The 60,948-nt window shown below is 41.3% G+C and overlaps 1 protein-coding gene and 1 long non-coding RNA gene across 2 annotated transcripts; one reads left to right on the forward strand and one right to left on the reverse strand.

The window, feature by feature from the left end:
* Positions 1 to 31,186: 31,186 nt before the first annotated feature.
* Positions 31,187 to 37,164, reverse strand: LOC138417552 (uncharacterized). Its single transcript, XR_011248194.1, has 3 exons — positions 36,224 to 37,164; positions 33,155 to 33,389; positions 31,187 to 31,301 (listed from the first exon to the last, which is right to left on the reverse strand). It is a non-coding gene; the product is annotated as an uncharacterized lncRNA (long non-coding RNA).
* PRNP (prion protein (Kanno blood group)) lies at positions 36,058 to 56,849 on the forward strand. The gene is made up of 3 exons (XM_069548030.1): positions 36,058 to 36,285; positions 38,728 to 38,825; positions 52,799 to 56,849. Exon 3 carries the CDS (start codon positions 52,809 to 52,811, stop codon positions 53,577 to 53,579), a length of 771 nt encoding a protein of 256 aa, XP_069404131.1. The 5' UTR covers positions 36,058 to 36,285; positions 38,728 to 38,825; positions 52,799 to 52,808; the 3' UTR covers positions 53,580 to 56,849.
* The last annotated feature ends 4,099 nt before the right edge of the window (positions 56,850 to 60,948 follow it).

A 60,948-nucleotide genomic window follows, 5' to 3' on the forward strand; every position in this document is an offset into this window, starting at 1 on the left:
GCTGTTCTGGAATGGAAAAGTAGAATGAGTCTGTTGTCTTTTTCTGGCAGGTGGCATGCTGCAACTATACAGGTTTCCCAAGGGGAAATGACTGCTTTGGGACATCAGATCCCAATTCCAGGTGCACAAGAAGACATCTCCTTGCAATTTCAAAGCTGTGCAAATGTATCCTAGGATACGTTCTCCCTGTGAATGTTGACTTTTTTATCTGCTTTTTCAATGATCAGCTAAAACTGTACTATCAGAGGACTTCCCATCAAGAAGTGGCAAACAGTGTGTTTCTCTCAGAAAACACAAGTACTTGATGAGATTTGCGGTCCTATAGCAGGGAAGAATGCCCCCTACTGCTTTTCCATCCTGATGGTGAGTCCAAATATTTCAGGTTCGATGGGCACAAATGCTGCTTTCATTTCAGGCCCCGAGTTCTAGGCTCAGAGAAACGTTTCCCCACAGCTTCAGATCTGTGCAAAGACACTCTTGGAACACACTGTACCATTCCCTTAGAAAACAGACCAGGGAAGAGTGTTCTGTGAGATCTTCTGCCACACCAGTTGTTATCCTGAGTGGGCAGAATTACACTGTCAGGTGACTTTGTAACATTAATAAGCAAGCCCCTGTGCTTTCAGAAAATGCAGACACTTTAGCAAAGTTGCCTTTGTAAGGAAGAGGCAAATGAACCCATGTGCATTTCTTTCAGGCTTAAGACTACAACCACCCTGCAGTCACACGAAGAAATGCTGCTTCTGCCTAGGCTCCAAATCCCATGTGAACCAAATGTCCCTGCAAATAGGGAAAAATCAGCATGTTTCTCCTGGAAAAGCAGGAGAGTTGTAGCCTCCAACCAGCCATGAAACACCCTAGGGCATTCCATTGCTTATTATGACAACAGCTTTTGTCAATTATTTGAGTTTGCTGAGAGGAACGTGCTACTTGCCACTGCTTACTGGGAAGTTATCACCCAGTCCACTCTCAAAGAAATAGGCCTAACAACAGGTATGGCAGTCAACAGACACAGAACCCTCTCCACTTAACTCTCAGAACTCTCCCCACTCAACTCTTAACTCTTAGAATGGTGCAATCTGTCCCTGGATTAGAGACACAGTTAGAGACCCAGCTCTCTAACTACAGGGACACTTGTTCTTCTTAAAAAGGGATTTGGAGCCTAATGGCAGAAGCAGCATTTCTTCGTGTGACTGCAGGGTGCTTGTGGTCCTTAGCCTGAAAGAAACACACATGGGTTCATTTTCTCTTCCTGAAGACCAGAGCTTTGCTAAAGTATCTGCATTTTCTGAAAACACAGGCACTTGCATATTAATGCTACAAAGTCATTGGACAGGATCATTTGGCCCACTCAGGGTAACAAGAGGTATGGCAGAAGCACTCACAGAACACTCTTCTGCTTGATGCCATAAGCCAGTCATCTTCTGTGAAACCTGTATCATTGCAGCAACCAACCTGCCAGCAAACCCACAGGCTCATTCTATTCTTCAATCCTAGAAAAGCGTTGGTTAAGGAGCTGAGTTTTTAGTGAATCAGGCGGGCTTCCCTGGTGGCTCAGGGGGTAGAACATCTGCCTGCAATGCGGGACATCTGGGTTTGATCTCTGGGTCGGGAAGTTCCACCCACTGGAGAAGGAAATGGCAACCCATTCCAGTACTCTTGCCTGGAAGCTACAGTCCATGTGATGGCAAAGAGTCTAACACAACTTAACAGCTTCATATCTCATGAATCAGGCTTCTTGCCACTTCTTGCTGTGAGCTCATCTGACAGTACATCTCACCTAGTCAGAGTAAAACAGCCTTGGCCATCCACATTCACAGAGCCCTCTCCACTTACATCTTTGCTCAGCACATGGTGCAGTGTCTGTACACTAGGAGGGTTAACATGGGATTTGGAGCCTGATGGCAGAAGCAGCATTTCTTTGTGTGACTGCAGGTGGCTTGCAACTCCTTGTGTCAAGGTCCTTCCCACTGGAATGTCAACGAATCTAGGTAACAACAGTGTGGCACTCAGCACTCTCAGACACTCTCCCACAGATTTTCCTCATGGGCAGTCCCAGTATGACCAAGGAATCTGTTCACCAGTCTCAGAAAGTGGGGGGAAACATACTGACTGTGACTCTCAAAATTAGGGCCTGTGTGCAAATGTGGTGTTCTCACATCATAAAATCTAGACAGTTGCTGAGAGAGAGATGCCTGAAAATCACTCTTTTTTCATGCATCAAAGTAATGTACGTTTCCCAGCATTCTGTTTGCTGGATAGTAACCCACTACTTGTGAATCCTTGCTTGGAGGTAACAATTTTCCCTCACCTGTTTCACAGTAGGGAAGGAAAGCATAATCGCTGCTGCTGCCGCTAAGTCACTTCAGTCGTGTCTGACTGTGCAGCCCCATAGACGGCAGCCCACCAGTCTCCTCTGTCCCTGGGATTCTCCAGGCAAGAATACTGGAGTGGGTTGCCACTTCTTCTCCAAAGCATAATCACAGGGGAAAACAAAAAACAAAAACCCCAAGTTCCAACAAGTTTTCTCTGTAGGAAGGATCCAGTGATCCCAGGTCTGTCTTGAAAATTCTTGGATACTACAGGGATACCTACTGAGTGTGAACCTGGATATTGCACCTTGATGACAAAATTAGCATTGACTCTAGAAGGCTGGGGTGTAGCAACTGCCTGAAAATCTATCCAATGTTGTTTTCATACTTTGAAAGCAATAGCTTTGGTAAAAACATTGGGATTTCTGAAGCAAGTAGGCAGCTTATAACTCCTTGTGTCAAGATCCTTTCCACCAGAATGTCAATGAATCTAGGTAACGAGAGTATGGCACTCAGCACTCTCAGTCACTCTCCTGCAGACTGTTTCCTCATAGGCAGTCCCAGAATGACCTAGGAATGTATTCACCAGGCTTAGAAAGTGCAGAGAAACATACCGGCTGTGACTGTTGAAATTAGGGCCTTTGTGCAAATGTGGTCTTCTCACAGCATAGAATCTAGACAGTTGCTAACAGGTAGATGCCTGAAAAACACTCCCCTTTTTTGCCTTTCATTCATCGAAGAAACATAGGTTTCCCAACACTCTGTTTGCTGAGAAAAACACTACTTACAAATCTGTGCTTGGAGGTCATTTTAACTAACAATTACCCCTCACGTGTGTCACAGTAGGGAAGGACTGCCTACTTACAGAGAAAAACAAACAAGCAAAAACACTCAAGTTCCTTACATTCTCTCGTAGAAAAGATCCAGTGATCCTAGGTCTGTCTGGAATATTCTTGGATACTGCAGGGACACACACTGAGTGTGAGCCTGGATACTGAACCTTGCTGGCAAAATTAGCATTTTCTCTCTGATGGCCCTGAAATGGTGCAGCCTAGCAACTGCCTGAAAATCTATACAATTTTTTCCCCTACTTTTGACAGCAATAGCTTTGGTCAAAACATTGGGATTTCTGAAGCAAGCAGGAGGCTTGCAATTCCTTGCATCAAGGTCCTTTCCTTTGGAATGTCAGCTAATCTAGTAACAGCAGTATGGCACTCAGCATTCTCAGACACCCTCCTGCAGACTGTTCCCTCAGGGGTGCCACAGTATGACCTAGGAATGGGTTCACAAAGCTCAGAAAGTGCAGGGAAACATACTGGCTGTGATGATAGAAAATAGGGCCTCTGTGCAATTGTGTTTTTCTCACCTGTTGAAATCTAGACAGTTGCTGATAGATAGATGCCTGAAAGTCACTTTATTTTTGCCTTTCATTCATTGAAGTAATGTATGTTTCCCAGCATTCTGTTTGCTGAGAATAACCCACTATTTGCCAATCCTTGCTTGGAGGTCATTTTTAAGTAACAATTTCCCCTCAGGTGTGTCACAGTAGGGAAGGACAGCAGAATCACAGGGAAAAACAAATAAACAAAAAACCCAAGTTCCATCAAATTTTCTCCTTAGGAGAGATCCAGTGATTCTAAGTCTGTCTAGAAATTCTTGGATGCTGCAGGGACACATAGTCAGTGTGAACCTGGATAACGGACCTGTTGGCAAAATTAGCATTTTCCTTCTGCTGGCTCTAAAACAGTGCAGCCTAGCAATGGCCTGAAAATCCATCCAATTTCTTTTCCTACTTTGACAGCAATAGCTTTGGTCAAAACATTGGGATTTCTGAAGCAAGCAGGTGGCTTACGACTCCTTGCATCCTTGCATCAAGGTCCTTTCCACTGGAATGTCAAGTAATCTACAAACAACAGTATGGCACTCAGCAATCTCTGACACACTCCCTCAGCCTGTTTCCTCATGGGTATCCCAGTAAGACGTAGGAATGTGTTCACAAGGCTCAGAAAACGCTGGGAAAGACACTGGCTGTGACTCAGGAAATTAGGGCCTCTATGGTGTTCTCACATCATAGAATCTAGACATTTGCTGAAAGATAGATAGCTGAAAAACACTCTTTTTTTTTCTTTTGCCTTTCTTTCACTGAAGGAACACAGGTATCCCAGCATTCTATTTGCTTAGAGGAACACAATGCTTGGAAATCCTTGCTTGGAGGTCATTTTAAGTAACAATTTCCCCTCACGTGTGTCACAGTAGGGAAGGACCACATAATTACAGGGAAAAGCAAACAAACAAAAAAAAACCCAATTCCATAAAATTTTCTCTGTAGGATGATCCAGTGATCCTAGGTCTGTCTGGAATATTCTTGGATTCTGCAGGGACACATACTGAGTTTGACCCTGGATACTGTATGTTGTCAGCAAAATTAGCATTTTCTCTCTGTTGGCCCTAAAACAGTGCGGCCAAGCAACTGCCTGAAAACCCATCTCATTGCTGTTTTCAGCAATGCTGTTTACACTGACAGCAATGAAAGTGAAAGGAAAGGGAAATTGCCCAGTCGTGTTCGACTCTTCGCGACCCCATGGACTGCAGCCCACCAGGCTCCTCCGTCCATGGGACTTTCCAGGCAAGAGCACTGGAGTGGGTTGCCATTGATAGCAATAGTGTTCCTCAAAACTCTGGGATTTCTGAGGCGAGCAGGTGCCTTGCAATCCTTGCAACATGGTCCTTTCCGCTGGAATGTCAACTAATCTAGGTAACAACAGTATGAGGTAACAACAGCTGAGAGTACTCAGCACTTTCAGTCACTCTCCCACAGACTGCTTCCTCTTGGGCAGTCCCAGGATGACCTAGGAATGTATTCACCAGGCTCAGAAAGTGTGGAGAAATATAACGGCTGTGACTCTTGAAATTAAGGCCTTTGTGCAAACTTTGTGAAAATTAAATTTCAAGAGTTTCTATCATCATAGAATCTAGATAGTTTCTAACAGATAGATGCCTGAAAAACACTTTTTTTTGCCTTTCATTCATCGAAGGAACATAGGTTTCCCAACATTCTGTTTGCTGAGTGTAACACACTACTTACAAATCTGTGCTTGGAGGTCATTTTAACTAACAATTACCCCTCACGTGTGTCACAGTAGGGAAGGGCCACATACTTACAGGGGAAAAACAAGCAAAAACAACTTAAGTTCCATAAGTTTTCTCTGTAGGAAAGTCCAGAGATCCTAGGTCTGTCTGGAATATTCTTGGATATTTCAGGGACACATACTGAGTATGAACCTGGATACAGGACTTTGTTGGCAAAATGAGTGTTGTCTCTCTGATGGCCCTGAAACGGTGTGGCCTAGCAACTGCCTGAAAATCCGTACAATTTTTTTTCCTACTTTTGACAGCAATAGCTTTGGTCAAAACATTGGGATTTCTGAAGCAAGCAGGGGGCTTTCAACTCCTTGCGTCAAGGTCCTTTCCTTTGGGATATCAGTTAATCTAGGTAACAGCAGTACGGCACTCAATACTCTCAGACACTCCCCCGCAGGCTGTTTCCTCAGTGATGTCACAGTGATGTCACAGACCTAGGCATGTGTTCACAAGGCTCAGAAAAGGGAGGGAAATAAACTGGCTGTGACGCTCGAAATTACATCAGGTGGGATCCTGCAACTGCACAGGGTTCCCGTGGGGAAACGACTGCTGTGGGACATCAGACCCCAATTCCAGGTGCACAAGAAGACGTCTCCCTGCAGTTTCAAAGCTGTGTAAATGCATTCCTAGGACACAATGGGGCTATCCGTGAATGGTGACTTTTATATCTGTTTTTGCACTGATCAGCTAAAACTGTTCTATCAGAAGACTTCCCATCAAGAAGTGGCAAGCAGCGTGTTTCTCTCAGAAAACACAAGTATTTGATGAGACTTGAGGTCCTACAGCAGGGAAAACTGCTCCTGTGTGTTTTTCCATCAGGCTGGAGTTTGCAAGTATTCCAGGTTCATTAGGGGCAAATGCTGCTTTCATTTCAGACCCCGAGTTCTAGGTTCAGAGAAACATTTCCCTACAGCTTCAGAGCTGGACAAAGACACCCCTAGAACACACTGTATTATTATCTTGGGAAAGAGACCAGGGAAGAGTGTTCTGTGAGTGCTTCTGCCATACCTGTTGTTACCCTGAGTGGGCAGAATTACACTGCCAGGTGGTTTGTAGCATTAATAAGCAAGTGCCTGTGTTTTCAGAAAACGCAGACACTTTAGCAAAGTTGCCTTTGTAAAGAAGAGGCAAATGAACCCATGCGCGTTTCCTTCAGGCTTAAGACTGCAACCACCCTGCAGTGACAGAAGTGCTACTTCTGCCATTAGGCTCCAAATCCCATGTGAATGTAAACAAATGTCCCTGTCTTTAGAAAGCTGTGTAAGAGAACTTAAGGACAGACCACAATTTCATGAGTAAAGACTTCAGTAGGGAATGTTCTGGGAGTGTTGACTGCCATACCTGTTGTCAGCAGCCTAACTTGGTAAAACTAGACTGGGTGATGGCTTCCCAGTAAGAAGTGGCAAGCTGCATGTTCCTTTAGGAAGAATCAAGTAATGAACCAATGCTGTCGCAATGCCCAAATGAGCCAGTGCGTTTCTTCCTATCTGGTTGGAGGCTGCAACTATCCAGCTTTCACAGGAGGAATATACTGATTTTGTCATATTATCTGGATTTGTGGCTTCAAGATAACGCATTTCCCTGCACATTTAGAGCTGTGTAAAGACACTCCTAGTGTACAAACTCTGTACCATTTGCGGAGCAAAGATAGCAGTAGAGAGTACTCTATGAATGTGGATGTTAGGCCTGTCTTTACCATGATGAGGTGAAAAGTCCTGTCAGGTGACCTCGCAGCCAGAAGTGGCAAGCTGCCTGCTTCATGAGAATTAAAGTTGCTCAGTCGTGTGCGACTCTTTGCAATCCCATGGACTGTAGCTTACCGGCTCCTCCATCCATGGAATTTTCCTGGCAAGAGTATTGAAGTGGCTTTCCATTTCCTACTCCAGGGGATCTTCCCGACTCAGGGATCAAACCTGGGCCTCCCATGTTGCAGGCAGATGCTTTTTCCTCTGAGCCACCAGGGAAGCCAGCTGGATTCATTGAAAATTCAACTACTTAACCAAAGCTGTTCTGGAATGGAAGAGTAGAATGAGCCTGTTGTCCTTTTCTGGCAGGTGGGATGCTGCAACTACACAGATTTCCCATGGGGAAATTACTTCTTTGGGACATCAGACCCCAATTCCAGGTGCACAAAAAGATGTCTCCCTGCAGTTTCAAAGCTGTGTAAATGCATCCTAGGACACAATGTTCTATCCTTGAATGTTGACTTTTTTATGTTTTTGCACTGATCAGCTAAAACTATACTGTCAGAGGCCTTCCCATCAAGAAGTGGTAAGCAGCAGGTTTCTTCAGAAAACACAAGTACTTGAGGAGCCTTGTGGTCCTAATGAAGCAAAAATGCCCCCGTGTGCTTTTCTATCAGGCTGGAGATTGCCAAGTATTTCAGGTTCGCTAGGTGCAAATGCCGGAGAAGGCAATGGCACCCCACTCCAGTACTCTTGCCTGGAAAATCCCATGGATGGAGGAGCCTGGAAGGCTGCAGTCCATGGGGTTGCTGAGGGTCGGACATGACTGAGCGACTTCACTTTCACTTTTCCCTTTCATGCATTGAAGGAAATGGCAACCCACTCCAGTGTTCTTGCCTGGAGAATCCCAGGGACGGGGGAGCCTGGTGGGCTGCCGTCTATGGGGTCACACAGAGTCGGACATGACTGAAGCAACTTAGCAACAGCAGCAGCAGCAGGTGCAAATGCTGCTTTCATTTCAGCCCCCAAGTTCTAGGTTCAGAGAATTGTTTCCCCACAGCTTCAGAGCTGTGCAAGGACACTCCTAGGACAGACACACTATCATTCCCTTAGAAGAGTTTAGGGAAGTGTGTTCTGTGAGTGCTTCTGCCATACCCTTTTTTTTACCCTGAGTGGGCAGAATTACACTGTCTGGTGATTTGTTAGCATTAGTAAGCAAGCACCTTGCCTTCAGAAAACGCAGATACTTAAGCAGAACTGTGGTCGTAAGGAAGAGGCAAATGAACCCATGCGCATTTCTTTCAGGCTTAAGATTGCAACCACCCTGCAGTGACATGAAGTGCTGCTTTTGCCATTAGGCTCAGAATCCTAAGTAAATATAAACAAATGTCCCTGTCCTTAGAAAGCTAATGTTGGTCCAGTGGTTTGTGTAAGCTTTGTATAGGGTGAGATTTATGCTGAGTTTTTGTTTGTTTTTCCTCTGATGGGCAAGGCTGAGTGGAGGTGGTAATCCTTTCTGCTGATGATTGGGTTTGTATTTTTGTTTTGTTTGTTGTTTAGATGAGGAGTCCTGCACAGGGTGCTACCGGCGGTTTGATGATGCCGGGTCTTGTATTTAAGTGGTTTCCTTTGTGTGAGTTCACACTATTTGACACTCCCTAGGGTTAGTTCTCTGGTTGTCTAGGGTCTTGGAGTTAGTGCTCCCACTCCAAACGCTTAGGGATTGATCTCACTCCAAAGACCAGCCTAGGTCCAAACTACCAAGAGGAATTTCACTCGAAATGAAAGGGCCTTTACTTGAATTCCAAAAGCCAGTGCACAAGAATACAATGGAGATCTCTGACTCAGTGGAAACTCTTCCATGCTTTGGTTGCAGCAGATGTTGGTCCTCTTCTGCTTTGATCTGTCCCCAGTTTCTGCGGCAGCTGCCCAGCAGAGGCCATCTGATGTCACTTTGTTCGTTACCTGGATGAAAGGGTATCTCCTTCTCAGAGGAGCCTGAGACAAACAAAGGGACAGTGCAGAGCCATCCCTGCACGGAAGCCCCCTTCCATTTAGAAATGTTTCTCTTAAGCTATGTTAATGAACTATGTATTTAGCCTAGACTCTGTGTTTCTTCACTTAGGTTCTGCCTAAGACTCAGAACTGATAATGGCTCAACAAACCAGTATGTTTTTCTCATACAACTGTTCTCCTAATCTATGTTAATGAGACTATGTATTTGCTTGGAAACCTGCCTTCTTCAAGATTCATGTCAATCGTTTTATGGCCTGGGATGACTCACCTTGTTCCAATGTTACCTCAAAATGCATGTTGTGGGTGAGGGGCCCTGGTGCCACTCTCTGAGTTTTGAGACATTTCCTTTCTTTAATTAGTACCCTTCTGATAGGTGTATAAGTTACCGTTAAAGTCTAGCGGGGGGGCACTCTTTCTGCCCCTTCTAATGTCTATGTCAGAAGCTTAATGTCTTTCTTTTATACTTTAATACAACTTTATTACACAAAAGCTTGGAGTGATCAAGTCTCATCACTGGCCCCAGATTGAATTCTTCTCCTCCAAAGGCCAAGAATCCCATCATCTTTCATGGCTCAGCAACAACCTTTCATCTTGGGAGCTCATCTGGGATTCTTCAGGACAAGGTAAGGATGCTTGGAGCTCTAGTTCTTTGTTCTCCTGGCAAACACATTTTCTGCTGTACTTTACTAACTCTATGGTGTGCTTGTGTGTGTGATTGATTGAAAGAGGCACACATGCGTGAAGCAAGATCTGGGTCCAAATCTTTGGTTCTGAGGTGATCTCATACCACTTATGGCAGGAACCCTGTCGGGGGATTATACCGACCTGCTAATGTCAAAAGGCACCCAATGTCTCCTCCAGGGGAACAGACCAAGATGGATGAAATGTGTGGATGGCACTCTCCTTTCTTGGCCAAACTTTCTGGTCTCTTTGACCATTTAATAACTTCTTGGGAATTAGAACTACTAACCTAATCAGTGGGATCATAGACTTTCAAGGGACTTGTTATCTATGCTGTTACTGTGTACTGTCACTTAGATCCCAAACTTTTTTTTTTTTTTTTTTGCATTCACAAAGTGCCTAGCCTCACTAGGAGTTGATAGTTTGGAAGCTAGATGGAGTTCCGATTCCAAGAGCATCTCTCAGGTTAAAGATTACTCAAATAGGAAATACAGCAGGCTTCTTCCTTTGGTAACACTAGCTCTTAGCGGACCAGAGGAGGATCTCCAGTCTCTTCTGTTCCAACTCCTTAGATATTCTTCCTGTGGAATCTGTGGGAATGAACTGGAAGGACTGGCCATAATAACTTGAGGACAAAAATCACTTTTTCCTCAGTGGCCAGCCCTTCACCATTTCTTTTGCTATCACTTATATTGGTGTGGTGACACTCAGAAGGAACATCTTGGTTTTATGTTGGGCCCTTTATGATTTACTGGTCTTATTGTGGTCAGGAATGTACTCAGGGTTGTGCACAGGCACTCAGGAGACAAATGTTTCCCTTAGCAGTCTTAGCTTGGGAGGCATTCTGGAAGGTTACTCTGATTGCACCTTGGGTGGCATCAGAGGCAAGCAAAAGTTTTAGTGGTGAGGAACTGGATATTAGTCTGGGATGCCATCAGGTGTACCCCTGATGCATCTCCACCCCACCCCAGTGGTAGAATGCCTGTGGTAAGAGACAAGTTAACTCTGTCCAGGGAAGGAAGGTTAGGTGGAAAGCCTGTCTCCACCCCCATCTAGAGCAGGGAGGGATGCCTCCAGTAGAAAGACGGTGTGGTTGCTATTTTTCTCTCTTACAGATGGGAGCTAACCATTCCAGCCTCACTCCTTTGAAAAACTGGGATAGATTTGATCCCCAGAGCCTAATGAAGACATGCTTGATCTTCCTATGTCATACTACATGGCCACGGTATCCACTGGAGGATAGCGAATGGTGGTTGGTTGGAGGGTCTCTTAATTATAATATTGTTTTACAATTAAACTGGTTATGTAGAGAACAAGGAAATGGGTAGAAGTAGCATATGTGTTGCCATTTTTCTCTCTGTGAGACATGTCAGATTTATGTCCTAAGGGTATATATTAGGGTATGAAATTTTCAGCTCCCTATTCTGCTTTATGACCTTATTTGGAAGGATGTGATGTATATCCTGGGACAGGCGCTAACTTCTGAGTCAACAACTTGAGTTTTATGGGAAGCTGTTGCCCATGGAGATGAATGGCTTGGCAAGGAATCATTAGGGAAGAGGGAGGATGAGATAGCTGCCCTCCCCACTGGGGATCAGGCAGTCCCAACTATAGAACCAGATTGGGACTAAAACATGGCTAAAGGATAATGGGATAAGAGTCATTTTGTCAGATGTGTTCTTGAAGGACTCAGGCAATGATGCTAAATTGGCAAACAGAACAGGAAGAGAAGGAAGCTTCTGGTAAATTCCTAGATAGACTGAGGGAAGCCCTTTGCAGATTCACTGAGATTGATCCTGAAAGTGATGAGGGAAGGGTAATCTTAAAAGATAGATTTCTTATTCAGTCAGCTCCAGATATCCACTGTAAGCTACTAAAACACGTGTATGGACCAAATCAGTCTTTAGATAATCTGTTGCAACTGGCTCAGTCAGTCTATTATGGCAGGGAATATGAGGGAAGAAAGAAAGGCAGAGAAAGACCAAGATACTGGCAGAAGCCCTTGTAATGGCTGTCAGGACTGTTCTTAAACAGCCTGAGAAAAATTCCAGGAGAGACCCAGGTGAATGGGGATGGGCTTGCTATTACTGTGGAAAGGAGGAGCACCTCAAGCAGGATTGCCCTCAGGCATCTAAGGGGTCCCCAGCTCCATGTCTGGTCTTGCAAGGGACCACACTGGAGGAGAGACTGCCCCCAGAGGCGTAGGTCCCAGTGGTGGGACTCTCAAGACAACCAGGACTGAATGTACCCGGGGGTCCCCACACAAACTCCCACCCTAATTACAGCTGAGGAACACCAGGTATTAGTAACTGTGGGTGGCCAATCTGTCAATTTCCTTGTGGACACCAGGGCAATTTACTCTGTGCTTATTGAAGCCCCTGGTCCACTTTCTCCCCAATCCGCTTCCATAATGGGACTGTCTGGATGAGCCAAACATTAATATTTCAGTCATCCTCTAAGCTGCAACTGGGACTTTGTGCTATTTTTACAGAGTGCCAGATTGCGCCAGAGTCTCCCTCACCCCTTTTGGGGAGGGATATACTGAGCAAGGTCCATGCCTCTGTTTGATGAATATGGAGCCCTTCCTTTCTCTCCCTTTAATTGAACAAAATGTAAATCCTAAAGTGTGAGCTGATGGAAAATCTGTGGGTTGAGCACAAAATGCTATTCCTGTAGTTGTGAAGCTGAAAAACCCACTCATATTTCCACATCAAAAGCAGTATCCACTGAAACCCGAGGTTAAAGAAGGGTTAAAGCCCATCATCGAGATTTTAAAGGAGCAGGGGCTATTAATTCCCTGTAACACTCCATGCAACACTTCTATTTTTGGTATAAAGAAGTCAAATTATAAGTGGTGACTAGTTCAAGATTTACAAATAATAAATGAAGCTGTACACCCTTTACACCCCATGGTGCCTATTGTATAAAATTACTGAACAAGCGAAATATTTTTCAGCATGCTTTCTAGAGTTAAACCTATACTATGTCATCCCCTACCTATGACCTTCTGACAATTGAGAAGATTTGGGGGAATCATAGGCTACTGCCTTATTTGGCTTCTGGGTTATGGGCAACTTGCCTGGCCTATATATGAACTTACAACTGAAACTCAACAAGCCCAAACTGACAAACTGGTTCACACTCCAGATACTCAAAAGGCTTTTAAAGCTCTTCAGATTGCTCTCCTGCCAGCTCCTGCTTTGAGCTTGCCCACAGGGTCAGAATTTAATTTGTTTGTCACTGAAAGAAAAGGTATGGTCTTCGGAGTTTTGACACAACCCTGAGGGTCTTACTAGCTATATATAGGATACCTGAAAAACTTAAATCCTGCCACTTTCCTTCCTGACAAGGAAAATGAAACACCTGATAACAATTGTTCCCAATTTCTAACTTTAAACTATATAGCTCGGGAAGACCTGATGGATACCCCATTAGACAATCCTGATATGGAAATATTTGCAGTTCTTTGTTTGGGATGGGAAACTTAAAGTAAGTTACACTATGATGTGGCTGGACAGATCTTAAAAGCAAAGTCTCTCCCCCAGGGAATGAGTGCTCAGGTAGTGGAGCTTATGTCTCTGACCCGAGCTCTAGAGTTAATCAAAAGGCAGCAAGTCAATATCTACACTGATTCTAAGCATGCTTATTTGACTTTACATGTTCATGCTGCAATACGGAAAGAAAGAAAGTTTAAAACGGCAACAGGAGAACCTATTAAGCATTTCAAAAGATTGAGAGACTTTTAACTGCTATAAATTGTCCTACAGAAGTAGCTGTTGTGCACTGCAAAGGGCACAGCAGGGACAAGAATAAGTAGCTGAGGGTAATCAGCTGGCTGACTGTCAAGCCAGAAAACCAGCACTTTAAGAAACCCCTTCACTGCAGACGCCTTTGATCTAGACAGGTCCTGTGGAATAGGAAAAATATTACAATGAGGAAGAATTAGAAAGATATGAGAAAATAGGAGCAAAGATTATTGATAAAGGATGCTTATAGTCCAAGGATGGATGATGAATAATTACTGAAAATTCTCAATGGAAAATTCTTAAGAGTCTACACCAGAGTTTTCATTTAGGTGTTGAGAGCACTTACCAGATGGCTTCTCATTTCTTTGAAGGAAAAATGTAATGAAAACTTTAGAGAATATTATCAAAAGATGTAAGATTTATCAGAAAAATAACCCAAAGGCTGAAAAGTTAGCAAAATCTGGGTTACAACAAAGTGGAAAATATCCTGGAGAGGATTGGGAAATTGATTTTACTCATATGCCAAAGGCAAATGGATATTCTTGGTTACAAGTTTGGGTGGATACATTTACTGGACAGATTGAGGCTTTTCCCTGTCATAGTGAACAGCCTAAGCAGGTTATAAGGATTTTAATCCATGAAATTACTCCTAGGTTTGGGCTGCCATGGAGCCTTCAGATTGACAATGGCTTTGCCTTTAAAGCTACTGTAACTCAGGGGGTGTCAATAGCTCTAGGAATAGACTGTCACACTGTTCCTGGAGACCCCAATCCTCAGGGAAGGTTGAAAAAGCTAATGACATTATTAAGAGACATCTGTGCAAATTAACTCAAGAGAGGCATGACAATTGGTGTAAAGTTCTACCCATAGCTTTAATGAGGGCTCGAATTGTCCCCCAAAATGAGGGACTGTCCCTCTTTGAGTGCATTTATAGAAGACCCTTCTTACCCACAGACATTGTTATAGACCGTGAAGCCTTGGAATTAACTATGTAACTCAGCACTCAGCTTTTCAACAGGCATTAAAGGAACTCTGTGATGTGACCCATGACCCAGCCTCTAAGTCAAGAAAGACACTGTCTGAGCCAGGAACTGAGGTCCTGATAAAAATATTGGGATCTCGGGGGCGATCCCTCGAGCCCCTCTGGGAAGGCCCTTACCAGGTTATTCTTTCTTTTCCCATAGCTGTCAAAGTGCCAGTGATTGATCGTTTTACACCACACTTGATTTGAGAGTTGGCATCCTGACCAGAACTAAATGATGTTACTTTATGTCTTTATTCTCTACACTCTTACTTTGTACTTTTCAGATCGGCCTGATAATCTATGTGAGCTTGCTTCTGCTAACTCCAAATATCCAGCATCTGCCATTTAACCCTCAAGACAATGCCTTCCTGTGCATTTCACAGTCTAATTACTGGGTCTCTGGAGTACTCCATTCTTACTCAGTGGAAGGCTTCCATGGTGGGCATCTCCACTTGAAGGAAAGGACTTTCTCCAAGTCTGCAAATCTTTCTAGAAGGACAATCATATGTGATGCCTCTTCTTAATATGATGACATCTAACAATCCTAAGATGGACTGGTGCAACACTTTGTACCTTAACTATGGGCACTATGAGACTTTTAACTTTGCTGATTGTTCTGTTTTTGCTGTTTGCTCCCTGCATCTGTAAGTGTGTGGCTGGATTTGTTTCTAGCTGCATGAAGGATTTTAAGTGACAAATGGTTGCTCAAACTCCTGCCACTGTGGCAGCTTCCTCCAACTACTACTTGGGGCCCCTGGATCAGAGACCCTCAATATGAGGGTTAGGAGAATATGTTGCCTCACCAATTTAGGGACGATGCCCCTTATCAGCTTGGAAGCAGTTACAGAATGAGAACAGTGCTCCTTTCCCTAGGAAACATAATTCTCCTAAAAGAAAAGGGAGGAAAAAGAGGGTAACAGGCAGAAAGTTCAGTTCAGTTCAGTTCAGTCGCTCAGTCGTGTCTGACTCTGCAACCTCATGAATTGCGGCACACCAGGCCTCCCTGTCCACCATCAACTCCCGGAGTTCACTCAAACTCATGTTCTTCGAGTTGGTGACGCCATCCAGCCACCTCATCCTCTGTTGTCCCCTTCTCCTCCTGCCCCCAATCCCTCCCAGCAACAGAGGCTTTTCTAATGAGTCACCTCTTCGCATGAGGTGGCCAAAGTATTGGAGTTTCAGCTTCAGCATCAGTCCTTCCAATGAACACCCAGGACTGATCTCCTTTAGAATGGACTGCTTGGATCTCCTTGCAGTCCAAGGGATTCTCAAGAGTCATAGTCTGCAAATGTCAGACATTTTTTATCTCTCTCTCAAGTGGCAGGAGGAAACAAACTACAAGTGTCAGATTTCTTTTCCCTTCTCTATACAAAATTAAAAATGCTTTCTCTTAAAATTCTATGTTGCCATGATGACACCTGGTTCCACCTGAATTTAACTTTTCTCAAATCTTGAGCCAACCAATGCATTTTTCTTACAGAAATGTTTTTCTTAAGCTATGTTAATGAACTATGTATTTAACCCCTAGACTCCCTGTTTCTTCAAGTTGGTTTCACCTAAGACGCAGAACCAATAATGACTCAACAAACCAGTATGTTTTACTCATACAATTGTTCTCTTAATCTATGTTAATGAGACTATGTATTTGATTGGAAACCTGCCTTTCTTCATGCCAATCATTTTATGGCCCAGGAAGATTCACCCTGTGCCAATGTTATCTCAAAATGCATGTTGTGGCTGAGTGGCCTGTAGCCACTCTCTGAATTTTGATACATTTCCTTTCTCTAATTAGTAGCCTGCTGATATGTATATAACTTACTGCTGAAGACTAGCAGGGGGGCACTCTTCCTGCCCCCTTCTCTTTTCCTCTGGAGGCCAAGAACTCTGGTGTCTTTCATCGCTCAGCAACAACCTTTCAATAGGAGGATATTGATATTTCTCCAAGGAAAACTATAGCTTTTGACTATACGGACCTTTGTTGGCAAAGTGATGTCTCTGCTTTTTAATATGCTGTCTAGGTTTGTCATAGCTTTTGTCCCAAGGAACATCTTTTTTTAAATTTAATGACCGCATTTTTAATGTTGTTATGCTTTGGCCTAGCTGTTGCATTCTTTCTGGAGCTATTAGTAATTGCCCTCTGCTTTTCGTCAGTAGCTTATTGGACACTTTCTGACCTGACGGGCTCATCTTCCAGTGTCATATATTTTTGCCTTTTCATAACATTTATGGGGTTTTGGCAGCAAGAATACTGGAGGAAATTCCCATTTCCTCCTTCAGTGGACCATGTTTTGCCAGAATACTTCAAATGACCTGTCCATTTTGGGTGGCCCTGCATGGCATGGCTAATAGCTTAATTGACTTATGCAAGACCCATTGCCACGACAGCGCTGTGATCCATGAAGGGACAGGAAGCTCTTAGAATTACCTTCTTTTTAATGTATTCTATTTATTCCCCTCAGCTAGATTCTAAGTGTAATTTGTCTTTTTATTCATTGATATATTTCACAGATGTAAAAGAGTTCCTTTTGTTTCTAAAAGATTCAAAATATTTCTTTATATATAAAGGATATTCATGATTTTGTAATTATTTTCACAAACTGACATAATAATTTTACTATAGACTACTTTTAATTCAAAGACATGTCCATCAATTATTTTCTTATGATCACCTCAACTCTGTATCTATGGTAACCCCAGAAAAGTTCAAAACTTTACCTCAGCATTTCCTATTATATTTCTTCCTTGTTTATAAGGCAATAATATGTGAACCCAGCCAACTACACAAACTGTTCAGTCATCCAAGTACTTATCAGGTGCCTGATACCACAGTAGGCATGAAGGGATACAACATATGTGCATCACACAGGGACAAACTAAATATTTTTGGTATACATTAAAGGAATAGTTAGGGAAATATTGATATAAAGGAAATGGTAAATGTGATGAAGTTTATAGAAGACTATGCATTGAGGAACCAGAGATCAAATTGCCAACATCCGCTGGATCATGGAAAAAGCAAGAGAGTTCCAGAGAAACATGTATTTCTGCTTTACTGACTATGCCAAAGCCTTTGACTGTGTGGATCACAATAAACTGTGGAAAATTCTGAAAGAGATGGGAATAGCAGACCTGCCTCTTGAGAAATCTGTATGCAGGTCAGGAAGCAACAGGTAGAACTGGACATGGAACAACAGACTGGTTTCAAGTAGGAAAAGGAGTACGTCAAGGCTGTATATTGTCACCCTGCTTATTTAACTTCTATGCAGAGTACATCATGAGAAACTCTGGACTGGAAGAAACACAAGCTGGAATCAAGATTGCCAGGAGAAATATCAATAATCTCAGATATGCAGATGACACCACCCTTATGGTAGAAAGTGAAGAGGAACTCAAAACCCTCTTGATGAAAGTGAAAGTGGAGAGTGAAAAAGTTGGCTTAAAGCTCAGCATTCAGAAAATGAAGATCATGGCATCCGGTCCCATCACTTCATGGGAAATAGATGGGGAAACAGTGGAAACAGTGTCAGATTTTTTTTGGGGGGGGGCTCCAAAATCACTGCAGATGGTGACTGCAGCCATGAAATTAAAAGACGCTTACTCCTTGGAAGGAAAGTTATGACCAACCTAGATAGCATATTCAAAAGCAGAGCCATTACTTTGCCAACTAAGGTCCATCTAGTCAAGGCTATGGTTTTTCCTGTGGTCATGTATGGATGTGAGAGTTGGACTGTGAAGAAGGCTGAGTGCCGAAAAATTGATGCTTTTGAACTGTGATGTTGGAGAAGACTCTTGAGAGTCCCTTGGACTGCAAGGAGATCCACCCAGTCCATTCTGAAGGAGATCAGCCCTGGGATTTCTTTGGAAGGAATGATGCTAAAGCTGAAACTCCATTACTTTGGCCACCTCATGGGAAGAGTTGACTCATTGGAAAAGACTCTGATGCTGGGAGGGATTGGGGGCAGGAGGAGAAGGGGACGACCGAGGATGAGATGGCTGGATGGCGTCACTGACTCGATGGACGTGAGTCTGAGTGAATTCTGGAAGTTGTTGATGGACAGGGAGGCCTGGCCTGCTGCAATTCATGGGGTTGCGAAGAGTCGGACAAGACTGAGCGACTGAACTTAACTGATGCCTTGTCAAATATAGATGTCAATTTCTATAAGTTTAAGATATAAAAATGGAGAACAAAGGGCTACAGTGAGAAGAAAGATATAAACGTTAAAATCATCTAGCAAATGTTAAATCACAATTAAAAAATACCTTCTGTGCACTAAAGCACTAAACTTATTTTTCTTAAAGCCCTTGAAATTAAAGGCTACAAGCCAGATCTTTCAAAGGGTAAACAAAATTGATAAACCTTAAGTCAGACTCATCAAGGAAAAAAAAAGATGGAAGAGAGCCCAGTGAATAAAATCAGAATTGAAAAAGGAGAAGGTACAACAGATATGACAGAAACACAGTGGACTGCAATTAACTATACCCCAATCACATGAAAACCCTAGAAGAAATGGACGAATTTTTAGAAATATACAATCTCCAAAGACTAAACCAGTCAGACATAGAAAATATGAACAGACCAATTACCAGTAATGAAATTAATCAGTAATTTTAACACTCCCCCCAAAATAAAAGTCTAGGACAAGATGGTTTCACAGGTGAATTCTATCAATTTAAAAAACAGTTAGCACCTATATTTCTGAAACTATTCCAAAAAATTACAGTGGAAGGAACACTTCCAAACACAATCTAAATGCCACCATCACTTTGATATTAAAATCAGAAACATGCCACAAAAACAAATAAATTACAGTCCAATAACACTGATGAACATAGACACAGAAACCACCACAAAATACTTGCAAACCAAGTCAAACAATACATTAAAAACACCAGACACCATGGTCAAGTGGGATTTATCTTAGGGATGCAAGGATTTTTCAATGTCTACAAATCAATCATTGTGATACACTATATTAACAAATTTGAAAAATGAAAGCAACCTGATTATCTCAATAGGTAAGATAAAAAAATGTTTTTAAAAAATTCAATCCCCACGTATGATTAAAAAAAACCCCCTAATAAGTGGACATAAGGGGAACCTATCTAAATATGATAAGGATCATATACAACAAACTCACAGCAAAAATCATTCTCAATGGTGAAAATTTAAAGGCATTTCCTCTAAGATCAGAAAAAAGACATTGATGTTCATTCTCACCATTTTTATTTAGCATAGTTTGGGAAATTCTAGTCATGGCAATCAGAGAAAAAATTAATAAAAAGAATGCAAATTTAAAAAGAGTAAGTAAAACAATCACTGTTTGTAGATGACACGATACTATACATGTGTGTGTACTAGGTCACTTTAGTTATGTCTGACTCTTTTTGATCCTATGGACTGTATCCCAGCAGTCTCCCCTGTTCATGGGATTCTCCAAGCAAGAACACTGGAGTGAGCTGCTGAAATCTTCTGCAAGGGATGGTCATGACCTAGGGACTGAACTCACCTCTCTTACATCTCCTGCACTGGCAGGTGTGTTCTTTACCACTAGCACCACCTGGGAAGACAAATACTATACATACAAAGTACTAAAGACAATTCCAGAAAACTAAAATAGCTAATCAGTGAATTCAGTAAAGTTTCAGGATATGGAATTAATACACAGATTTCTCTTGTATTCTGATACATGAAAAGTAAAAGATCCATAAAAAATTAAGGTAACAATTCTATTTACCATCATATCAAAAAGAATAAAATACCTAGGAATAAACTTACCTAATGAGGCAAAAGACTTATACTCAAAAAATAAGATACTGATAAAAGAAATCAAAGATGATACAAATGGAGAAATATAACAAGTTTTTGAGTTGGAAGAATCAATGCTGTTAAAATGACTGTACTACCCAAAGCAATCTACAGATTCAATGCAATCCCTGTCAAATCACCAGTAACATTTATCCCACAACTACAATAAAATATTTTTTATACTTTGTATTGAAACAAAAAGAACCCAAAGAGCCACATCAATCTTGAGAGAAAAAAAAGAGCTGAAGGAATCAAGCTTCCTGACTTCAAATTATGCTACAAAAGAAGAGTCATCAAAACTATATGATACTGGCACAAAAACAGACGTATAGATCAATGAAACAGGATGAGACCCCATAAATAAACTCACATTCTTATGGCCAATTAACCTATCACAAAGAAGGCAAGAATATACAATGGAGAAAAGACAGTATTTTCAATAAGTTGTGCTGGGAAAACTTGACAACTATATGCAAAAAAACAAAATTAGAATATTCTCTAATATCATGAGCAAAAATAAAGTCAAAATGGATCAAATACTTAAGTATAAGGCTAGATAGTTGAAAAATCTTAGAGTAAAACACAGGTAGAACATAAATTGCAGCAATATCTATATTTAGATATGTATCCTGGGGAAATGAAAATAAAAAGAAAAATAGGCAAATGAGACTGAATGAAACTTAAAATCATTTGCAAAGCAAAGGAAGCCATAAACAAAGTGAAAAGACAAACCAGAGAATGCTAGAAAATATTTTCAAATCAAATGATTGATAAGAGATTAATTTCCAACATATAAAAAGGGCACATGTAGCTCAATAGAAAACAAAACAACACAATCAAAAACAGAGTCTTCAGTTCAGTTCAGTTCAGTCATTCAGTAGTGTCCAACTCTGCAACCCCATGAACTGCAGCACTCCAGACTTCCCTGTACATCACCAACTCCCGGAGTTCACTCAAACTCATGTCCATCGAGTCAGTGATGCCATCCAGCCATCTCATCCTCGGTCGTCCCCTTCTCCTCCTGCCCTCAATCCCTCCCAGCATCAAAGTCTTTTCCAATGAGTCAACTCTTCGCATGAGGTGGCCAAAGTAATGGAGTTTCAGCTTCAACATCAGTCCTACCAATGAACACCCAGGACTGATCTCCTTTAGGATGGACTGGGTGGATCTCATTGCAGTCCAAGGGACTCTCAAGAGTCTTCTCCAACGCCACAGTTCAAAAGCATCAATTGTTAGGCACTCAGCTTTCTTCACAGTCCAACTCTCACATCCATACGTGACCACTGGAAAAACCATGGCCTTGACTAGACAGACCACTGTTGGCAAAGTAATGTCTCTGCTTTTTAATATGCTATCTAGGTTGGTCATAACTTTTCTTCCAAGGAGTAAGCGTCTTTTAATTTCATGGCTGCAATCACCATCTGCAGTGATTTTGGAGCCCAAAGAAATAAAGTCTCTCACTGTTTCCATTGTTTCTCCATCCACTTGCCATGAAGTGATAGGCCCAGCTGCCATGATCTTAGTTTTCTCAATGTTAGGCTTTAAGCCAACATTTTCACTTTCCTCGTTCACTTTCATCAAGAGGCTCTTTAGTTCTTCTTCACTTTCTACCATAAGGGTGGTGTCATCTGCATATATGAGGTTACTGATTTTTCTCCCGGCAATCTTGATTCCAGCTTGTGCTTCTTCCAGCCCAGTGAAGAACAGCAAGGATAAGAAAGTCTTCCTCAGTGATCAATGCAAAGAAATAGAGGAAAACAATAGAATGGGAAAGACTAGAGATCTCTTCAAGAAAATTAGAGATACCAAGGGAATATTTCATGCAAAGATGAGATTGATAAAGGACAGATATGGTATGGACCTAACAGAAGCAGAAGATATTAAGAAGAGGTGGCAAGAATATACAGAAGAACTGTACGAAAAAGATCTTCATGACCCAGAAAATCACAATGGTGTGATCACTCACCTAGAGCCAGACATCCCGGAATGTGAAGTCAAGTGGGCCTTAGAAAGCATCCCTACCAACAAAGCTAGTGTGCCAGGAGCCAGCACAAGGAGTCTCGCCCATGGCAAAGGGCATGAGGTTAAGGGGTCCAACAGGCAAAGGTGAGTCCGGCCTTAAGGGAGCCTTGCTGGATTTTTTCGAGCATCTACTCCCAAAACCAGAGTCTGCCTGTTTTATTGTACTGTGCTTTTCACTCTTCTGACATAACAGGGGGCTATCCTCGACCACCTTTCTCTGGAAAGAGTTAACTTAGAGCTCCAGTTAACAGTCTCTTGCATATAAAAGGAGTGTCTCAGCTCAAACCCCTCTGATGGCTCTCTAACTTGTCTGACAGTTAGAGACTTTTACAACTTGTGATTGTTTACGGCCCCCCAACCGTGATAGGCACAAAGCTTAAAGTATCTTAAAGATATAGAGCCTTTTCTAAAAAGCTAAGAATTATACTTGTGATGGGTTTCACTGTTGAATCAATGACTGCTGCCAGGCCTCCATATTCTTTATCTTTCAGGTACCTGGAGGATATTAATCAATGTAATTGGGATATAGAAAAAGGAATATAGTAGTTTTGATGTTAGCAATGCTAGACTTTTGAGTTAGTGAACTTTCTCTTTGTTATAAATCACTGTACTCCTCTTTCCTTGTTATAAATTGTTGTGTCCTTGCTATATAAGAATGTAACCTTAATTAGTGCTCTCTGAGAGTGGCACTAGACTTTGGAAAGAAAAACACTTTTAAGGCAAATAAGTTTTCTAGTTGACAGACCCTTATCAGAAAAGGACCATAAAATGCTAATAGGCCTCCTGGCCAGAAGATGACGTAAATCACCTAAGACTTGGGTATACAGCTAGGTATGCAGAGAGAAAGCCTGGTCTCGATGAGAGTCAGGGCTGCTGACACTGCATAATTTTGTATTATCCATTGATCTCTATGTACAACCAAAAGTATAAAAAGCTTTTCTGGACAATAAAGGATGGGCCAGTTCCTGGAAAGACTGGTTCCCCCATGTCTTCTTTTCTTTCTTACTCTATTTTCTGGCTGATTCCCATCTGGGACATAGAGGCTAGCCATGTCTACTTATTTGCCTGGGCTTCTAAGACCCATGCAAGAGGGAGCCCAAGGCAGGGCACCCTCCACTATTCAAGTGGGTGCCTGTGGCCCTATGTAGACGGTTCAAGTCCCTTGTCTCGGGGCTTTACTGGCTTTCTATGTAAACCAAGGAATACAGCCTCTTTCCTCCCCTAAATTTCCTACTGCACTATTCTTTCGTAATCTCTTTATATTTCTAATTAAATAGTCCTTTCCCAGATGCTGACTCCATCCCTGCTTCGAAGTCTCTGGATCCACCGGGGCTGGACCCTGGCACTAGTGGAGGTGATGGAATTCCAGTTGAACTATTTCAAATCCTAAAAGATGATGCTGTGGAAGTGCTGGACTCAATATGTCAGCAAATTTGGAAAACTCAGCAGTGGCCACAGGACTGGAAAAGGTCAGTTTTCATTCCAATCCAAAAGAAAGGCAATGCGAAAAACGGACTGATGATCTAAATAAACATTCCTCAAAAGAAGACATACAGATGGCCACTAAACATATGTAAAGATACTGAATATCACTAATTATTCAGTTCAGTTCAGTTGCTCAGTCGTGGTCAACTCTTTGCGACCCCATGGACGGCATCAAGCCAGGCTTCCCTGTCCATAACCAACTCTTGGAGCTTGCACAACCTCATGTCTGTTGAGTCAGTGATGCCATCCAACCATCTCATCCTCTGTTGTCCCCTTCTCCTCCAGCCTTCAATCTTTCCCAGCGTCAGGGTCTCTTCCAATAAGTCAGTTCTTTGCATCAGGTTGCTGAAGTACTGGAGCTAGATCTTCAGCATCAGACTTTCTAATGAATATTCAGGGTTGATTTCCTTTAGGATTGACTAGTTTGATCTTGCAGGCCAAGGAACTCTCAAGAGTCTTCTCCAATACCACAGTTCAAAAGCATCCATTCTTTGACACTCAGCTTTCTTTACAGCGCAACTCTCACATCCATACTTGACTACTGGAAAAACCATAACTTTCACTATATGTAGCTTTATCAGCAAAGTGTGTCTCTGCTTTTTAATATGCTGTCTAGTTTGGTCATATATTTTCTTTCAAGGAGCAGGTTGTCTTTTAATTTCATGGCTGCAGTTACATAGTGCAGTGATTTCAGAGCCCAAGAAACTGAAGTCTGTCACTATTTCCATTGTTTCTTGATATAGTTGCCATGAAATGATGGGGCCGACTACCATGATCTTTGTTTTTTGAATATTAAGTTTCTAGCCAGCCTTTTCTCTCTCCTCTTTTACCTTCATCAAGAGGCTCCTTAGTTTCTCTTTGCTTTTTGCCATAAGGGTGGTATCACCTGCATATATGAGGTTATTGATTTTTCTCCCAGCCAAACTATAGCTTTGGCTATACAGACCTTTGATGGCAAAGTGATATCTCTGCTTTTCAATATGCTGTCTAGGTCCATCATAGTTTTCCTTCCATGGAATAACACTTTTTTAAAATTTAGTGGTTGCATTTTAATGTTGTTATCCTTTGGCACAGTTGTTTCATTCTTTCTGGAGCTATTAGTAATTGCCCTCTGCTCTTCTCCAGTAGCATAATGGACACTTTCTGACCTGAGGGGCCCATCTTCCAGTCTCACATGTTTTTGCCTTTTCATAATGTTTATGGGGTTATAGCAGCAAGAATCGGAGAAGGCAATGGCAACCCACTCCAGTATTCTTGCCTGGAAAATCCCATGGATGGGGGACCCTGGTGGGCTACAGTCCATGGGGTCACTAAGAGTCAGACACGACTGAGCAACTTCACTTTCACTTTTCACTTTCATGCATTAGAGAAGGAAATGGCAACCCACTCCAGTGTTCTTGCCTTGAGCATCCTAGAGACAGAGGAGCTTGGTGGGCTGCCATCTATGGGGTTGCACAGAGTCGGACATGACTAAAGCAACTTAGCAGCAGCAGCAGCAAGCAGAAACAATACTGGAGTGGTTTACAGTTTCCTCTATCAGTGGGTCACATTTTGCCAAAACACTTCAAATGATCAGAGCCATTTTGGGTGGCTCTGCATGGTATGGCTAATAGCTTCACTGATTTATATAAGACCCATTGCCACAACAAGTCTGTGATCCATGAAGGGGCAGGAAGCTCTTAGAATTACCTTCTTTTTAATGCATTCTATTTATTCCCCTCAGCTAGATTCTAAGTGTCATTTGTCTTTTTTACTCATTGATATATTTCACATATGTAGAGGAGTGCCTTTTATTTCTAAAATATTCATCTATGTTTCTTTATAGTTAAAGGATATTGATGATTTTTAAAATAATTTTCACAGTTCAGAAGGGGATATAATTATTTTACTGTAGAATAATTTTGTTAAAAGAAATGCCTGCCAAATTTTCTCTTTATGATCTCCTCTGCTTTCTGTGTATGGTAACACTGGAAAAGTTCAAAAATTTACCTTAGCATTTCCTATTATATTTCTTCCTTGTGTATAAGTCAATAATATGTGAACCCAGCCAGCGTCATCCAAGTACTTATCGGGTGCCTGATACCACAGTAGGCATGATGGGATACAACACATGTGCATCACACAGGGACATGCTACATATTTCTGATACACATTAAAGGAATATATATGAAAAATATTTATATAAAGGAAATGGTAAATCTGATGAAGTTTATAGAAGGTTATCACTGTCAATTATTGATGTCAGTTTCTATGAGTTAGACATATAAAAATGTAGAACAGAGGGCTACAGTGAGAAGAAATATATAAACATTAAACCATCTAGTAAATGTTATGTGGCAAATAAAAAAAATACTTTCTGTGCACTAAAGCACTAAACTTATTTTGCTTAAACCCCTAGGAATTAAAGGCTACAAGCCAGTTCTTTCATAGGGTAAACAAAATTGACAAACTATAAGCCAGACTCATCAAGAAAAAAAGTTGGGGGAGGGTCCAATGAAATGAATGAAACGGAATGAGGGTCCAATCAGATGTGAAAAAGGAGAAGGTGCAACAAATAAGACAGAAACACAGTGTAATGTTAGAGACTAGTGCAATTAACCATACACCAATAAAATGGAAAGCCAAGAAGAAATGGACAAATTCTTAGAAATGTACAATCTCCCAACACTAAACCAGCAAGAAATAGAAAGTATGGAGAGACCAGTGACCAATAATGGAATAGAATCAGCAATTTTACAACTCCTCAAAAAAATAAAAATCCAGGACAAGACGGATTCACAGGTGAATTCAACCAATTTAGAGAAGAGTTAACACATATATTTCTGAAACTATTCCAAAAAGTTGCAGTGGAAGGAACACTTCAAAACTCAATCTAAAGACCACCATCACCTTGATATCAAAATCAGAAAAGATACCACAATATCAAATGTAATTATAGTCCAGTAACATTGATGAACATAGACACAGTAACCTCCATAAAATACTAGCAAACCAAATCCAACAACAAAAAAATTTAAAAAGCACCAGACACCATGGTCAAGTGGGATTTATCTTAGGGATACGAGATTTTTCAATACCTACAAATCAGTCATTGTGATACACCACAGTAACAGATTTGAAAAACGAATGCAACGTGATTACCTCAATAGGTGAGAAAAAACAGCTTTTTGTCAAAAGTCAACCTCCACTTATCATAAAAAAATATGCTCCAATACGTGGACATAGAGGAAACCTACCTTAACATGATAAGGATTATATACAACAAACACACAGCAAGCATCATTCTCAATGGTGAAAATTTAAAGGCATTTCCTCTAAGATCAGGAATAAGACAATGACGTCCATTCTAACCATATTTATTCAGCATAGTTTGGGAAGTTCTATTCATGGCAATCAGAGAAGAAAAATAAAAAGAATCCACATTGAAAGAGAGTAAGTAGAACTATCACTGTTTGTAGATGACATGATACCATACATGTATGTGTACTAGGTCACTTCAGTCATGTCTGACTCCTGATGACCCTATGGCCTGTATCCCAGCAGTCTTCCCTGTTCATGGGATTCTCAGAGCAAGAATACTGGAGTGGGTTGCAGAACCTTCTCCAAGGAATGTTTTTGTTTCTATTTTCATTATTCAAGGAGATATATCTAAATAGAGATATTGCTGCAGTTTATGTTCTACCTATATTTTACTATAAGAGTTTTATAATATAAAGGTTTATACTTAGGTCTTTGATCTAGTTTGACTTTCTTTTTATATATGTTATTAGAGAATATTCTAATTTTATTCCTTTACATATAGTTGTCCAGTTTTCCCAGCACCACATATTGAAAATACTGTCTTTCTCCATGATATAGTCTTGCCTTTGTCATAGATTAATTGGCCACAAGTATGTGGGTATATTCCTGGGTTCCTACCCTGTGTCGCTGAACTATATGTCTGGGTTTTTTTTTGCCAGTATCATATCATGACTCTGGCTTTGTAGCATAGTTTCAAGTCAGGAAGCATGATTCCTTCAGCTCCTTTTTTTTTCTATCAAGATTGATTTGGCTATTTGGGGTCTTTTGTGTTTCAATACAAATTGTAAATAATTTTGTTCTAGTTTTGAGAAAAATGTTATTAGTCATTTGATAGGGATTTCATTGAATCTGTAGACTGCTTTGGGTAGGACAGTCATTTTGATGGCATGGATTCTTTCAATTCAAAAACATGTTGTATTTCTCTGCCTGTATCATCTTTGATTTCTTTTGTCAGTATCTTATAGTTTTCTGAGTATAAGTCTTTTGCCTCATTAGGTAATTTTATTGCTAGTTTTTTTTTTTTTTTAATGTGATGGTAAATAGAATTGTTACCTTAATTTTTTCAGATGTTTCATTTTTAGTGTGTAGGAATACAAGAGAAATCTGTGTATTAATTCTATATCCTGAAACTTTACTAAATTCACTGATTAGCTCTTGTAGTTTTCTGGAAGTGTCTTTAGTATTTTCTGTGTATAGTATTTTCCATGAACAGTATGAAAAGGCAAAAAGATATGACACTGAAAGATGAACTCCCCAGGTCGGTGGTTGCCCAATATGCTACTGGAGAAGGGTGGAGAAGTAACTCTCTCCACGCTTTGTGGGTGCTCCTGTCGGAGACAGGGCAAGATGAGACATAGCCAGAGAAAGACCTGAGGCAGAGACAAGAGATGCAGGCCTTGAGGTGGGAAGATGTCAGTGTTCTGGAAGCCTGCAAGAGGTGAACTCAAGTGGGCCAAGGAAATGTAAGATGAGGTGTCAACAGCATCTGTTCTAAGTCTATTGAGAGGTACACAAAACAATCTAAGTAAGCTGCTTCACGTTATTTTCCTAGATATGCAAACAATGTCTTAGTCAGCTCAACCTGCTATGACAGGCTGAGTGGCTTAAAGAACAGAAACTTAGTTCTCAGTATTTATCATGTTTCGAATTCTATCTGTGCAATGTTTGAGGGGAATGCAGTGCTTATCTTTTTAATAGGTACATTAACTGTGTCTTCATTTGGATGTACCAAAAGATGAGACAATGGGAGATGTGAGTTGGTGGATCAATGCCTCAGTTCCCCCTTCTTGCAGCTGGATGACCTGAGGTGTATTCCCGTTATTTCACAGATGGTCCCTGTGGGATCAAGCCCCACTTACCTAGCATGGTAACTGGCCCACTTTTCCTGACTTTGCTCCCTTCCTTGTCTCATGTTTCCTACTTCCCACTTTGCTTTTCTGGAGGCTAGGAAGAATCAGATCAAGGCATTGGTCAATCCAGTTTCTGGTGAGGACTCTCTTCTTGGTTTGCAGACAGCTGCCTTCTTGCTGTGTTCTCATTTGGCTGAGACAGCAATCATTTCTCATGTCTCTTCTCATAATGACACCGATACAGGAGATAGATGGGCTCCAGTTTAGACATTTATAACTGGCCTCCTGTTTGCATTTTATGGGGCAGAAAAAAGTGGGCTTCAGGCTGGACACTTACAACTAGCCTTCTCTTTGGATTTCCTGGACAAGGATAGGTGGGCTCCAGGTAAGGCACTTAAAACCAGCCTTCTGTTTGCTCTCCAAAATGGAAGTAACAATAGAAACAGAGTAAATAGCCAGATTTTTCTCTTGTAAATACCTTAAGACAATAGTCGTGGCAAGAACAAAGAGGGGCAAAATCCTATTTGAGTAAAGGATTAAAGGCTCTCTGCTCCCCTCCTTCTTGGGACAAGGGAGACACTACACATGCACAGAAGGGCTACTTGGGAGACAAAAGTCAGAGGAAATGCCGGGCCATAACGAGAGTTTCTCCTCCCAAATGCTTTCAAGTCAGTTCATTTTGGCTGAGGGGTGCATGCACACCTAAGGGGAGGGTCCTGAGACAAATTAGCCAGGGGGACAAAACAAGATGATTAGCCTGAAGGAAGAAAAAGACCAGGAAAACTGCCCCCTTACAAAGGATTTAAACTTCCCAAAGGCACGACTCTTCCTCTGAGCTTCCCTGTGCATCTTTTCACATGTATTTTTCCAATAAAATTTTTACTTTTCTCTTTACCTTCTGCCTCCTCACCTGAATTCTTTCTTGACAAGACAGGCATGAACTATGGATCCAGGCTCTAGCCAACTGGCCTCTGTGGTCTAATGGTTAGGATTCCGGGAACTAAGATCTTGCTCCCTGCTACTGCTCTCTGCTGCTTGCTGCAAGGGGTTGCTTACTGCTGCTTGCAGCTGAAATCAACACTAAGCCCATCCATGACGGTTCTACCCTCATGATCTGATCATTCCCAAAGGTCCCATCTTCACATTGGGGATAAGGGTTCAATGTGTAAATTTGGGAGGGACACAAACATTCAGTCCATAGTACATAAAGATGTCAATCTTGCACATATCTATTTCTAGATACAATGCCATTCCAATAAAAATTCCAACTACAGGTTTCTTGGAATTCAACAGAAATGTGTTTTTGTGATTTCTATAGACAGCATATTAAAAAGCAGAGACATTACTTTGTCAACTAAGGTCCGTCTAGTCAAGGCTATGGTTTTTCCAGTGGTCATGTATGGATGTGAGAGTTGGACTATAAAGAAAGCTGAGTACCGAAGAATTGATGCTTTTGAACTGTGGTGTTGGAAAAGACTCTTGAGAGTCCCTTGGACTGCAAGGAGATCCACCCAGTCCATCCTAAAGGAGATCAGTCCTGGGTGTTCATTGGAAGGACTGATGTTGAAGCTGAAACTCCAATACTTTGGCCACCTGATGCGAAGAGCTGACTCATTGGAAAAGACCCTGATGCTGGGAGGGATTGAGGGCAGGAGGAGAAGGGGACGTCAGAGGATGAGATGGTTGGATGGCATCACTGACTCAATGGACATGGGTTTGGGTGGACTCCGGGAGTTGGTGATGGACAGGAAGGCCTGGCATGCTGCAGTTCATGGGGTCACAAAGAGTTGGACATGACTGAGCTACTGAACTGAACTGAACTGATGAGCCACTCTAGCAAGTTAATCACAGGAAAGGAAGGAGTCATTGGAACCTCCAGTCTGTAGCAGATCAGTCAGAAGCACAGATGACAGCCTGGACTTACAACTGGCATCTGAGTCAGGAAGAGGGGCTATCTTATGAGACTAAACCCTTAACCTGTAGGATCTGATACTATCTCTGGGTAGATAGTGTCAGAATTGAGTTGAATTGTAGGACATGCAGTAATGTTGGAAAATTGCTGGTGGCAGGGAAACCACCACCACTCCTACAAACACACACACACACACACACATTGGGTTTGAGTGTTAGAATGATTTTAACCAGTGATAAGAAAGATTACCAACAGTGCAGGAACTGCCAGTGGAAACACAAAGTCTCCGTAGTCCAGAACAGAGCAAATCAGAAGCCAAACCTGGGTTGAGAAACAAAGAAATGATGACAAAAATCAGACCGTTTGTTTTAAAAATCTGGGACCAGGAAGAAATTAAGTGAAGAGCCCAAGTGTCGCAAAGGTTCGGGGTGACACTAAACATTCTTTGCATAGCTGGGAACTTCACATATGGCTAGACAGAAAGAGAACAGGAAAAATTCTGTGGGAACCAAGGGGAAAACAAGCACGAGAACAAGATGAGAACGTGGGATAGGTAACCACACTCAGGACATTGTTTAACTGATTCTTCTAGTAGACTCTCATTTGCAAGGTCTGAGGCTCTGCTGCTGCTGCTAAGTCGCTTCAGTTGTGTCTGACTCTGAGCGACCCCATAGACGGCAGCCCACCAGGCTCCCCCGTCCCTGGGATTCTCCAGGCGAGAGTACTGGAGTGGGTTGCCATTTCCTTTGAGGCTCTACTCCCAAGCAATTTATAATCTAGTTAAATATGGGCAGAGCAGCTTAAAATGGCGCTGGATGATACAAGCCAGTTGCTGCTGGAGCAGGAAGAAGATGGTTGAGTTTTGTTGGGGAAATATGGACAACTTCACAGAAGAGAGGAGTGTGAAGGAATTCGGGGCTGAGGAAACTGCTGGAGCAGAGCCTCAGCCAAGGCAATTAAAGAAGGGGCAACTGGCCTAGCAGGACTGAAGCCCAGGGGGTACTCAGGGAGAGAGGTTGTCAGAAACACGGTCTGGGCTTTTTCACACAATCCGAACCCCAGACCCTGGAGTCTAGCCACTAAGGAATCATTTTATGTGTTTAAAGAGTGGAGAGATATAGCCGCCTGTAATACGTCTGCAGCATGATGGTTTCTCTTTGAATTCACAATCATTCATCCTTAGAAAAATGTAATTTCTGATGCAATACCTTAAATTGCTGAACTGAGAAAGTCAGAGGGGAGAAAGGGGGAGGAAGGAGGTCTTTGAGGACATGAATACCCCCAATGAATGGGCCCATCCTAAAGAGAACCCTCACTACTAGAGAAAGTTTAAAATACTTTCCATTACACCCATACTCTCCTCCAGCTAATGCCTATTTCTCTGCTCCTCCCAGGACAAAACTTCTCAGAAGAATTGTCTCTACTCCCTCACCTTCCATTTCTTCATCAATTTACTCTGTCTGTTCTTATCACTCTCTTGAAACTAATCCCATCAAGGCCCCAGTAATGACCTCCATCACCAAATCCAGTGAGTTCTTTCCCACCTCTACTCTATGTGGTCTCTCTAAAGCTGACCCCTGCCTTCTTGAAAGGCACCTCCTCTCTCGCGCTCTTGATATCCTCCTCCTTCACTAGCTGTCACTTTTCAGTCTCTCTTGCTATCTTCTCTTTCTTTAATGCAAAGTGTGGCTCAGCAGATCAGTACCATCTAGGAACTCAGGAGAAATGCAGGTTCTTGGACTTCATCTCAGAATTACTAAATCATAATCTCTAAGGTGGGCCCAACCAGTCCATCCTAAAGGAGATCAGTCCTGGGTGTTCATTGGAAGGACTGATGTTGAAGCTGAAACTCCAATATTTTGGCCACCTGATACAAAGAGCTGACTCATTGGAAAAGACCCTGATGCTGGGAAAGATTGAGGGCAGGAGGAGAAGGGGACGACTGAGGATGAGATGGTTGGATGGCATCACCAAGTCAATGGGTAAACTCTGGGAGTTGGTGATGGACAGGGAGGCCTGCTGTGCTGCAGTCCATGGGGTCGCAGAGTCAGACACGACTGAGCAACTGAACTGAATTGAACTGAAGGTGGGCCCAGGAATCTGTGTTTTATCCAGACCCCAGGTGATGCACACTGAAAGCTAGGAACCATGATCTAAAACTGTCTGTTTCTTACCATTCAGTCCTGATTCCTCTTCTTTCCTCTGGCTACACTTTCTCCCTTGATGTTATCATCCAAGCCCACAACTTTGAAAATCATCTAAATACTGGTGGTGGTTTAGTCACCTCCGTCATGTCCAACTCTTTGCAAGCCCAGGCTCCTCTGTCCATGGGATTTCCCAGGCAAGAATACTGGTTGCCATTTCCTTTTCCAGGGGATCTTGCTGACCAAGGGATCAAACCTGGGTCTCCTGTAATGCAGGCAGATTCTTACTGACAATTTCTAAATGCACATCCTCAGCACCAACCCTCCCAATCTGGAGGTTACATTAAAATTCAACATACCCCAAATGGAAGAAACTTCTCTAAAACTTGTTGCCTCTAAAACTTGGTCTTTCTCCATTTCTCACCATTTCAGAATACCTCCTCTACCACCAGGCCCCACCGTTGCCCCTCAGGCCCCACACAACAATCAGAATGGTCTTTGGAATCAGGTCATGTCACCACCCTGCTGAAATCTTCAAGGGCTTCCTATCGCATTTAATTAAAATCTAAAGACCTGGTCATTGGCTGTTAGGCCCTGCATGACCTGGTCACTTTCTATGTGGCTTCCTGTATTCCCTTTGTTGTCTAATGTCAGAAACTATATCTAATTCACACTAGGGTCTCTATAAATTATTTGATGAACGAAATATTTCTTCTTTTGAAAATAAGAGAAACATAGAGTTTGACTTCTTTAGCTTCTCCACGTTTGCTGAGGAGGATCTATGTGATGTTGACAGGTAACTTCAGTTACGCCAGGATGTGGGAGATGAGAAGGGAGACTTTCAAAGAATGTCTTCATGGTGCCATAACCTCAGCACAGCCAGGCCCCAGAGGACAAACCCTCAAACATGCTTGTCATTCAGTTCAGAAAGTGGCCTTCCTTATATATAATGGGATATAGTAGTTGTGGTGATGGTAGAGACTGAGATGAGGAACGATGTAGGGCCATTTGCAAAAGCTTTCTCCTGTAGGCTGACCAATGTGATCCTGTTCATGAGGCCAAGGACAGCCCCTAAGAATCTACAACCCCATAATGGCAGTTTTCAAAAATTGCCACAAATTCTTTGATACTCTTCCCATTGAGAGATGGGGTCCATGATCCCTGCCCTTGAATCTGAATGGGCATATAGCTGGCTACTTTGGTCAATAGCATAGAGTGAAAGTGATGTTATGTGACTTTTGAGACTATGTGAGAAGTGGCAATGTAGCTTCCATGTTGTTTACTGACAGTCTCCCACTTGGGTCCTCTTGGGACTTCTTAAGCCAGGTAAGAAGCTCATCAAACTTGAGACTACTATGCTGGGAGGAAGCCAGGCCACATGGGGAAGTCATGTGAAGGCACTTCAATCAGTACACCTGATTTTCAAGTCCTCCCAGCCCAGGTGCCAGCCAAGCAAGTGACTGAACTGATTCCAATTCCTAGCTATCACGTCAACCTCAGACACTGAGTCTTCCCAACAGCAGCCTCATATGTCATGGGGCAGAGTCAAGTCCCCATTGTGCCTGTCCAACTCTTTGGCCTACACAATTCATGGGCATAATAAAATGGTGGTTTCTTTAGACCATTAAGTTTTGGAGTAGTTGCTACATGGCAACAATATCCAGAATAGGACCAAAGGCAATGTCATTTGGTTCCCTCAAACCCTCACAAACTATATTACCTTCTAAGCATTTTCTTGGTTGGGGGAGGGAAGGAAAGCATTCAGCCAGTTGACATTGGATTCTTTTGAGGAAAAAAGGCTGAGTTTCGGCATCTTCTAAACGAGCTGTACATTGCCCCTTCTGGCAGGGGAAAGTCAATCCCTTGCCCAGCCTGATCTGGTCACTCACTCCCAGCTCCACCCAGCTCAAGACTCAAAGAGATGCTTCACTGCCCCCAATGCACCTCACAATAAACAATCTCTGAGGAAAGAAGGTAAGGATCTAAAAGTAGTGTCAACTTAATCATTATGTAAGACTGACTGGATAGAAAACAGCCCTGGCATTGCTGCCTAATACTCATTTCTAACTGGCCACAATCCATTTCTGCTACTGAATCATCTTCATCCCATCGTCATGTTTTATAGACCTCTCATTTCTCCTTCCCAGCAGAACTTTCAGGCCCCCATCCACATTATATATACATCACCTCATTCTACACAATTCTTCTGGCCTCTCCCCTCCCTCACTTGTCTCCATCCTATTTGAGAGATCCACCCTGAGATGTTTAACCTAATGGGTGTCTCAATATTTTTAAACCTCTTTCCTTGCAAGCTTAGTGGAGCCTCTTGCCCATAACAAGGGGCCTAGATATCTCATTTTTCCCAGGTTTATACCCATTGCCCCGGCATAATTAATATTGGTACTCTCAAAAGTGCCCAAATTTGGATAATGATGTATATGATCCCTCTAACCCTAACATATGTCTTCTAACACTTGCCATCCTTCACATGAGACAAACCCCTACATAAAATTTTGGCAGTAATAATGATCAAAAACACACCATGTTTTATACAAGAAATCTCAGGTAATGTGCAGAATGGACTTGTTAAATGGAGTGCATTTCCCTCACTTATGAATATCATAATCTAAATCATTTACTTTGTAAATAATGAGCAGGAACTGAGTAAATGACGGCAGGTGATGGCTAATATCCTTTCTAGGCCTCAAATTTTAATCTGAAAATTCACAAACATTGGGCTTAATCCAGGGTAGTAGAATTTTTGTCCTTTTCAGAAATTTCTGGTTACCAGAGTTCCAGAAATTGCTTTCTCATTCCCTAATCTTTCATTTTCTCCATTACGTAACGAGAAGCTGGGGCTTTGGCCGATTTTCCCTCTAAAGATGATTTTTATCGTCAACAAGCAATTTCAGGGAGTGATGAGCCAGGGAGGCGGTGTTAGTTGATGCTAGCGTTTATGCTAGTCTCAACTCGTTTTTCCCAGGGACTTAGATTCCTGGGTCTGCCGGTAAACCCCGGGCGCCCGCAGCGGGTGCGCCTGAGCGTGCGCGCGCCGTCGCCTCCCCGCCCCCGCAGCTCCTCCTCTGCACGGCGACTCACCAGCCCTAGTTGCCAGTCGCTGACAGCCGCAGAGCTGAGAGCGTCTTCTCTCCCAGAGGCAGGTAAATAGCCACGTAGTCCTTTAAACCCCCAGCGGAGGCCGCCCCCGGCCTTGCGGCCGAGGCCCTAGGGCACTCAGCCGGATCGGACTGGGTGGGAGGCAGACCTTGACCGTGAGGAGGACTGGGGGCTTCCGGCGGGCGCGGGGAACGTCGGGCCTGTTTAGCGTGCTCGTTGGTTTTTGCCAGCCACCGCTCGGTTTTGCCCTCCTGGTTAGGAGAGCTCCATTTACTCGGAATGTGGGCGGGGGCCGCGGCTGGCTGGTCCCCCTCCTGAAGTATGTGGGTGGTGTGTAGGAATCTAGCCCCCTCCCACGCTCGTCCACTGCGGGAGTGGCATGGGCGGATCGCACCGGTAGAGGGGCCGCAGGTCCGAGGAACCGCTGGGGAGATCAGAAGAACAAGCGAGAGGCCCCGGGCTCTGGGCCCTCCCGAAGCCCAGCGGAGACGCGGAATTGGGGGTGGGGGGTGGGGAAGAAGCGGGCGCCCAACGGGGCCCGACCTCGGCCGTGAGGAGTGCCGGAGCGACCGTGGGCCCCCAGCCGCTGCTGCCGAACTCCTCCCGAGAGGCGGCCCTGCTTGCCATCACGCGGCTGGGAGGTACCTGGGTAGCCGCAGCGGGTGGGTCTCTGGCAGCCCCCTGGGGATCGGCTCGGGCGGGCGTGCGTGGCCTGGGCTTCAGCCTCGGCGAGGGGAGTCATGGGCGACCCGGCCCTCTCTCCAGAGAAATCCAGGTACCGGGAGCAGTGTTTCCTGGGAGCTCTGATGTGGTCGACCCAAAAGCAAAGCGATATTTTCGCTGTCTCGACTGAAGGAGGGAACTCGGCCCTCAGGAGACTGAGGGGAGGGGATCAGGCGCCTCTTGGAGAACCACCCTCATCTGCCAGTAAGGGTGGCACCTTCACGTTTTTTTTGTTGTTGTTGTTGTTTTCTCACACGTTTGATTATTAAACAACGAGGAGAAGTCCGTTTTTTGCTGTTCTTTTTCGTTTTTTCCCCCTCTCTTTTCTTTTGGTACCATATGTAGCAAATAGATTTTTTAAAATCATAAGACCACCATCCTCACCATCTTGTTTTTCAGTTTCCTCGTCTCCAGATTCTTAACAAAGCAGTTTCACTTCCCTGATGATGGTTATCCTCATCTCATGGCCAGGTTATTTTCTTGTACTTAAGAGCAATCACTGTTTATTAAGCAGTTTCCCGAATGCTGAACCTTTGAAGTGTTACCTTTCCTTGCAAAAGATTCCGTATAGAATAGGATTAAAAATTTTCACAAGTTGTCAGAGAAAAATAAGAACAGAAAATTGAATAAAATGTCAGACCTCTGGAAAATGAACAGCTTTCTCAGATTTGAAAATTAACTATAAAAAGGAACAGTTTTCCTACGGAGACACTGAGGCGCTCTCAGTGAAAAAGAACGATGAAAAAGAACCAGAAAAGGAAAGAAAACGGAGTTATGTATATGATTTGTATCTGATTTGTATCTGATGCAAATTTTTCATACTTGTGAAAGAAAAATATCAAGATTATAAAAAGATAAATGGTGAAATGAAGAATCATTTATGGAATAAAATACAAATCAAAGCAAGTCTGGATTATCGTTTTACAACTACTAGTAAAAACAGTAACAGCAACCACTACTGGAAGGTTACCTAGAAATTTGCATATTCGTTTATGTGAGGTGGCAAGGCTTTGGAGTTAGAAATATGGCTCTGCAGCTAATTTTACAATTTGGGACCTAATTTCGTCATCGTCCTTTTGTCCATTTATAAAATAGAGGAAATTATACCTACTTCAGGAGTTTGCCAAGATTAACTGTGTAAAACTGACCTTTAGCATGTATACATTTATTCTTTCCCTAGTCACACTGCACTGGGGGACATTTGTGAATCTATGAAATTTGTGAAAAATGGTCTGGTGATCCTTTAAGCCATGACCCTGAAACCCCACTCCTGGGAACTTACCTGCAATGGAAGAAATAAGGAAAGAAGAAAAGCTGCATTCACCCACAGGGCTCAGAATGATCTAAAATTAGATCCAGTCCAGAGACAACCTAAAGGTATTAAGAAAATAGCAGGGCAGCAGCTAAGAAAATCATAGCACTTTAACTGAAAGGAACATTGTGTAACCATCATGTGGCATAATTTTAGAGCCTCTCTGTGATATATAGGAAAAAAGTGACAGGTCAAAGTAAGATTACTCAGACATGGATGCATATGTGGAAAATCTGAATAAAAAATGGACCCACAGTTTTCTGTGTATGGGAGGAGAGTTCAGTGTCATGTTTGCTGCTTTTTTTTAGTCAGCGTCATCTCTTTTTTAAAAATACTATCATATTTTTTTCCTTGAGTAGATTCATTAGTGGTTTAATAATTTATATACTGTTATTCTATTAAATAATCCATTCTTAGATTTATCAATTATAGTTTTGTTTTTTTTTTAAAGGACTTCTGAATATATTTGAAAACTGAACAGTTTCAACCAAGCTGAAGCATCTGTCTTCCCAGAGACACAGATCCAACTTGAGCTGAATCACAGCAGATGTAGGTACCCTGCGGAATCTCTCTGGTCTTGTGATGGTTGAAAGTGCCCAACTGTTTCAAGAAGATAAGGGACTGAAAGTCTGGGATCACAAATCCTTGCTCTGGAGGCCACTGGGATCTATATATGTAACCCACACCTATTATATCACTTTCTTGTAAAATCATCTTGATTTTGCAGGGAAAGGGACATAGCTTTCTCTAGAATCATTCTGAGTTATGTAAGAAGTAGCCATTTAAAAAATAGTATAATAAAAGCAATAACCTAACATTCCTGCACCGAATCAACACTGAAGGTAACTGTCAACAGACAAAAGGTTTTATGAGGTAACAGCTTTTCTAAGCTGTAGTTTTAACTTACGTATTGCATTCTCCCTTTTTAGATCTTATTTCCTTTTCCAAGGCAACCAGTTTATCAACTGTGAACTGCTACATATGAAACATTCAAAACCTGACTGTGTCTAAAGCTGTGATGGCTACAGCAAAATAATCTTTGAGTGAATAGCATGTTTAGCAGTTCTTACAGTTGGGAGAATTTTTTCTCAGTTTGTTCATCCTTTCTCTCCTAACCATGTTCTGCTTATTGCTGTTCTAATATTGTGTGATCACGTCAAGGGAGGTGTTCCCTTTTATGCAAAACATTATGTTAATTGTTTTCTTCCTGAGAACAAGCTCAGAAGATTGGCTAGGAGTGCAGTTCCCTGGAAGCCTTATTATAGATTACTAAATCCCATCACTAGATAATCCCAGGCTGTTGGCCTGATGTAGACTCTAGCTGTGTTGCTTTTCTTAAAGCTCTTCACATCACTCTGAGGATGGACCAGACTGGGGACTGTTTGCCCTATTCAGTCCAGGGTTAGGCCTCAGTGTCACTGGAAAAACCTCCACCTCAAAATGGTTTGTAAATTTTTGTATAGCTTGCATTAGACTCTTTATAAGGACAGTGACCTCAAAAGATGAAAATATGACAAATGAGTTCCACTTAGCTTATGAAAAATTGGAAATGTCCCCAGGGCAAGGATGGGTAGAGGGACTGTTTGGTGCCAGTTTCCAATTTAAATAAGTCTCAAGAGTATAACATATTTTGAGTATCAAAAATTTGGCTCCTGGCACATGACCACTGGACATAAGTTCCTACCAGCTCTGATTCTCAATCCCCATGTATAAAAGGGAATAAGATGAATGGGACAATATATGGATTTTGTTGTTGTTGTTCCTTCTCTCTCATTCCATCGCTCTGCCATTGTGCTTATTCACTAATGCCACTTGATCATATTTATTATAGCTTTCCAATCCATTCTGATACTTGGCAGGCCAAGTGTACCCTAGATTTTCTTCCTGTTCAGTAATTTCTTTAGTCTTCTTAATTTTGAGTATCACTATATTCTTTAAAATCCTCTTTGAATTAGGACTGAAATTGTATTGACTTAATGATTAATTGGAGTTGAATTGGTATCTTTCAAAATCTTCAATCTTGATTTTCCCAACCATACACCTTGCCTGTCTTTCTTTTTTTTCCAGTCTTCCAGCTTTTTTGGTCTAAGTTCTACTATTTATTATTAGATTAAGTCTTAGTTTGAATTTTTTGTTGCCATTAATGAGTGGAATTTTTTTTCACGCTAAATCTTCTAAGTAATTACAACTAATTTGAGTATTCACTCTTTTCTATATGTTGAGTTCAAAAACTGCCACCCTAATAAATAAGCTCATTCATTTATTTGAAGGCATTTTTGGATGATTGTCCTGTATTTTCCAGATAGAAAATCATACCTGGCTTTCTCCATAGCTGTCTAAAATAGCAGCCATCACTTACATTCTTGTCTTGTTAATCTCATTCATGAGAATGCTTTTCCTCTTTATGTTAAGATAGGGTGTGGGCTGTGTATTACTTCTAGTTCTATAGAAATTTTTTCAACATCTGAAACTTAAAAAGTCAGGAAAGCACTGATTCCTGAATTTAAGTGAGAACTTTGATTTAATTGAAAACTTTGCAACATCAGAGAATCTTTTTTTTCTCCTTAACCTACTAATAGGTTAATTGATTTCATGATTCTGAGCCATTCTTGTATTCCTAAAATAATCCTTATTGGTCACAGTGTATTCTTTCACTGAAATATCAAAATCAACTTGGTGGTATTTTCTTTTGGATTTTGGCACCCATATTGCTGAAGGTTGGGTAGCTAAGAGTGTGAGCCCTTCACTCCCTGTGGCTCTTAATGCTACGTCTCAGGTGAACTGCCCAAATGTTTGTCTCTACTGAGTAAGAGTTTCAGATTCTTATAACAATTACATAAATTGATGCTCTCACTTGAATGGCTCATGGATGTAGCAAAGTTAATATATCCAAACTATAACTTCATTTTTTCTCACAAGCCTGGCCCTTCATCAGTTTTCTCGTTTTCATTAGGTAGCGTCAGCACCATCTACCTAGTTCCAAAAGCCACAAACCTGGTCAACTCTCACTCTCTCATCCACTCTATCAGCTTAATTGTTTTTTTCTACAAAATACATCCCATTTTTCACAGCTCCTTGCTGTTTTGTCACAGTCCCAGATTACACCACCATCTTCCTTTAATCATTTTCTAAATGGTCTCACCATTTCCATTCTTATCCCTCAAAATTTTCTCTTTACACAACAGTAAGGGTGAACTTTAAAAAAAAAGAAAAAAAAAAATCTGTGATGTGATTCTCCTAAGCCACTTTAATGGCTTCGCACTGTTTCAGGCTCCAGACGCTTATCTCCCTGTAGTCCTCAAACCCACAAATTAAATATCTTACCACTGTGTCCTCAGCCACAGAACAGTAATATTAGAAGACATGTAATAAATATTTGTTCAAGTAATCAATAGTTATTGTACAGTAACTTTTTTCTCCATTTCTTTTGATGTAAGGTCAAGTTTTCCATTTAAAAACTGGTACATACTAGCTGTCCCATAAAAATTTATTTAATGATTGATTCAATGTCAGTTTTTATAATTGGATAGAAAGGTAATCCCTCCCACACAGATTTTTTTTTTTTTTAATGAGGCAAGGAATATGACTACTTGGAAAGCTGGCTGCCTGAGAAAATGGCAGATTAATGTCTCAAAACAAATATCAGTGTCTAGACGCCAGGTTCTTTTATAGAACAGAGACGGTAGGAAGATGAAATAAAGGCAGAATAAAGAGGGAGAAGCGGTGTGGAAGTCAAGTAAAAAAGACCCATGTCTTGCAAGACATCTCCAGAAATGGCCAGCCTGTGGAAGGGATATGTTAATCTCTTCTTTCCTGCAACCATTCACAGGTGGGAAGTGTCAGATTATCTCCCTGTGAGCTGAACAAAGGCACTTCAGTCCAACAGTTAGGCAGAGGGACTGGGTTTTCTGAGGCAGGCCATTATATATGATTATAATAACAGCAGCAACAAAAAGCAAGTCAAAGAAACAGTTCCAACATGGAGTCAGAATTGGTTCTTCTCTGCAACAGTTCCCCACTGTCAAGGTCCATTTGACAATCTTGTAGGAAAAGGGGACAGTGATCTTTCTGTTTGTCAGTTGAATCTGGGAGTGTCTGCCTTTGGTACCAGGGTTCCAAATATTGAGATTTGTTTTCTTTTTGTTCTCCTTGGAAAGTGTCTACTTTATACTTGTCAGCTTAGAAATATTGGACTTCAGACCCAGGAGGGTTTCTCAAGTTAAGAAATTTTGCACTTTTCTGTGTATGGGAAGATGCAAGAGTCAGGACTCATTATTATTTCCTTGATATGTAATTCAGCTGTCTGGGGCCTGTGATCCTGTATTCTCAAGTTTCCTTAAGGTTCACCATAGGGAGTGGTATAATCTGGTGACTGCTAGATGGCAGGTATTCTCCTTCCTGAGTTTTCTTTCCTAGTTTTCTCCTTCCTGAGTTGACTTGGGGTTCACCAGCTCACATTAGAGGGCTTCAGTTGTTGATTCCATTTCTCAGGTCTTCCCTTCTTGGTCAGGAATTTGACTAATATTTGGGAGACATTTCATGATCAAACTTTGCTTCACAGTGCTGTGAGGTTCATCCCAGATCAGGCAAAACTTCTTGATGTACCACTGCAGGTGCTAAATTTTGGATTAGACCCCCATGAATAATTAAAGATTCTCTGGATTCTGTCTAATTGTCATCCAGGAGACATTTTCCATTGTTGCTTCTTCCCATACCTAGAATCACACTATTATAATTATTTTATGTTATAAATGTGATCTATTTTCTCAAGATGTTTAGCCGTAGAAGTTTTGTTGGAGGCCTGATTATACATTGGTTACTGCAAGAGACAACTATCGTATAAATTAGTCAGGATATAAGTAATGCAGCTAGTAACACTGATAATGACATAGTGCAACAGGGAGATACAAAACGCAATTTAAAAACGAAGAATAAAGTAAAGCAATGATTAGTATGACTAGTTGTAGTCCAGTTGCAATAATCTAGTGACCACAGGAGCCATAGCTGATTTAACGAGCTAGCTTCAGTTTCATTGTACTGGCCGTGGCATAGCTTAATCTTTGAGACAAGCATATGCTACTGGGAGGATCAACCAGATAGAAAAAGATTTAAGTTTTACCTTTGCTTACAAAGGATATAATTTACCAAATTACTGTAAGTCAGAGGTTAAGGAAGTTTTCCTTACACCTGGAAAACACAGATTTAAGCCAGTTATTTTTAGATAGAAACCATAAAAATTATAACAATTTATCAGTTCACTCAGTCCTGTGTAACTAATCCTTTTTGTTAACAGCTTTATGAAGCCATCAAGTTTCCCATTAGAATTCTTCAATGTATTACTAGTTCAGCATTACGGTCTAAAATTCAGAAACTTGGATTTATCCGAAAGTCCTTTTTATAAACCTTAAAGAGGAGGCATTTTTACAGAGGCAACAAAGTGAAACCATAACTGTATAATGACAAAAGACTTAAGAAGGCACTTTAAATCTGATTATGATGCAGTTGACAAAGTAACCTGGTTACTGCTGTGACATACAATAGTTTCAGGTAATAGAACTAGAATTATGACTGATAATATTCTACCAGGACATAGCACATTTTTAAGAACTCCATATAATCTCTAGCATATCGGTATCATTTATCATATAATTTAAGATTTATTATTCATTGGATAACACTTGCCATGTAGTTTAACATACCAAGTGAATCTAATTAGTTTAATATCTCCCTTTGGTGTGTCTCAGGGGCCCTTTGAGGCACCCCAAAGTTAGCTAAAGATCAAAGGAACTTTATTGTAATTTGATTTGGGAAGTCTTGTCAAAAGAGCATTAAGAAAAAATGTTTTAAAACACAACAGGATCATAGGTCACTGTGAAACAATATTTACTTAGCCAAAATGACAATGAATGATTTCAAAGGCAAATATAGAACAGATTATTTAAAAGGTAGAAATACTTATAATCTGTTATCAAAGGAGAAGAAAGCCAAATTTATTTTGTACCAAGTTACTTTCAAGATTCATTTATTTAATTAAATTTGTTTCAAACTTAGTCCTGATCATGTACAAAACTACTTTTTCAGGGTCCATGTTTCATGAACTTTCCATCAATTAATTTATTTTAGCACAATTTTAACTTTCAAGTTGTTGAATATCTGGAGATATCCTAAAATATAATTATTTCTGAAAGTTCACTCAAAGCTCTTATCTTCATTTGCATTTTCTTTCCTTAAAAGTTTCTTCACATCAAGTCCCTTTCCTTACTGACAAATTGTATCAACAAACAACCATAGATACCAAATATAATTTAATATTAGATATTTCCCAGCTCACGTGAACCTGGAGCTCATTTAGCTTAATTGTATTTAGAATTGTTTGGTTTGTAAGCACTTACTTTTATTTAAACCAATTAAATAGAGCTCTTTTACAAATCAGCTGCAGCAAATGTTATCCAAAGACAAAAATACATACAGAGAGGCCTCAATTCTTATTTCAAGATTGCAGTCCTGAGTCAGGCAATGTAAAAAACCATCAGTTTACATATGAGGTTGAATTAAAATTGGATTTCTCTCAGATGGAAAAAAGTCAAACTCACTTGGCTAGATAGCTAAATATTTGCATAAAAAGCACTTAGGAATTCTAATTATCTTGGCCAACCCAACTTCTAAATTACTTTACCTTCTCTAAAATTTGCATTTTAAAAAGACAGCATAATGAGGGTTCCTGAGAAGACATTTGCATCTCAATACAGGCAAGTTTTTCCTAAAATGACTTTGTTTCCCCTTTGTTTAATACTTACAGGCCTCTTAACATAACCAGGGAAGGTCTGGGGAGTAGTAAAAGTTTTGATGGGATTTGGATTATTTTTGGAACCACACTTCTGGTACTGTAAAGACTACGTTTGTAAAACACAGTTTCGTGGGGGTTTTTTTTGAATGATACTGAAGGATTGACATGCCCATTTACCTATGTTGGAAAGTTTTATCTTTCCTCATTTAGCTTAGCTCTTGGGAAGACACAGAGGCAACAATTTAGGCTCCTGTAAATCAGTCCAGACTGAGGGGGGAAAGAGGTGAAGATAAGAAAGACAGGCTGAGGAATCCGTCTCATAGTCCTACCAGGAAGATTGTAGCCAGGGGGAATGGGTCACTGTTTTGCTTGAACCAATGTGTGCTTCACAGTGCACAGAAGTTGTCTTGCTGGAATTGTTGTAGCCACAAGTTCCGGGAAACAAACTCACTCAGAAGGACAATGCAGATAGTGGAGTACAGTTTATTACACCGGCGGGCCCAAGGCAGAGTCTCCTCTTAGCCAAGGACTCTGACCAGTTTTTGTGAAAACCTTATATATCCTAAGTGTACGTGCTCAAACCCACCTCCCCAAATTCCTTGAAACTAGTCTGAACAAAAGAAAAGAAAGATACAATCAAAGTTAACCTGTGATTCATATGCCTTTAGCCTAGGTAGTTAACAGTGGACAATTATCAATAGGCCTGTGGTCATACCCTAATAAGCATAATAGAATTTATGATTCTATTCAGTTATGCAGATAATTAGGGTATTCTTTTAGGCTACTGAGAGTCCAGATATGAGCCCTGGGACTCTTCCATCTGGGGGGGCGGTGGGTGGGTCTGGTTTTCCAGTTAGTGTATCATTACCATAGATACTGGGCATATAGCTCAAAGTCCGCAGTCCAGCCCAACATGGGTCCTGCTTTCAAGATGGAGCCTGTTCTGTTTGTTTCCTCCTTCAGAGTCAGATGCTGTAATAGTGTGGTCCATTCTGTTACCCACTTATCCTGTCACGAGAGACTTCAAGAGACAGGCACCTTAATGGCTTTTAAGTGCCTGACCCACGCCCTCACAGTATTAATTGGCCTGGTACTCAGCCTAAGGGAGAAGGAGGAAAGGAGAGCCCTGACCTGCTTGGGAGGCAGCTATTGGGGCACAGTAGGCTATTAGGCCTTCAAAACACTCCAGAGAATAACCCTAGCTAGAGTTCCATAGCTATTAGTCTGTTTGCAGACGGTTTGAGAAGAAAGGAATGAGCGAGTGTGAGGAGGGTGAAGATCTTAAAGGAAGTACTTCTCCTTAATAGCTCAAGCAATTAGTATCAGATGTCTGTGTGTTACCAAAGTATCCAGAATAAAACAAAATCTAGCCAGCTAGAGAGTCACATTAACATGACTTCCCAGTTTCATTAGACCTGTGACCTTTGTCCAAAATGCTTTATAAATGGAATTTCCTTCACAGGGGGTGCTCCCCAAGCTGAAGCTGAAGCTCTCCACTGTCAAAGTTACCCAGGGCTCCTGTAGGGAAATTAGAATCAGATGCCTCAAGTCCAAGGGAGTCCCCAAGCCTCTTCATTTATTATCAGAGTGTTCCTCTCCTTTGCAAAACACTTCTAATTGCAAGAGTGTGTAATTGTGAGCCATTCAGGCCCATTGCTTTTCTGATCTTAGCATATCTAATATATGTCCCCCAAAGCTTTTCTTCAGGATAGATGAAATATTTCCCATTTTTATAAGTTTCATAGCACCAAAACACACACAAAAATAGGTGAATTCCAACATAAATGACACAAATTCCAGTACTAATACATAGATGAACCAGTTTCCAGCTCAGGTAAATAAATTTATCCTACAAAACAAATGAACTAATCCCAACTGTGTGCTTGTTTTGTGCCCTTCCTCTGGAGGCATGCATGCTAAGCCGCTTCAATTGTATCTGACTCTTTGCAACTCTTTGGACTGTGTCCCACCAGGCTCCTCTGTCCATGGGATTCTCCAGGCAAGAATACTGCCATGCCCTTGATATACTCCAGTATTCTTATACTCCAGTATACTCTGTTATTCTTGCCTGGAGAATCCCATGGTCAGAGGAGACTGAAAGGCTACAGTTCATGAGGTCATGAAGAGTAGGACATGACTGAAATGACATAGCCCAAAACAAGCACACAACTAGGGTAGGCTTGCCCCCAAAAGAACTAGTTCCCCAATAAACTGGTTCCAACTCAGGTAGAGCCCAACAACAATTCCCATCTCCAACAGAGTACCCCAACCAAATTGGCTTGTCCTGTAAAGAAAAAGCCCAAATTTAGAGGGGAATATGTTCTCAGTGTGCACACCAGAGCAACTTAACCCTACAAAATCAAGTTTGTCAACTCTTAATAGAAAAGGGCACACAAAACCACAAACAAATGAGCCAGCTATCGAATGAAGAAAACTAATGCTATGAAATTGGGTCTGTTGACTTGTAGAAGTTTGTTGATTCCTTGCTTCAACTGCCAGGCCCTGGGGCCACTGATGGCACTTCAGGGAATCTTGAAGGAGAGATCCTCAGCACAAATGGTCCCAGCAGCTTCTAGAGCCTTGCCCTAACATTCCCTAACGGAGCTGGCTAAACACAAGCAGCAAGTAAAATTTGTTACCAAATCCAGACTTGCTCTACTGAGTGAACAACAGGCCAGTGAATCAGAGATGAGATGTTGAAGGAAAGAATGTGACTTTATTCAGTAAGCTGGCTGACCGAGAAGATGGCAGACTAACATCTTAAAATAACCATCTTCTTGGGTTCTGGATGCCAGGTTCTTTACAGAACAGAAATGAGGGGAAGTGAGGAAGTAAAGTAAAAAGGCAGAATAGAGAGGGAGAGGCAATAAGTCTTGGGTCATAAGTCTTGCAAAACATCTCTAGGAATCCCCACACAGTTTTTTAATTCATAAAACTTTTAACTTTCACACTTAGGTCTCTAATCCATTTAGAGCCTGCTTTTGCATGTGACATTAAGGTCCGATTTTTATTTTCCTTCAGTTTCCCAGAAGTCTCTGCTAAATAAACTTTCCTTTCTCATTGATTTGTTTTGTTAGTTTATCATTTATCCAGTTGGTACTAAAGTCAATGTATGTGGCTTTATCTCTGAACTTGTCATTCTGCTTCCTTTGATCTATATGTTCATTTCTAGGTTGTTACCATATTTATTACTATGACTTTATACTAGGATTTAATGTTTGATAACAGTAGGTTTTTGAACTGTGGTATTGGAGAAGACTCTTGAGAGTCCCTTGGACTGCAAGGAGATCCAACCGGTCCATTCTGAAGGAGATCAGCCCTGGAATTTCTTTGGAAGAAATGATGCTAAAGCTGAAATTCCAGTACTTTGGCCACCTCATGCAAAGAGTTGACTCATTGGAAAAGACTCTGATGCTGGGAGGGATTGGGGGCAGGAGGAGAAGGGGACGACAGAGGATGAGATGGCTGGATGGCATCACTGACTCGATGGACGTGAGTCTGAGTGAACTCCGGGAGTTATTGATGGACAGGGAGGCCTGGCGTGCTGCAATTCATGGGGTCACAAAGAGTCGGACACGACTGAGTGACTGAACTGAACTGAACAGTAGGTTCTCACCTCATTTCCTTTTTAAGGTTGAGTTTGTTATTTGTGGACATTTCTTCATCCTTTATTGAATTCCTCAAAAAAAAAATCCAGCTAGAATTTTGATTGTCATTATTATTCATATTATAAGTTCATTTGTAGGAAATTGACATCTTTATAATACTAGGTGGTTCCAACCAAGACCTTTCCATGTTTACAGATCATCTTCTGTGTTCTTTAGTAGTGTTCAGTTTCTTTTTCCCCAGTCTTACTTTCTTTTGAGTTAAGTCAATCCTAGATACTTTACAGTATGATAGTGAAAGTTGTATCTGACTCTTTGTGACCCCATGGACCATACAGCCCATGGAATTCTCTAGGCCAGAATACTGGAGCGGGTAGCCTTTCCTTCCACCAGGGCATCTTCCCAACCCAGGGATCAAACCCAGGTCTCCCACATTGCAGGCAAATTCTTTACCAGGTGAGCCACAAGGGAAGCCCAAGAATACTGGAGTGGGTAGCTTATCCCTTCTCCAGTCGGTCTTCCCGACCCAGGAATCAAACTGGGGTTTCCTGCATTGTCGGTGATTTCTTTACCAACTGAGCTATCAGGAAAGCCCACTTTACAGTATGGGTTGAAATTATTACTATCTTATCTATTAATTTTTTTCTAGGCAGTTATTGCTGGTATAGAGAAATGCTGTTGATTTTTATAAACCAATCCATAGCCTTGCTGAACTCTAGTTGAGTCTCCTGTTACCTCTGCCAAGTGTGTGGAATTTTCTATGTATATGATCACATTAATTCCAAATAATGACAGCTGGAGCTCTTTTCTTACAGTTATTGTACCAGTCTTTGTCCTTGCATATGGCATTGGAAAAGGGCTTCCCAAGTGGCTCAGTGTTAAAGAATCCACCTATCAATGAGGAGATCCAGGTTTGATTCCTGGGTCAGGAAGATCCCTTGGAGAAGGAAATGGCCACCCACTCCAGTGTTCTTGCCTGGGAAATCTAATGGACAGAGGAGCCTGGAGAGCTACAGTCCATGGGGTCACAAGAGTCGGACACAACTTAGCAACTAAAATAACAATAATGGCACTGGAAGGATCTCCAGTCCTGTGACAGGGGACATCCTTGTTTTGTTTCTGATCATAAAGGGACTGCATTCAAACGTTATCTATTAATTATGTTTACCATTTCTGTTATATAATCTTTATTAAGTTAAGCAGGTTTCCTCCTATTCCTAGTCTGCTAAGAGTATTTTTCTTAGTGATAGGTATTTAGTTCAGTTCAGTCGCTCTGTTGTGTCCCACTCTTTGCAACCCCCATGGACTGCAGCATGCCAGGCTTCCCTGTCCATCACCAACTCCCAGAGTTTACTCAAACTCATCATGTCCATTGAGTCGGTGATGCCATCCAGTCATCTCATCCTCTGTCATCCCCTTCTCCTGCCCTCAATCTTTCCCAGCATTAGGGTCTTTTACCATGATTTCTTTGCATCAGGTGGCCAAAGCATTGGAGTTTCAGCTTCAGCATCAGTCCTTTCAATGAACACCCAGGACTGATCTCCTTTAGAATGGACTGGTTGGCTCTCCCTGCAGTCCAAGGGACTCTCAAGAGTCTTTTCCAACATAATAACAGTTCAAAATCTAGGTTGGTCATAACTTTCCTTCCAAGGAGTAAGCATCTTTTAATTTCATGGCTGCAGTCACCATCTGCAGTGATTTTGGAGCCCCCAAAATAAAGATAGGTATTGACTGTTATCAAATACTTAATATCTTGATGTGCTAGAGGATTAGGCAGCAACCCGACTATTCTCTGATAACATCTTATATGAAGTGTCATAACACAGCCAGGCATTCAGAAACCTAATGTGCATTCCTAGCAATTTTACTATAATCACAGATATGTTTCTTAAATTTGCTAATCTTTGTAACATAATTTGTACAGTGAGAGATTTTAGATTAAATAATATAAGATCTTCCTTATTTTATCACAAACAGAAAATTCTCCAAGGTCTCATTAAGTTTTGAGTTCTTCTTATTCTTAGAAATGATTCTCTACTTCAAAAAAATTTTTTATGATTTTCATAATTAAATGTTGTTGCTTTTATATTCTCAACTGATTTTAAAATGATTTTGTCTTAATATAGTTTATGATTATCCAGCTTTATTCTAATGTTCAGTTTTAAAGTAGTGATCAGCAACATATGCCCATGGCCTTATGTCCTGTTGCCTGTATCTCTAGTCCATGATCGTTCCTCAGCTCCAGACTCACCAAGCTTACCAGACTCGCTGGTATCTCTTGTCCCATGTGTAGCTTGATAATGGCATTGTCAAAGTGACACTCTTCATTTGTCTTCCTATGGGTTGGCTCCACCTTCCGTCTTCTGTCCACAGAATTGTCCAATCCAGAAATCTGGCTGCCACCTCAATTCTTCTGGTCTTTCATCTTCCATATCAAACACCAAGCCTTCGAGAAAGTTCTCATGTTCAGTTCCCTGAGGTGTTTGAGCAGAATTGTGAGCAGCATGGAAGCCAAGAGCTGAACTCCATGTGCAAATGGAGAGTAGATCAGGGAAGCAGGCCTGCAAAAGACCAGGTGCAAGAATGAGGCCATTTGGCATATCCCAGGACCCTGTCCCTCTGGCCCTTACCCAAAACAGACTCCAGAAATTCTAGTAGACATATTCTGAGCAGTTTAACCGGCCTTATAACTTTCAAATGTATTTTTATTTATACCCAGGCATTTCAATTATGATAGTAAAAACATAAAGGGGATGTTAATTCATTGTTTAGTTATCCTTCCTCTGAATATTATCCAAGTTAGTCTTTAGTTCTAAAGGTCATGAAAAATAATTTTATAATATTGGTGACACTTTTATTTGAAGATGTCCCAGTGCTGAGGATGACTAATGTCAGCGTTACAACATATGCCATTTTTGGTTTTGTGGCAAATGGTATTTTGGAACATGTGGTTTGATGTGGGGTACAGTAGAAAGTGCTTAATGATCATTCTACTGTGCGTCTTTAATCTCTGCCCCTGGAACCACCCAGGGTAAGTGAGATATTCATTCTGAAAGATCTGAATCTTCAATTCATTCATCTGTAATCTGATGAATGTACATTCACAATGGTTCATAGGTTATCATGCAGGGTACTTTGTTCCCAAACTGTGCTTGCATTATATGTAAGATATGTGTTTTTTGCACCAAAAATTAAGAGAAAATAAGTCACTCATGAACCATTAAATGCTGAACTAAGACTCATTCAGTGAGTGAGTGACTGCAAATATTATGAACACAGCCTTTCTTACCCCGTTTTGAATAGCCCGATTGTCTGTCTATAGAAAGAAAAATTACTTTATAGGTACGTTTGCAAAATCTTGCCTGTTTCCTGTTTCCAAAAATTATTGTATTGAGAATTCCTTTGATAAAATTCTTGTTGGCATTTATATGTTCAGAAGATGTTAATTCCTTCATTTAACAGATATCTATTGTGTACCTTCCCTGTGCCAGGCTCTGCCCTGGCCCGCTAAGAAGATAGCAGCAAACAAAGAGACTCATTCCCTGCTCACATTCCCACATGAGGAAAGAGGACATGAACCAGCTATTCAGAAAATTATTTCATGATCTCAGCACCTACCTTGGGGTCTTCCCAACTGGACATTAGAATCACTTCCATAGGGTCCATGCCAGGGTTCAGAAGGTTCCAGGAACTAATATCCCTTATAACAACCCAATAGGCAGAGCTTCTAGGGTCCTCACAAGAACAAGCCCAGTTGCAAGAATCACTACTTTAAAGAAGTTCAAAGCTTGGTAAACCTACCAGATATTTATAGTTTCTTCCAATTTATGATATAGTGTACCAATCAGAGGTTATTTTTATCATAAGCAATGTTGCTGGCATTCTGTATTTATCAAGTTACTAGGAAATGAGCCAGGAATTATTTTAAGGTCAACTTTGTCCTTAGAGGAGAAAGAGTTGTGTTACTACTTTACCTATAATTACTTTCATGAGATGTATGGAATGTGAAGAACATTTATGACCTAGAATGTTTATAGCTGATGCCACTGCTATACAGTCATTCATTATGCTGCAGACTTTAAGTGATTTTTACGTGGGCATATGATGCTGATACCCTCTTTATTTTGCAGAGAAGTCATCATGGTGAAAAGCCACATAGGCAGTTGGATCCTGGTTCTCTTTGTGGCCATGTGGAGTGACGTGGGCCTCTGCAAGAAGCGACCAAAACCTGGCGGAGGATGGAACACTGGGGGGAGCCGATACCCGGGACAGGGCAGTCCTGGAGGCAACCGCTATCCACCTCAGGGAGGGGGTGGCTGGGGTCAGCCCCATGGAGGTGGCTGGGGCCAACCTCATGGAGGTGGCTGGGGTCAGCCCCATGGTGGTGGCTGGGGACAGCCACATGGTGGTGGAGGCTGGGGTCAAGGTGGTAGCCACAGTCAGTGGAATAAGCCCAGTAAGCCAAAAACCAACATGAAGCATGTGGCAGGAGCTGCTGCAGCTGGAGCAGTGGTAGGGGGCCTTGGTGGCTACATGCTGGGAAGTGCCATGAGCAGGCCTCTTATACATTTTGGCAATGACTATGAGGACCGTTACTATCGTGAAAACATGTACCGTTACCCCAACCAAGTGTACTACAGACCAGTGGATCAGTATAGTAACCAGAACAACTTTGTGCATGACTGTGTCAACATCACAGTCAAGCAACACACAGTCACCACCACCACCAAGGGGGAGAACTTCACCGAAACTGACATCAAGATAATGGAGCGAGTGGTGGAGCAAATGTGCATCACCCAGTACCAGAGAGAATCCCAGGCTTATTACCAAAGGGGGGCAAGTGTGATCCTCTTTTCTTCCCCTCCTGTGATCCTCCTCATCTCTTTCCTCATTTTTCTCATAGTAGGATAGGGGCAACCTTCCTGTTTTCATTATCTTCTTAATCTTTGCCAGGTTGGGGGAGGGAGTGTCTACCTGCAGCCCTGTAGTGGTGGTGTCTCATTTCTTGCTTCTGTCTTGTTACCTGTATAATAATACCCTTGGCGCTTACAGCACTGGGAAATGACAAGCAGACATGAGATGCTGTTTATTCAAGTCCCATTAGCTCAGTATTCTAATGTCCCATCTTAGCAGTGATTTTGTAGCAATTTTCTCATTTGTTTCAAGAACACCTGAGTACATTTCCCTTTGGGAATAGCATTTCTGCCAAGTCTGGAAGGAGGCCACATAATATTCATTCAAAAAAACAAAACTGGAAATCCTTAGTTCATAGACCCAGGGTCCACCCTGTTGAGAGCATGTGTCCTGTGTCTGCAGAGAACTATAAAGGATATTCTGCATTTTGCAGGTTACATTTGCAGGTAACACAGCCATCTATTGCATCAAGAATGGATATTCATGCAACCTTTGACTTATGGGCAGAGGACATTTTCACAAGGAATGAACATAATACGAAAGGCTTCTGAGACTAAAAAATTCCAACATATGGAAGAGGTGCCCTTGGTGGCAGCCTTCCATTTTGTATGTTTAAAGCACCTTCAAGTGATATTCCTTTCTTTAGTAACATAAAGTATAGATAATTAAGGTACCTTAATTAAACTACCTTCTAGACACTGAGAGCAAATCTGTTGTTTATCTGGAACCCAGGATGATTTTGACATTGCTTAGGGATGTGAGAGTTGGACTGTAAAGAAAGCTGAGTGCTGAAGAGTTGATGCTTTTGAACTATAGTGTTGGAGAAAACTCTTGAGAGTCCCTTGGACTGCAAGGAGATCAGTCCTGAATATTCATTGGAAGGACTGATGCTGAAGCTGAAACTCCAATACTTTGGTCACCTGATGGGAAGAACTGAAGGCAGGAGGGATGCTAGGAAAGACTGAAGGCAGGAGGAGAAGGGGACGACAGAGGATGAGATGGCTAGATGGCATCATGGACTCAATGGACATGAGCTTAAGTAAACTCCAGGAGTTGGCGATGGACAGGGAGACCTGGCGTCCTGCAGTCCATGGTGTCGCAGAGTCGGACACGATTGAGTGACTAAATTGAGGTGAACCCAGATTTTAACGTAGAGAATGCAGATATAAAAACTCCATATTCATTTGATTGAATCTTTTCCTGAACCAGTGCTAGTGTTGGACTGGTAAGAGTATAACAGCGTATATAGGATATGTGATGAAGAGAATAGTGTACATGAAATATGTGCATTTCTTTATTGCTGTCTTATAATTGTCAAAAAACAAAATTAGGTCCTTGGTTTCTGTAAAATTGACTTTTGAATCAAAAGGGAGGCATTTAAAGAAATAAATTAGAGATGATAGAAATCTGATCCATTCAGAGTAGAAAAAGAAATTCCATTACTATTATTTAAGAAGGTAAAATTATTTCCTGAATTGTTCAATATTGTCACCTAGCAGATAGACACTATTATTCTGTACTGTTTTTACCAGCTTGCACCTTGTGGTATCCTATGTAAAAACATATTTGCATATGACAAACTTAAAAATTTCTGTTAGAGCAATTAACATCTGAACCACCTAATGCATTACCTGTTTTTGTAAGGTACTTTTTGTAAGGTACTAAGGAGATGTGGGTTTAATCCCTAGGTCAGGTAAATCCCCTAGAGGAAGAAATGGCAACCCACTCCAGTATTCTTGCCAGGAAAATCCAATGGGCAGAGGAGCCTGGCAGGGTACAGTCTAAGTATGGGGTTGCAAAGAGTGAGACAAGACTTGAGCTACTGAACAATAAGGACAATAAATGCTGGGTCGGCCAAAAGGTTCATTAGGTTTTTTTTCTGTAAGATGGCTCTAGTAGTAATTGTCTTTATCTTCCTTCGAAACAATTTTGTTAGATTGTATGTGACAGCTCTTGTATCAGCATGCATTTGAAAAAAAACATCAAAATTGGTAAATTTTTGTATAGCCATTTTACTATTGAAGATGGAAGAAAAGAAGCAAAATTTTCAGCATATCATGCTGTATTATTTCAAGAAAGATAACCAAAATGCGAAAATGTATTTGTGAAGTGTATGGAGAAGGGGCTGCAACTGATCAAGCTTGTTAAAGTAGTTTGTGAAGTTTCGTGCTGGAGATTTCTTATTGGACAATGCTCCACAGTTGGATATACCAGTTGAAGTTGATAGTGATCAAATTGAGATATTGAGAATAATCGATGTTATACCACGCGGGAGATAGCTGACATACTCAAAATATCCAAATAGAACCTTGAAAACCATTTGCACCATCTCAGTTATGTTAATCACTTTGATGTTTGAGTTCCACATAAGCAAAAAAACAACAACAAAAAAAACACAACCTTGACCATATTTGCGCATGCAGTTCTCTACTGAAATGAATGAAAACACTTTGTTTTTAAAAACAGATTTTGATTAACAGTGGGTACGATACAATAACGTAGAATGGAAGAAATTGTAGGGTGAGCAAAATGAACCACCACCACCAAAGGCCAGTCTTCCTCTAAAGAAGATGTGTGTATGGTGGGATTGGAAAGTAATCCTCTATTATGGATTCTTCTGGAAAACACTGCTCCTAATTAGACCAACTGAAAGCAGCACTCAACGAAAAGCATCCAGAATTAGTCAATAGAAAACATAATCTTCCATCAGGATAACGCAAGACTACATATTTCTTTGATGACCCAGCATGGCTGGGAGTTTCTGATTCATCTGTTGTATTCAGACGTTGCATCTTTGGATTTTTTCCATTTATTTCAGTCTACAAAATTATCATAATGGAAAAAATTTCCATTCCCTGGAAGATTGTAAAGTGCATCTGGAAAATTTCTTTGCTCAAAAAGATAAAAAGTTTTGTGAACACAGAATTATGACGTTGCCTGAAAAATGGCAGAAGGTAGTGGAACAAAAGAGTGACTATGTTGTTTGGTAAAGTTCTTAGTGAAAATGAAAAATGTGTCTTTTATTTTTATTTAAACACCAAAGGCACATTTTGGCCAACCCAATACTGAATACTTAAAGGAAACTCTTCTGTGTTGTCCTTAGCCTTACAGTGTGCACTGAATAGTTTTGTATAAGAATCCAGAGTGATATTTGAAATACGCATGTGCTTATATTTTTTATATTTGTAACTTTGCATGTACTTGTTTTGTGTTAAAAGTTTATAAATATTTAATATCTGACTAAAATTAAACAGGAGCTAAAAGGAGTATCTTCCACGGACGGAGTGTCTGGCTGTGTTCACCAGTGTGCACACCATGTTGGCAGCTTCATTTGGGGGGTTAATATGAGAAAAGTGACACATTCAGTCCTCACACTGCCAATTGCAGCAGGAGGGCTACTCCTGATCCTGCTTCAGCCTTATTCCCAGTCACATGCCAGCTGTTTTCTGCTACCTTTTCACATTTTTCCATGAATACCTGTCAAAGTCACTACTATAGCAGAGGAAAACAGTCCTTGCATTCTGGAAGATTTTTTCTGTCCAAGATTTTGAAATAGAGGATTTTCTTGATTACGATGAGACTTAACAAAGTATCTACCTTATGCCTGTACCCACCCTTGAAACACTGTATGGTCAATATGGCTACTTTCCTTTGCTACAGGCTTTCAAATGGTTCTTCATATGTTTCCTCCTTCCCAAATATGAGGTACCAGCTCCCAGTTTTCCTTCTCAGAGGTTTTCTTCTGCAACTATAGTTCACTAACAGGTGGAAGTAATAAAAAAATGATAGTGGTTGAAATAATAATATTTATTAATACTTTAGCAAATGCCAGTGTCCTTCAGTATCTGAACAGAGGATCAACTTTGCATTAAAAATGTAAAGATTAAAAATCAACATCTTGATATCCCATAATTCACAAAACTAATTTTAAAATGACATAAAATCCTCAAAAGCATTACTCAAAGTTAAATCTTTAACATAAGAAGTGCTAGGACTATTTTCATGCTGTCCTTTTGGCCATATGCAAGATTATTTAAAAATAAACTATTCATTATCTGCCAGTCATAATCTCCCAAGAATACCCCACTGAAAAGATGTCAGTTATACAAAGTAAGGTATTTACAGAGCCGAAGTGAATGATACACATCTGTATCTTTCTCAGGCTACCATGTTTTCTTCCTGTTACTTCCAGTTCCTTTGAGTTGTGCTAAAGAAATTTTTTTATATTTTATGTATTTTTTAAAATAGAGGATAATTACTTTACAATATTGTGATGGTTTCTGCCATACATCAACATGAATCGGCATAAGGCTTTCCAAGTGGCACTAGTGGTAAAGAACTCACCTGCCAATGCAGGAGACCTAAGAGATGTGGGTTCAATCCCTGAGTCAGGAAGATGCCCTGGAGGAGGGCATGGCAACCCACTCCAGTATTCTTGCCTGGAGAATCTCCATGGACAGAGGAGCCTGGTGGGCCACAGTCCATAGGGCTGCAAAGAGTCGGACACAACTGAAGTGACTTAGCATGCATGTATACATATGGCCCCTTCCCTCTTGAACCCCCTCTACCACCTCCCTCCCCAACCCTCTAGGTTGTCACAGAGCACTAGCTTTGGTTTCCCTGCATCATACGTTGAACTCCCACTGGCTCTCTGTTTTACATATGGTATATGTTTCAGTGCTATTCTCTCATATCATCTCACACTCTCCTTCCCTTACTGTGTCCAAAATGTCTGTGTTTCCTTTGCTGCCCTGCAAGTAGGACCATCATTACTATCTTTCTAGATTCCATATATATGTGTTAATGTATGATATTTGTCTTTCTCTTTCTAACTCATTTCACTCTATAATAGGCTCTAGGTTCATCCACCTCACTAGAACAGACTCAAATGTGTTCCTTTTTGTAGCCGAGTAATATTCCATTGTGTGTATGTACCACAACTTCATTATCCATTCATCTATGGTTGGACATCTAGGTTGTTTCCATGTCCTAGGTATTGTAAATTGTGCTGCAATAAACATTGAGGTATATATGTCTTTTTCAGTTCTGGTTTCCTCAGGGTATAAGCCCAGTAGTGAGATTGCTGGGTCATATGGTAACTTTGGGCTTTCCTTGTGGCTCTGCTGGTAAAGAATCCACCTGCAATATGGGAGACCTGGGTTTGATCCCTGGGCTGGGAAGACCCCCTGGAGAAGGGAACGGCTATCCACTCCAGTATTCTGGCCTGGAGAATTCCATGGGGTGTATAGTCCACGGGGTTACAAAGAGTTGCACACGACTGAGCAACTTTCACTCACTCATGGTAACTTTATTTCTAGTTTTTTAAGGAAGCTCCATAATGTTCTCTATGGTGGCTGTATCAGTTTGCATTTTGACCAACAGTGTCAGAGGGTTCCCTTTTCTCCACATCCTCTCCAGCATTTATTTTTTGTAAACTTTCTGATGATGGCCATTCTGACCAGTAATAATGAGTGATGTTAAGTATCTTTTCATGTGATTATTCATCATCTGTCATCTTTGGAGAAATGTCTGTTTGGGTCCTCTGCCCATTTTAAAAATTTGGTTGTTTTTTGTTATTGAGCTGCATGAACTGCTTATATATTTTTGAGATTAATTCCTTTCAGTTGTTTAATTTGCTATTAATCTCTCCCATTCTGAGAGTTGTCTTTTCACCTCGCTTATGGTTTCCTTCATTGTGACAAAGCTTTTAAGTTTAGTTAGGTCCCACTTATTTATTTTTGTTTTTATTTCCATTATTCTAGGAAGTGGGTCAAAGAGGATCTTGAGGTGGCTTATGTCAGATAGTGTTCTGCCCTATGTTTTCCTCTAAGAGTCTTATAGTTTCTGATCTTACATTTAGGTCTTTCATCCATTTGAGTTTATCTTTGTGTATGGTGTTAGGAAGTGTTCTAATTTCATTCTTCTACTAGTAGCTGACCAGTTTTCCCAGTATGAGTATTGAAGAGGCTATCTTTTCTCCATTGTATATTTTTGCCTCTTTTGTCAAAGATAAGGTCCTCATAGGTGCATGGATTTATCTCCAGGCTTTCTATATTGTTCCATTGGTCTATACTTCCATTTCTGTGACAGTATCATACTGTCTTGATGACCGTAGCTTTGCAGTATAGTTTGAAGTCAGGAAGGTTGATTCCTCCATTTCCATTTCTTTCTCAAGATTGCTTTAGCTATTTAGGGTCTTTTGTGTTTCCATAAAATTGTGAGAGTACTTGTTCTAGTTCTGTGAAAAATACCGTTATTAGTTTGATAGGGATTGCATTGAATCTATAGATTGCTTTGGGTAATATACTCATTTTCACTGTATTGATTCTTCCAATCCAAGAACATGGTATATTTCTGCATCTGTTTGTGTTGTCTTTGATTTATTTCTCAAGTGTCATAGTTTTCTGCATACAGGTTTTTTTTGTCTCTTTTGGTAAATTTATTCCTAGGTATTTTTGTTGTTGCAATGGTGAATGGGATTGTTTCCATAATTTCTCTTTCTGATTTTTCATTGTTAGTGTATAGGAATGCAAGGCATTTCTATGTATTAATTTTATATCCTATGACTTTACTATATTCATTGATTAGCTCTAGTAATTTTCGGGTGGCCTCTTTAGAGTTTTATATGTAGAGGAGCACATAATCTGCAAGCAGTGAGAGTTTTACTACTTCTTTTCCAATCTGGATTCCTTGTGTTAAAGGATTTTCACTAAAAAATTAAAATACCAATTTTAAATAACTGAGTCTAACTCTCACAGAAGGTTTTTCTGGAGAAGTGTCAAGTGTCAGGTGTCAAACTTTCTTTCCCTTCCTCTCTCTGGAAGAAGTGTCCTCTACCTTTGGAAGGAATTTTGGGTCTGTATTGCTTCTCACTCTAGTGGGAGCCTTAATATGGCCAGAACCTGAGCTTCCCTAGGCTCAGGCCCTGACCTTCCATTGGTCTAAGAAACTGACCTACATAGTTCATTTCCACTTGAGAATGGTCAGTTCCTCTCTGCTCTTTGAAACTCCTGGAGGATTTAGCATCTCCTGCATTAATTGGAGGAGTTAAACCCATCCTTTGCCACACTCCTGTGAGGCCTACCCCTGTTCTCCAAGAAGCCACACCTCTGCTACACACACCCAGCCTATGAGCTTCAACTCTGCCTTGCTACAATTTTCCTTTCCTGGAGAGCTGGTGTTCTGTTCTTTCCCTGGAGCAGTGCTCCTCAAACTTGAATGTGTGCCTGACTGGAGCCCAAGATTCTGCATTTCTCACAGGTTCCCAGATGGTGCCATGCTGGTTCTGTGAAACTTCACTGGAACAACTCCCTCAGGATTTCACACTGAAACCTCTATCAGCACCACCTGAAGGCTTGTTCAACAC

This window comes from Ovis canadensis, chromosome 13 (genome assembly GCF_042477335.2).
Source record: "Ovis canadensis isolate MfBH-ARS-UI-01 breed Bighorn chromosome 13, ARS-UI_OviCan_v2, whole genome shotgun sequence".
NCBI lineage: Eukaryota > Metazoa > Chordata > Mammalia > Artiodactyla > Bovidae > Ovis > Ovis canadensis.

Coding starts and splice junctions, on each gene's coding strand:
- PRNP (XM_069548030.1), top strand. CDS start 52,809: ATGGTGAAAAGCCACATAGGCAGTTGGATCCTGGTTCTCTTTGTGGCC.